The sequence below is a fragment of the Jaculus jaculus genome, chromosome 11 (genome assembly GCF_020740685.1).
Source record: "Jaculus jaculus isolate mJacJac1 chromosome 11, mJacJac1.mat.Y.cur, whole genome shotgun sequence".
Taxonomy (NCBI): domain Eukaryota; kingdom Metazoa; phylum Chordata; class Mammalia; order Rodentia; family Dipodidae; genus Jaculus; species Jaculus jaculus.
Genome location: NC_059112.1, coordinates 35,549,551 through 35,621,639, shown reverse-complemented (window position 1 = coordinate 35,621,639; position 72,089 = coordinate 35,549,551).

Sequence of the window (72,089 nt, the reverse complement as noted above, 5' to 3'; positions counted from 1 at the left end):
CACCTTAGGACCCTCTTCTGGCTCTCTCTCAACTGCTCATAAAAACCCAGTCCCCTGCCAAAGAGTTGTTCTCTGAAGCTGTCATCTGGGTTTTTCTTCTGGTCACATTCACGGCTCCTCAAGATCCTGCTCCACAATTGCCTGGACGCCTTCTGGGGATCTGGTGTGCAAGGTTCTCCTGAGAAACCAGGGACCCCACATGTTTTAAAATGCTTGTTTGTTTGTTTGTTTTCTAAATTTGTAGTTCATGGATGACTTTCTACTGATGATAGTGCCTAGTTTAAGAAAGTTTAATTTATATTTAAGGTTTGGGTTTTCCATTCAGTTTTTAAAGCAAGTTTTGCAAATATTTCAAATTATTTATTGTCTATTTTTTTGTTAAATTGTCCTAGAGGAAAAAACACTGATGAAAAAGTAAAAGATGAAGTAAATGACATATTTGGTAGTAGTTTGGTGTGCAAGGGCTATTTTAATCAGGAAATTATAACTGTTTATTTTTCATTAACTGAAATCACATGACCAGTTTTTATGCAGTGGCTTAATAACTCATATTTTAGAATGACTGAGTCTGATGTATAAGTTGTAGCTCTACAACCTACTATTTATAACATCTTGGATAACATGCCAGATATCTATAAAACAGTTCTTTTTTTTTTAATTTTATTTATTTATTTGAGAGCGACAGACACAGAGAGAAAGACAGATAGAGGGAGAGAGAGAGAATGGGCGAGCCAGGGCTTCCAGCCTCCGCAAACGAACTCCAGACACGTGCGCCCCCTCGTGCATCTGGCTAACGTGGGACCTGGGGAACCGAGCCTCGAACCGGGGTCCTTAGGCTTCACAGGCAAGCGCTTAACCGCTACGCCATCTCTCCAGCTCCAGTTCTTATTTAATACTATGCAGTAAAGGGGTAAATATCAGAGTGAACTGGGGTGGACTCAGTGGATAAAGTACTTGTCACTCAAGCTCAGGGACTGGCATTCAGATCTCCAGACCTTGCATAAATGCTAGAATGTGTTATGGGCCTCTATAATCCCAGATATTGAGACAGCAGGTAGATAGGAAAATTTCCAAGAATTCTTTGGACCAGCAATCTGCAGTCAATAACAATAAGAATGAGAAAGGGGGGAGGGAGAGAGAGAGTCCCTGTTTCAAATGAGGCAGTTGGTGACAATCATGACCAACACCCAAAAGTGTACTCTGACATCCACACATGGACCGTGGCATGTGTGTGCCCACAATCACATACGTGCATACTCGAAGATATGCAAAAATGAATGCAATGTATGCAAACTGCTTAAAAAAACTTGTGACAAAATTAATAAGTCACTAAATTGTCCTTTTAAATAATTATTTCTAACTTGCAGGTACATAAATTAATTTAATTATTCCTAAATGTAAATGTTTTTGGAACTAAATCGTGAAGGAAAATGAAAGTAAGAGGAATTTGGGAGAAAGTTTAGACAAAAATTCTCCCAGGTATATTATATTCATTACTGCATGAAGCTCACTGAGATGTTTCATCTACAAAAGTAAGTTATAAAAGAAATCTTATTCAATCCTAAGTTTTAACTCATTTCAAATTACATAGTGTATTGCAGACCTTTTTAAACTGTAAGGTAACATACACATGTGAGAATATTGTGATTATTTTAGAACAAAATGTCTCTATATTGAAAATTTAAATGCCATCTTTTGTAGGGCTGTAGGAAGTTTATATATATATAAACTTGGGAGCTATAAAACACAGGAAAGAATGTCTGCAAAACCAGGCAGTGCCCAGACCTTACATGACAGCTAGCATATTGAGATAGCAAAAGGCTATCTGAGATGAAACCCCAGTGTGGCCTTAGGAGAGGAAATGTGAGATATGTTGTTCTGCAAGAATGTCTTATCACTTCCAATTATCCATTTCAGAAAAAAAACTTTTGCCCTTAACAATGATGGTATTTAAATAAAGGTAATGTGTAATTGTGGTATTTCCAGGCATCTCAACATATTTTGCTATACTGTCCTGTGTCATAATGAATAATTGGAATAATTAATTCAGTTTTTTTAAGTACCACATACTGTGAATAGCCAAAATAACAAGAGTCAGATCAACTGTAATCATGTTATTCTGAAGTTCCTATTTGAAAATGCAGTTTAATCACAAGACTCTGGGCAAGGATTCTAACTATTATTCTGATTTGTGTTATTTTATTTATTGCTGGTGTGTGTGTGTGTGTGTGTGTGTGTGTGTGTGTGTGTGTGTGTGTTATCCAGATATGTGGGCAGAAGAAGGTGCCCAGTGTCCTTCTCCATCACTGTTTTGTTTTATTTTCCTGATACAGAGCATCTCACTGAACCTGGAGCTAAATATTTTTCAGTTAGATTGGTTGATCAATGAACACCCAGGATCCTCCTGTCTCCACGTTCCTTCAGTTCTGGTGTTACAAGCCTATGCAGCCAATGATTGACTTTTTATATAAGTATGGGAGTTGTAATTAATATCTGCATGATTGCTCAGCTCTCAGTCTTACCAACTTGGCCATCTGTCTGGACCCATGACTAGGATTTGTGTCATCAAAATGTAAACAAGTGAAATAAAACTTTCATTTTTCTGAGAACACCATTTTCTGTGAAATTAAAGGAACTGATCTCTGAGGTGTGTGTTCCTTGGGATCTTTTAAGCAATATCTTTTAGTGTTTGAGACTACTGATGCTCTTCTGTGTTTCAATGTGTTAAAATACTATGAGGAACTCCTCTAAACCTGCCCCTTAGCCACAAACATCAAGCTAGCAATGGATTAAACTTATGATGGGTGAATAACCTAGGCAGTGACTGAACCATGCCTTGGCAGAAGAGTACACATGCCACCAGAGACCAGTTGTGTGAAGTTTGTCAAAAATCTGGCCATACCACTGAATCATTTGTCGAACATCTAACATTTGCTGGGCCAATTGTTGGTGATTTTCTAGTATACTTGTATACTTAAGTGACTTTTTTTGTTTTGAGAGGATATGACATCCTAGAAGTTGATTCATCTAAAGGTCTGCTTGTAATTTTTTTTTTCTTTTCACAATTTTTATTAACATTTTCCATGATTATAAAAAAATATCCCATGGTAATACCCTCCCTCCCCAGCCCCACACTTTCCCCTTTGAAATTCCATTCTCCATCATATTACCTCCCCATCTCAATCATTGTAGTTACAAATATAAAATACCAACCTATTAAGTACCCTCCTCCCTTCCTTTCTCTTTCTGGTTGTAATTTTTAAGTACAAAAATAGTGTTATTGGCACAGTTTAGTCAATTCTGATCAAGGCTTGTTCTCTGTCTTTCACTCTCTCTTTCTGTGTCTCCTCTCTGCCTCTCTTTCCATATATTGTGTGTGTTTACTTGTAAAATACACAAAGTATTCAAATTTTTATTATGACTGTAGAGTGAGAGGAGAGATAATGATGTATTATAATAACTGAAGATAATGGTGTTATGTGGCTAGAAAATCAGAATGGAAAAAATCAAATTCAATATACCAAGAATATATCGACGCTGGCATATGATAAGAATTCAGGAATACTTGTAAAAGGATTGATATGGAAACTTGAGTCAAATAAAAGTAGGACATTAGGAAATGTAGGGTATAACCTCTGTCCTGAAAGTCCTGAGTCTTTTACATGTTAGTTGTATGAATTTGGGGAAGAATAGATTTTCTGGGTGTCCCACTACAGTTAAGTTTAATAAATGTACATAACTAATACCTACAGTGAACAGTATAGGTCACCCTGAATATCTTAACTCATTAACTTTTTCATTGGCTTTCTGGAAAACTTTTTAAAATATATATATTATGAATAGCTGAACTTGTCAGTGATATACCTCAGCAAAAATTGAAATTTGAGAAAAACAGAAGTTTGACATCAGAAACAATTAAGATTCTGAAATACTCCTGTAGTTGACATCAACTATGAAAGAGAACCAGTCAGTGCACTTGCAAAGACCTAGGGAGATGTATTATGTCCTACTACTAGTAGGTATTAATTTCTTCCGATTAAAATGCCGAGACACAGATTGTTAGGTTTTCTGAACACACAGAGCTCCTCTCTTTCTTGAGTAGAGTATCTGACTAGTTTTCCAAACACCTTAGCTTCTAGAAGGAAACAAATGACTACTTCTAACCAATGGGCATTTGCCTTACTTTATTTAATTTTCTCTTATTTTATTTACTTAATTTAAATTTAATTTGATTATTTTTATTGGATTTTAAGTAATTAACTTAATTTAGTTACTCTATTTAATGGGCAAAGGTTGGACATTCATAGTAGTTTAAAAAGCAGTTCTCCATCCATAGAGAAAGATAGATGCAGATCCTAAGGAGAGAGCCACCCCATCATACCTCAAAAGGGCCCTGCTGAAACTAAGGAAAATTGGTGAAACAAGCAAGGGTGCTATTTTCCTGATGAACTGGATACCAGCACAAGGGGAAGGAGACAAACACAGAGAAAAATCAACTCCTACCAAATCAGAGAGCCAGAGCCTCATAGGCTCCAAACACCTCATCACTGAAGCAGACGAAAAATGAACCCAACATGGCTCAGGGAAATTTTGTGGAAGAGGGGGAGGAAAGAATGTCAGAGCCACATGTTGGGTCATGATATGCAGAGACATTTATCTTCGCATAACTATGGGCTAACTCCACAATGCATGACCCATATACCTCAACAAGGAGGGACGAATGGGGAGGGGGTAGGTCACAGATGAGCCTAACCAAACTGTCTGTATTTGCTGAATAAAAAACTAATAAAATAAATAAATAAAAAATAAAACAAAATATTAAAAAAATAAATAAAAAGCAGTTCTCCATCCATAAATGCTATCTTGTACTGAACTGTATGTAGTATTAAACAGTATCAATTGATTTAATGCGCACCCACTTATAATTTTAAAGTTATTTATTTATTTATTTATTTATTTATTTATTTATTTATTTATTTTAATATTAAAGAGAGAGACAGTGTGAATATGGGTATGCCAGTGCTTTCTTTCACTGTTAAAAAAACTCCAGACACATAAGCAACTTTGTGCATATGGCTTTGCATAGGTTCTGGGAATCTGAACCCTGGGTGATAGGTTTTACAAGCAAGCATCTTTAACTGCTGGCCATCTCACCAGTCCAAAAATAGTTTCTGATAGTTATACTACCATATTTGCTATCCTTTTAATATATAATTTGTTAAATAAGCATTAATTTATGAGAAAAAATTCAATCTATGAGTGTTCTTTGTATTTTCATGGGAATATTATGCTACTAAAACTCCATTATAGAGCACATTTGAATTGTCTAATATATGTATGCTATTCAATAAGAGAGAATGTTTAAATATAAATGTATGTAGCTTTTTTATTAATTTAATGGCAAATAATTTAGAACATCTAGACATTTTTTAAATAATATTAATCTGATAAAAAGAACTGAAACAGCCAAGTGTGGTGCATACTCCTTTAATCCCAGTAAGTGGGAAGCAGGGGTAGGAAGATCTCTGTTTGTTTAAGGACAGCCATAGACTATAGAGTAAGGGCCAGGTTAGCCTAGGAGACAATGAGATCTTACCTCAAAAAATAACATAAATATAATTTATTACTTTTCTTTTCAGCAAATACAGGCAGTTTGGTGCCAATAAATTAAATTTAAAAAAAAAAAAGGTGGGGGAAGCGGGGGGAAGGAGGGTATTACCATAGGATATTTTTTATAATCATGGAAGTTGTTAATAAAAAATTTAAATTAATAAATAAAAATAAAAAAATAACATAAAAAATTAAAACAGATGCAAAATTCTTGAAACATAATAAATGTAAAGGTTAAACACTTGGGTGACCATTTAATATATGGGAGTAAAAATCACTTTTCTGAGCCACTGTTTAGGAAAAAAAAATAAGATAAAAAGGATTCTCATTGGGTATTATTCTGTTGCTACATAAAATGAATTTTATTCTCTCCATAAATAAATACTCAAATATACTATGCACCAAGCATGAATAGTAATGAGGCTGACACTCAATCACTTATATGAATATTTATGTTCTTAAACTGGCTCTTAACAAAGCATTTTAGATAAAAATTTCTGATGTATGTTAGTGTTCATATCTGTTTTTGCTTATTTTAAGTCAATTTGCATATTTATTTCATCAATATTACTTTCAAGAATTCTAGAGCAGAGAAATTGTAATTGATATCTGGGGAAAGAATAAGAATTGAGTTGTCCCAAAATTCATAACATCAAAATACAGTACACATCAAAAACTACTAGTGTTTGTGTTTGAGAAGTTTACCCCTAAGTTTGAAGTCTTTTTTTTTTTTTTTTTTTACATGCAATATATTTGCATTAGAAGACACATCTAGGCAAAATCACTGGTCAGGTTTTCTTGCAGAATAAGGAAATATGTGGGAAGGTTAAAATATTTAGAAGAAATTTAAAGTTATTTTACAAACCTTGTTTTCAGAGAATATTAATAAGTGAATAGAGTCCCCTGTTATATAATTCAGTTCTCCAAAGTGTTTTTCATGGAATTAGAAGCTTTTTCTCATTTTCTTCATTCTTGTGTATTATTTAAGTAATCACTGTTCACCTACACCAGGATTAAAAATATGAGAAATACCCTGATGATGACGTGAAAGGGTGCTGTGTGATGATTCATACATCATCAATAATTTAGCCAATTTCCTCAGGATTAAAAAAAAAGTGCAGATTTGTGGAAAACAGCTAGCTCTGACTCAGAACACAGAGACTATTTGAGATAAAGTAGATCTGAAACTTGGTAATATACAGCAGACATTGTTAGAGATTAAAAAGTTCAACTCTGCTAAAATATATTGCCAGTGGAGGATCCACTGTCTCTAAAACAGCATGTTTTTAGGTGCCCACCACTTCCAAGGCAATATATTTTGGTTCCATTTTTTTCCCTGAAGGATCAAATTCCTTTATATCTATTTGCCTCTGATTCTAATTTTGTCTTATATCTGATCTCCTACAAGATGCTTATAGAAATCATTTTTAATTCAATTTGGCTATATCTATTTTCTTCTTAAAACTTTTATATCTGTTAAATTAAAAAAAAATAACTTGTACCAAATGGTTTTTACATAAAACAGGATTTAGAACACAGACACCCTCAAGAAACTTTTGTGTTCCAGGCCCTGGTTATTTTTCTGGCCTGACACCTGTTTTCCTAGTGGATGCCTGTCAATGTCCAATCACCTCCTTTAATACGGCTCCTGTCTAATCTTCAGAATGGAGGATATTTAGTCTATTCTATACCTAAAGGAAAGCATTAGTTCTTATACTTAGGTTCTTTTAATGTCTCCCATCTAATGTAGCCTCATGAAGCACAATACATTGTACTTACTTACATGTCTGTTCATTTCATTAGGTTTTTGCTATTCACTTCCTCCATTAATGGAAAGTCCCATAAATGTGAGGGGAGTACTGCCTGCTTTATCCACTTTGTGACCTGGCATATACCATCATCCTTTCCCAGCAGGTTGAAGTGACTTCCTATTTGAGTACACATTTCATAATCATGAAGATGTTTGCCTTCCATGACAAGAGATTTATGTTTAAAAACAGGAAATTCTGAGCTGGGTGTGGTGGCACACACCTTTAATCCTAGCACTCAGAAGGCAGAGGTAGGAGGATTGCCATGAGTTCGAGGCCACCCTGAGACTCCATAGTGAATTCCAGGTCAGCCTGGGCTAGAGTGAGACCCTACCTCGGAAAACCAAAAACAGGCAATTCTATTCAATAACCACAAATAATTGGAAAAGTAGTTGAAAAAACCCATTTACATAATTAATTTTAAAAGTTTTTTTGGTTCATTCATTTATTTATTTATTTGAGAGCGACAGACATAGAGAGAAAGACAGATAGAGGGAAAGAGAGAATGGGCGCGCCAGGGCTTCCAGCCACTGCAAACGAACTCCAGAAGCGTGCGCCCCCTTGTGCATCTGGCTAACGTGGGACCTGGGGAACCGAGCCTCGAACCAGGGTCCTTAGGCTTCACAGGCAAGCACTTAACCGCTAAGCCATCTCTCCAGCCCACATAATTAATTTTAAAGGAAACTGAAGCAGAAATGCCAGTTTAGTAATAAGATATTTTTTCAAAGCCCTTTTGTATTCTCAGTGTTAAAATGGATATTTAGACATTATGTAGTAATTAATGTATATTTTGATAAAATGGGAAGATAGCCCTAGCAGTTTAACAGAAAATTAAAAAATATATATATTTTCGATCTTTTGAAATATATGCCTTCCTAGGAAAACTTATTATCCAAGAGTTATAATTGATCCATATAATAAAATTATATTATCTTCTCTTAAGTATATTGTTTATTTGACTGAGTGGCTTCTATAAGCATCTCTTGTACTTGGCACCTTAGCATAGTTTTCTTGCAATACTTGTATTTCCTGTGAACTGGAAATTCCTTTATCTTAGGGCTGGCAGTAAAAGATACCCAAATCAACTAAAGTGCTTACAATAAATATTATGGCATGGTTTTATTATCTTTATCAATCTCTAGAAAACATTATTTTAATAAATTAATTCTGACTCTTGATGTTTACTTTTAAGGGCCAGAGAAGATAGCTATAGGGAAGTTTGTTTAATATTTTACTACTCATGGGCTTGGGAGAGAGTTTAGTGGTACAGCGCTTGCCTGTGAAGCCTAAGGATCCCAGTTTGAGGTCCAATTCCCCAGAACCCACGTTAGCCAGATGCACAAGGGGGCACACGCATCTGGAGTTCCTTTGCAGTGGCTGCAGGCCCTGGTGCGCCCATTCTCTCTCTCGCTCTCTGCCTCTTTCTCTCTCTCTCTCTGTCGCCATCAAATAAATAAAAATAAACAAACAAAACAATTAAAAAATATTTTACTACTCACAATTCTGATATTTAATATAGAAATGAAAACATACAACATATAGATAAGAAATTAGATCACATTAATTTAAAAAATACACAAGTGAGCCAAGAGAATAATGTGCATAGTTGTTAATCATTTCCATATAGTCTCTCTAGAAGTTGTGAAGAGCAGTGTCTTTTATAAATTTGAGCAATCATATTTTCCCAAAAGGAATAGATTCAAATTAAATTGTAAAGAAAGGGGGGCCTTCAAAAATCATTGCATGAGGCTGTCTCTTAAGAGATTAGATTTTTCATCATATGCAAAGAATATCATGAAGTGGGTCATCTTACTCCTTTTTTTTCTTGATTCTTAGGCATGCCATTTAAGAGAAGCTCAGACAAGGGGAACATGTGGACTTTCATTGGGAAATCCCAATTCTACATTGATCTTTTATACTCAAACATCCCCTTATCTCATGTAACAATAAATGAATTACTAGGTAAATTAAAGGAATATGTGTAAAATTGGCTATTAGTAGATCAGTTTTTTACTCCCCTGTTTGCTCAATTTATGCAAGGTCATTGATGAAAATCATCATGTGCTTTCTATTTTATGTTTGTGATCAATTCATCACTTGTGTTTGGATCACTCAGAATCCATGCAAAGCCAGATGCAGTAATGCATCTGTAACACCAGTACACTGGGGTAAAATGCGATGCAGAAACAGGAAAATCCTTAGAAGCCAATGGACTTGTCAGCCTGGGGTAAACTGAAAAACAACAAAGTAATCCTGTCTCAAACAAAGGTGGAAGGTCAGAACCAACAGCCAAGGTTATCCTCCACATACGTACTATGACTATATGTGGTTATGAATACACTTTTCTGTATGTGAGTATGAATACATTTTTTAGACTCTTCCTGCCCTTATATTTAACTACTTGCTATAAATTGGATATAAATTGGCTTGATATAATTATTTCACAATATGTTCATGCTCATATAGCTAAACATATTTCATGCTATAAATGAATATTTCTTTATTTTTTCCAGTTAAACCTTAATAAAATGATAAAAATATGGGACGAAACCATGACAAATGAACTCTGGTATATAATTCCTCACAAAGTATGTTCTTTGTACAAAACCCACCTATAGATATAACTTTATGAGGGGGCTGAGTAATACTAATTACAAAAAAGATGAAACCTGCATGACAACACTCCCTTAGAAGGTCAGAAATGCATGTCATAGCAGGAAATTATATATATATGTGTGTGTGTGTATATCTGAAATAAATGATTCCATAAATATTAGAAACTTAAGGAACACAATAAGCTTTACTTATTTATTTATTGGTGACAGACAGAGAGAGAAAGAGGTAAAGAGAGAGAGAATGGGTGTACCAGGGTTTCCAGCTGCTGCAAACGAACTCCAGACATGTGCGGCCCCTTGTGCACCTGGCTAATGTGGGTCCTGGGGCATCAAGCCTCGAACTGGGGTCCTTAGGCTTCACAGGCAAGTGCTTAACTGCCAAGCCATCTCTCCAGCCCCACAATAAACTTTGAAACTATAATTAAGTGAGCTCTTTTAATTTGGAAGATGTGTCAAATAGGAAGAACATCTTTGAGAAAAAAGGAGATTTTTGGAAACAGATTTCACGGTATAGAGCAGTAATCTATTATAACATTACCTGAGAGTAATAATTATGCCAGTTATGTAGAAGAACAACGTGATTTCTAGGTAGTACATTGAGAAATGTCAGGGTCTGTAACTAAAAATAATTCAGTGAAAATTTATGGATATATGTACTTTAATATATATTTGATAGAATGTATACATGGAGAAGATATATATATATTTACTTATTTAACTATGTGAGCCAGTCCTTCCAATCAATTATGCATTTAATCAAACACACATATATATGGTATATATACATATATACTTATTTATTTAACTATGCAAGCCAGTACTTTCAATCAATTATGTTTTCAATCAACTATGAGTAAGCTATATTTTGGAAAATGACTTCACCTTTTATGGACATATGTAGACTTTTATTCTTATTATTCTCTGAGACTGTAGAACATCTAATATATTACATTGCATTTATTTTGTATTAGCTAACATACAGATGACTTATAGTATATAAGAAGTAGATTATATTAATGAGTTATGCAAAAGTAAATCTTCATATCTGTCATGTTTCCTAGGAGCTATCCCACATCTATTTTATAATCATTATGTATATATATGATACACATATATACATGTGTGTGCAAATATAATTAGGTATATATACATATACAATATACAGACAAAAGCAAGCAGAGAAAATTAATACTATAAAAGGTCATCATAAAAATTGCTAATATTCTATAAAATAAGTTATCAATATTGTAATCTTGATAAAATATTATAATTAAGAACTCAATAGATTAATTTGAATTTATTTATTTTTGACACAAGGTCTCCTTTTATTGTTGATCTTATCCAGGCTATGTGCACATGAGAGTCTTCCTGCCTTGGTTTCTTGATGTAGCTGGGTCTATAAATGTGCACCACCTTTTCCAGATTAAACACAAATTTCATTCTTGAAAAAAATATCTAGAATAGACTGCAAATATATGATAGTCTAATAATAAATGTAATAAACATTTGTATAAGTGTATCAATGGTATGGTATGTTTGTTTTTTTGTTTTTACAAAAAGTTATCCAAGTATGTGCTAAGAATTCACCAACATCTTTTTATGATTGACTTATAGTTAAATTGTTAAGATTCTCAATATTCAACAAATTAATTACTGAAAATTAGTATATACAGACACACAATACATTATTGCATGGTTTTCTTGTGATTCTGACATTGTTCTTTAGAATCATGGATAACAGATTGGTGGTTACTATGAGATCACTTAATTCTACAATACTATGACATATAACATGTGACATTTAACCAAGAATAAAAGCACAAAGAGAATGTATAGCTTGTTCCAATTTTACAATTCAGCTTTCTCTGCAAAGTTGAACATTCCAATTACAGCAGTTTCATGTGGACAAACTGCAAGAAAGACACATTTAACATATGCTCCCATTGACCAGAGGACAATTAAGAGCTATTAAAATGACAAACAATGTACATGACATTATTAACCTGAGCATAAGCTGGAAAAATCCATACTCTAGCAATTTAAAAATAATTTAAACAGAAAAAAAGCCTTATGCATTTAAAATAAAACTGCTTTGAAGCCAATAAAATGTACTTACATGATAAAAATAAAGTGAATTGGTTATTTATTCTGTAGCTGAATAAATGCTCTTAACATAGACAAATAATGAATCGCATTATAACTTATTGAGGAATAAAGTAAAGAAGAGTCGTTTTTTTTTTTTTTTCTTTGTGTAAATGTCCACTGAACAAAGTGAAGGAAATGAGTGAAGGGTAAGCAATCAAAATTTGATTAAGAACACACTGAAAGAACCAGGAAGATGGCTTAGTGGGTAAAGTGTTTACTGTGCAAGCATGGGAACTTAAGAAAGCCCCAGACCTATTGAGTTTGATTCCTAAGCATACTTAAAAAGACAGATATGTCCCACAAGCCTGTGAAAAGCCCAGCCCTGTGGGGTGGGGAAGGGTAGCAGACACTAAAGTTTAAAGAATTGCTGTGTTTTGATAGCTACCAAGTCATAACAGCAGCTCAGTTAGAAACTGAATCTTAAGAAAAAAAAAAAAAAAAACTTGGAAGAGTGATAGATGAAGACACCCAACATTTCCCAAAGGTCTTCCCACGTCCCCACATAGAATGAGAGCACCTACACACATGCGCAGACACTATCCACATCATACATACTCCCCTACCCCCATGCACACAATGCATCACATTGATACATACACATACATATCACAAAGATATTGTTTCGATTGTTGAACATTGAAAATTATAAGCTTATCAATATAAAATATATGTATATTTGAGAAAAGACTACAACAAATTGCACTTGTTAACTGATTACATATATAAAAATGAATCTAGATCTTTACTTTTCACACTGCAAAAAAATTAAGAAAACATGGCTCAGGGAAATTTTGCGGAAGAGGGGGTGGAAAGAATGTAAGAGTCACATGTTGGGTCATGATGTGCAGAGACATTTAGCATACCAATAACTGGGGACTAACTCCACAATGCACGACCCATTTACATCAACAAGGAGGGTCTAATGGGAGGGGGTAGATCATAGATGAGCCTAAACAATGGTACCAAACTGCCTGTATTTGATGAAAAGAAAACTAATAAATCAAATTAAAAAAAAAAAAAAAGAAAAGAAAAAAAAATTACCTCCAAGTGGGTCAAAGACCTTATTGTAAGAAATGATACTATGAACATGTTGGAAGAAGAAAAACACTAAAGTTATATAGATAAGAACTTTCTAACCTTTCATGTCACTAAAGTAATGATGCCAAAATTTGACAAATATGATTTCATGAAATTAAAATGTGTCAACACAGAAAAAGAAACAATAATTCAAGTGAAAAATAATAATTCAGGGATGGAGAGATGGCTTAGTGGTTAAATGCTTGCCTGTGAAGCCTAAGGACCCTGGATCGAGGCTCGATTCTCCAGGACCCACGTTAGCCAGATGCACAAGAGGGCACATGTGTCTGGAATTCATTTGCAGTGGCTGGAATCCCTGGCACACCCATTCTCTCTCTCTCTCTCTTTCTCTGCCTCTTTCTCTCTCTGTCACTCTGAAATAAATAAATAAAAATGAACAAAAAAAATTCAAGTGACAAAATATTAATTCAAGGTAAAATTATATATATATATGTGTGTGTGTGTGTGTGTGTGTGTGTGTGTGTGTGTGTGATCAAGAGGGCTAATATAATGCACAAATATTTCTCAAAATGAGCACATGGTCAGTCAACACATGAAAGAAGGTCAGTGTAGCACTGTCATCATAGATGTAAACTGAAACTATATTGAGATTCTGTGACCACTCTCAGAATGCCAGACATTAAGAAAGCACATAATGACAAATGGTTGGCCAGACTGCAGACAAAGGCAACACTCATTTATTATTGTTAGGAATATAAGCTAGCATTGCTACTATCTACACCATATACAGGTTCCTCAAAACACTACATACAAACTGTTCATATGACCCAGGTCTACACCTCCTGGGTTTCTACCAGAAAAAAAAAAAAAAAAAGGAAACAGCAGAATAAAACAAAAAACACACTTAGTCATCATGTTACAGAGATACTTGCACATCAAGTTTTATTGGAGGACTACTTACAATAGTTGATTTAAGTAAATAAACTAGGTGAACATCACTAGAAGATTGGATAAAGAAAATGTGCTATGTACATATAATTGGTTGTTTTCGGCCAAAAGAAGAGTAAAGTTATTTGCAGTTAAACAGATTCAACTGTAGATACTCACATCAAGTGAATAAAGCCAGACTTAGACAAGTATTATATGACTTTCCCCTTTGTGGATCCTAAGTTTATTAGCTACCTAAATTAATAAATGCACAGAAGACATGAGAGTAGAAATGAAAGTATCTAGCAAAATTTCCTACAAGGAAGGGGAAATTTAAAAAAGACATAGGCAGCCAAGCACTAAGGGATTAAAAACTATATGCTTACATGAAGATTGTCTTATGTAGCTGTACTTCATAATACAAAAATGTGCACATATCCATGTCATTCAAAACACGTGTTAGTGTGTAGTTCAGCACTTTACATTCACAATGGTGAGCTACCGTCACCACTATGAATTTCAGCACTGTTCCTCTACCCCAAACTGAAACCCTGTATCCTGCTTTCCCTGTACCTGCCTGCCTATATAATTTCAATACTGCAGTTATCTCACACAAGTGAAATATTCTCATTTGCCTTTGGTCAATAATTAAAATGTTTTAAGAATAATTTCACTTGGTAAAGAGCACTATCTTTTCAGAGGTCCTGTTTATTCAGAGCTTTCTCAATATATTAATGTCGAGATGAAATCATTCTAAGATGATTTATCTTTCTCTTTACAAATAAGCACTAAGCACTATGGACTCTTTTACTCTTCATCATATGCTTAGGTGGAGCTTCTTTAGGAGCAAATTGTGTGTGTGTGTGTGTGTGTGTGTGTGTGTGTGTGTGTGTGTGTGTTATATTTGTGTACAGACACACATGTATGGAGCTCAGAAGACAACTTCAGGGTTTGATCTTCTCTTTCTACTTTGATTGAGACAGATTTCTCTTTTGTTCCTGTACTTTGCTACAAAGAACAAGATATTTGACCCAGGAGGTTCAGGATTATTCTGACAGCATCTTACTTTGCTGGTAGTGCTGGTAGGTGCATTGGGAAATACAGGGAACATGCTGCTTTTGTGTGTGACTTTATGTGACTATTTGAACTCTGACTAATAGGCTTGAAGAGAAAGTTCCTGTAACTACTGTCATCTCCCTAGCCCTTAATATGTTTTATTCTGCCTATTTATTTATCAATGTTCCATTTGTCAAACTATCAGCCTATTGATGTTTTGTTGACTATACTAGGCTTTGATGTTCTAAGTCTATAATATGAAATAATGAATAAATGTTATGTATAAAGTACTATTTTCACCATCATATATCTAAATCTAATTCAGGATGTATGTACATAATATATGTTAAGTTAATTAAGGCAAAAATCCAAGAAGTATGAAAGCTGGCAAACTTTCAAGTTTAATGCTATAGAATTTCAATGACATTTTCCAACAAGGTATAGTTGACTACTTCAACCAAAGACTAATGATATTAACATTTCTCTATATTATGTTTTAAGTGTAGTTGATAGATAAACATAAATTTTTCTGAGTTATTCAAAATTTAAGTGAGGAAAATACAAACTTCATAGCATTAACTCACTATTCCCATAGATTATGACAGGAGTTCATTTAGTCCTCAGAATTCTAGTCTTCATGGATTGGCTTGCCAATGTACAATAACAAACTCTCAAACTAGGTAGCTTAGAAAAATAGCTGTGTAATATGCCAAAGTCCTAGTCTCCAAGTTGGAAATTAAGCCATGTATTTTCTCTGAAACTGTAGGACAGAACACTTCTTACTATTTTCATTTTCAGGTAGTACTTATTCTGTGACCTGTGACAGCAGAACTCTAGGCACTGAATTCTCTTCCCTTGACTATATTATCATATCCCTATGTCTATACTGAAGATCAAATTTCTACTTTCCAAAACACACCAATCATATTAGAAGACTCCTATGCTAGTGAACTCATTTTAACATAATCATCTCTATAACAATCTTATTTCTAGGTAAGGTCACTTACTTTTTTTTTTTATTTGAGAGCAACAGACATAGAGAGAAAGACAGATAGAGGGAGAGAGAGAGAATGGGCGTGCCAGGGCTTCCAGCCACTGCAAACGAACTCCAGACACGTGCACCCCCTTGTGCATCTGGCTAACGTGGGACCTGGGGAACCGAGCCTCGAACCGGGGTCCTTAGGCTTCACAGGCAAGCGCTTAACCACTAAGCCATCACCCCAGCCCGGTCACTTACTTTTTATAACATTTTATTTACCTAAGAAAGAGAGAAATTGAAAGAGGAAGAGAGAGAGGGAAAAAAAAATGGACACACAAGGGCCTCTAGCCACTGCCAACAAACTCCAGATGAATTTGCCACCTTGTGCATCTGGCATACATGGTTACTGGGTCCTTAGGTTTCCCTGGCAAGCACCTTAACCACTACCACTTTCCATGGTGATAAAGATTAAGGTCTTCAGATACCTTTTGCAAAGCATGCTACTCAAATTTCTTCTCTGCCTTTTGAAGAATCTGGCTAACACAAACCAGCATACTTTAATCACTTTGTTTGTATTTCTAAGATGTACATAAAAATGTATCAAATTAAACCATGAGACAGAAAGCAAGCTGACAGCTAGGGTTGTTGTCTATAGAGTAAATGTGCTATAGAAAATCAACTTGGAAATAAGTTTTCTTTTTCTGTAATGCTGAGTTATACAAAGTAGTGGTTACACTCAAAATCTCTGCTATTTCTTTAGATAGTGAAACCTTTCCTCCAGCAAATGCATAATGCAGAAAGTCAGTACAAGCTTGATAATGAGGAGCTGCCTGAAAAAAATGTGGTTCTAAAATACATTTTTCTTTCTTTTCATTATCTATGAAACTTTACCTATTTCACAGTTCAGTTCAAAATCCTATAGTGCAGATTTCACATTCATGATCATTGATCTGTTTGCAACCTGAGACACCAGCATCCCCTTTAGAATCATTAAGTTCAGAATATCAATATTCTGTGGGAAAATGCTTTCATTTCTTTTCTGCCATCATGGTCAAGGATATATATATATATATATATATATATATATATATATATATATATATATATATATATACATACACATACATATATATATATGTATATATATATATGTAAATATATATATATATATATATATATATATATATATATTTTTTTTTTTTGAGACTGTGTCTGTTATATAGCCCAACCTGACCTGGAACTCTTTAAGTAACCTCAACATTATAATTCATCTACCTCTATCAAGAGCTTGCTGGGATCCACCATGTCTAACTATGATCTAGCTTTAATTGACTGGAATAAGTAATGAGCAATTACAAGTAATTGCCAGTAATCTTCATACAAATGATGGGACACCCCTTTCTGCAGTGAGCTGTTGGTCAAGGAGGACCATGTAAACTTCCAAACATGGAAGGCTGCCATCAGTACAACTGGTCACCCACTAGAACTATGTCTATTACAGAAAACACCACACACTGCACTCAAAGAATGGTGACAAATCAAGCTGGAACTCAACTGGAATCCACCTCCCTATCTGGGAAAAGGCTATGCTTGCTGATGGAAGAGAAAATATAACAATTAAGAAGTAGTGGCTCATGAAAACTACATAATCAAACAGCCAGGCAAAATGTGCCAAATGATGCCATAATGCTCAACCTCTCTAGTTAGATTTTAGGCCTACTTAAAGGGAGAGAAATTATGCTTGCTATTGAAGACTGAGTAAAGCCTATGCAAGGCTTTTGGAAGGAAACTGAAACTAGAAGAAAGCTACTCCTGTTGTTGGGCAAAATGGGTGTTATGCCTATTACAATGCTTTCTGCATGCATGTTTATAGCCATTGGCAACTGCTTTTCTCACTTTTCATTAGGTGGCAGTGCATACTGTGAAGATCCAAGACTCATCAAGGTTACCAGAAGAAGAGAAAGATCAGAGCATAGCAATGAATGAGTCATTTATATCATACCTATCAGGGCTCAGGGATCATTGTACAGAAAGTAGCAGAAAGAATGTTAGTCATGCTCTTACTGCATGGAGATGGAGGTAGCCACAGAAGAGACTCAAAACTCAATAAAGTTGAAAGTACATTGACACCTCAGCACTATGGGAGACATCTCTATCAGGCCCTTCAAGGCTCAGGGAACCTTAAGGAGGTGGGGGATAGGAAGAATGTAACAATCACAATATGAAGAGGGGTACTTGGGGGCACTGTTCTCCAGACATGAACTGACTGGCATATTCATGGCCCCACAGTGGTTGTCCTTGCCCCCTCAAGACCTGCGCTGCTTGAAGTCCATTAACATTTGACATTGAGGATGTATGAAGAGAGAAGGAATGAGAGACCTCAAAACAGAGAAAGGGCTACTTGGAAAATGGGTTTGAGAGGGACATCAAGAGGGTGATAAGACTGGAAATATGTTAAAATGTACAATATGTTCTTGTACTAAAGTTCTCAAAAAAATCAAAAAAAGAGATTCTCTATTTTCCTCTTTCCCCCTCCCTCTCTAACAAATAAACTTTTTTTTTAGAAAATGAAAACTTGCATTCTCTCTCCCTCTCCCTCTGTCTGCCTCTTTCTCTCGCTGTCTGTGGCTTTCAAATAAATAAATAAAAATAAAACAATTTAAAAAAAAAGGCTGGAGAGATGGCTTAGCAGTTAAGCAATAGCCTGTGAAGCCTAAGGACCCCAGTTCAAGGCTCGATTCCCCAGGTCCCACATAAGACAGATGCACAAGGTGGCACATGCATCTGGAGTTTGTTTGCAATAGCTAGAGGCCCGGGCACACCCATTCTCTCTCTGTCACCCCCCCCCCGCCACTTTCTCTCGGTGTCTATCTATTGCTCTCAAATAAATAAATAAAAACAAAACAAAACTTAAAAAAAAGAATGAAAACTTGAACAAAGAAAAAGAAAAAACTAATGTCAATAAATCACACATTTGTTTATCCAGACAAAGTGTTGTTTTATTTTATATTCTGTGGTTACCATTTTATATGCTATATATAGGATTGTTAATTAAAACAAATATTTATTGAATAAGAGAATATGCTTTTTAAAATAATATTATTGTTAGATTTTAAGTACTTAGGGAAAAAATGGAAATATATATATATACATAATATTATTTTATATAAAAGTAGATAATGAGTTGATTTAGAGACATTTAAAATGTAATAAATAAATTATGTGGTAATGAGAGTCAGTCAGGGATTGAAATAGACACTTTAAAATCTTTATTTGTATCTTTTCTTGTTCTTTCTAAAATAAAAGAATGTCAACCAATTGTACATATCTGTTAAAATTTCATTGTGGGACTGGAGAAATGGCTTAGCAGTTAAGCGCTTGCCTGTGAAGCCTAAGGACCCGAGTTTGAGGCTCAATTCCCCAGGACCCACGTTAGCCAGAGGCACAAGGGCACAAGGGGGTGCATGCATCTGGAGTTCGTTTACAGAGGCTGGAATCTCTGGCGTGCCCATTCTCTCTCTCTCCCCCCCCCCCCCGCCTCCTTCTCTCTGTTGCTCTCAAATAAATAAATAAATAAAAATTTAAAAAATTTCATTGTGTATAGGACACTGTACTAGATATAATGATTTTTTTTTCTATCTGTGGCTAGTACCAAAAACTAATTTTGATGATTTAATTTAGATAAAACAGGTGTAGACACTTTAGTGTGATTTGTTGAACAACTGAAAATATTAATAAGGAAAGATTTTTTTAAAATTTAACCTAAATAATTTTATGTATCTTTACTTATCAAAGTGATAAGTCCATTGACAGCCATTAGGATTTATAAAAATCATTTTCAATATTTTCTCACCTTCCTTTTCTTCTTAACATCAAAATATTCACTGAGGTTATGGAACAGTGTGGAGCATCCCTTGCCCACTTTGCCCACTTTGAAAAGTCTGCTTAATCCTCCTCACAAGGCTAATATTTCAATAACAAAGGCCCATTAACTCTCTTAAAAAAATCTATTTAAGTTGGCCACATCAGATTTCCATTCCCTCTCTTAAAGCTCTTCAAAAACTTCCTCTCACAGTTAAAATAAAACTTACACTTTATCCCAGCCTTCAAAAGCTCATCTGATCTAGCCCTCACCTATCTCTGCCACTTCATTTCAGATCACTCTTCCAGGCCAGCAGGAGACACGGAACTATCTTTTCTGTTCATGGACCAGTCTAAGTGTATGCCTTCATGACACCTATATGGAGTGCTCTTCTCATGCAGATTTTCCTAATTGATGTACTATATCACACAGTCTTTCTTCACCATGCCAGTGCAACCATACACCCAATACTACACAGTCTTTTTAGTTAGTGCTGTAAAATTGGTGCCTGTAAAGGAAATCACCTTGCCCAGTTATTACTGAAAGGTCATTATGCCATCCAAAGAGAGCATCTGCACATAATGTCATTTGATACAAACCTACACAAAAAATCCAGTCTTCTGCTTTCTTGAGGTAACAAGTTCTGTCACCATTCACCTTGAACTTCCTGTGGAGCCAGACTTTCCCTAGGTCCTTATCCTGACTTAATCTGACTTCCTTCCTCTTTTTTATGTTTTATCAAAGGATTCTTTAAAAATCTCACATATATACATTCTCCTCTGAAGCACTGCTTAAAGAATAGGTCCTGAAACGTTTGGGAACAACACCATCCAAGACAGGAGATAGAATTCTAGGGTCATGCAGCTTGTGTAGTAATGAGCATGCGCCTGAAAAGTTCAGACTATGTCTGTCCCAATGCAACAGGGTGATTGCAGAAACATGTCCCTTTTATTAACTAGGAAAATAAATGTGGGGGAAAATGAGATTTTCTGCTTTGAGCCATGTTACTGATATTTGGAAGTTTGAAGGAAGTAGTCTGTGAAGACTGGAATCTAGTCAATGACATCACAGTTGTGCATTTATTATTCACATTATTCACTATTTTTTGTTATAGAGCCTCACTGGAGCCATTTGCTATGAGCTGAGTGTTCTGCAGATTGTAGTTGATGTTGCAGCTATAGGAATATACCTCTGCCCCAAATTTCTTTTCCATGTTCATTCTGTTGATTTAAAAAGAATATAAAAAGACACATTTCTCACACAATTGGACTACCTCTGAAGGGGCACAGCTCCTAAAAAAGTAGAAATTGTCTTGAAAGAATAGAAGAAGACTGGCATGGAATGTTTTTGTTAGTTAGTATTGGAGGCCAAAGTGTGTGAACTTCTCTTTTGCACTAAAAGTGAGGAACTGGACTAATTGAACAGAGTTTTCAAAAGAGGGCAAAAAGAAAAAAGTAAGAGGTTAGGCTTACAGGATATCAGTAAATTTCAAAAAATAAATTTGGTTTCTTATATTAGATCAAGATGTACAATTTACAGAAATTTAGAAGCCAGAGTTCCTTAGTCTAATCAAAATTTCCATGCCAAACTCAGTGTTCTAATAGGTTAGCAGAATGAGATTGAGATGGAGATGTCTGGGTAGATGCACTTGAAATGCTATCTGAATTTGTAGAAAAGGCTCACCATTTCATACCTGTAAGCCCTCCTCAGCACCTTTGTTTGAAGTCTCTGGGGGATCTCTAAACAAGACAAATGCCTTATAAGGTTTACCTGCCACAAACTTCATCTCCAACCCCGTAGTGGTATGAGAGCAACAGGAAGAGTAAAACATGCATTATCTTTCTGGGACAGTGTTGGGTCTGATAAAGGTGGAAGGAACTTGATGGTGAGAAACTGTAAGACATGGCTAGCAAGTTCTTCCAGGGATTCTGAGTAAGCCTGGAAGCTAACCCTTAGGGGCTAGGTTAAAGACAGAGTTTATGGAAAGCCCGATGAGAAAGATTATACTTACAGAGGTATATTATAGTATGTCTCAGGAGCACATGTTGGTAAGGGCCCCTGGGACTGGTTTAATATGCTATTGAGGTGAAGCTTTTGTGCAGTTTTAACTATAATACAACACTCTGTTTTTTTCTTCAGGTCATACAAATATTTTTGCCTTTTAACTATAACACAAAAAGTACAGCGACCTTAACCTGAGAAGTAAATGGAAAATATAGATTCAGAACCTTTAAAGATCAGAGTTTGTGCTGACCAATTCCTTTGTCTTATACATTTTTGTACAAACAATATTAACCCTAATCCTGAAGAATTTTTGCCATCATGGAGGGTCCTTCTCATGAGGTGTCAGAAGATCTGGGTTGCAGAGAATAGCAGATTCTGCTAGGCTCCCTTTCCGATTGTGTTCCTGGTTTACGGTGTTCTCCATTCTTGCAGCTGTTACTTTCATTGCCGTAAGCTCATAGCTGCACCACTACCTTCAGCAATAACTTTTTTATTTTTTCAACACCACTTTCCTCAGCTATACCTGTAAGATATTTGCTCCCACCTCAATCCCAGGGCAGTGTGAGTCATTGACCTACAGACAAAAAGTTTCAATATCAGATTTACTTTACTAAAGAAAATGAAAAGCCTGGTTACATCTAGGTTACAGATTTTCCTGATGTGTGATGAAATGACCAACCCTTTATGTAAAACCACTGTTTTGTCCTGTCATGAGTATTGCATTTCCATATGCACATCAGTGGAGAACATTCTCTAAACCTTTAAGAACTGATTTTCAATCACTGGCTTCTCATTCGCAACACAGATAAATTTTATCTCCTTTAAATGTTAAAATTCCTGTTATAAATTCACTAGTGTAAGGTCAGAGTTGACTCATTTGACTTCAGGTTGCTATAGTAATATATCGTTAGAAATTAATTTTTTAAAAAGTTAAGAATTGTTGAGTAGTACAAGGGAGTTATAGTTAGAAATAGGGTTCCACTTTGTCATTCAAAAAACCCCTATTGCTATTCTAAGCATATATTAATGCCAAGTCATTGAATGGGCACACCAGGACCTCTTACCACTGTAAACAAATTTCAGACATATATGTCACTTTCTGTATGTGGCTGTGGGTAATGGGGAATAGAATCCACACTATTGTCAGGGTTTGCAAGGAAAGGCTTTCAACCACTGGGCCATCTCTACAGTACAATATAAGACATCTTGGAAAAAAATAGTTAATTTATACAATTTGTATACTTTCTAAGAGGTACTTCAGTCATTTATTTTCATTGCACTAAATTTATGCTAAAATTTAACTTTTATTAATTAAAAATTAGCTAATGATTAGGTCACTGAGATTATTAAGGAAAGATGTTTGGATTGAAATATTATACAGAAGTCATACATGCAGAATACTTCAATGTACATACTATAACAAGGAACAATCAAAGTAGGTCAATTATATCCAGCTAAGCCGAGGATATTTTTTTTTCATTTTTTATAAAATGTTTTATTTATTTATTTACTTATTTGCAAGAGTAAAAGAAATAGAGGGAGAGGCAGAGAGAGAGAGAGAGAGAGAGAGAGAGAGAGAGAGAGAGAATGGGCACACCAAGGCTTCTAGCCACTACAAATGCACTCCAGATAAAGTGCTGCCTTGTGCATTTGGTTGACATGTATACTGGGGAATATAGCCTGTGTCCTTAGGCTTCATGGGCAAGTGCCTTAAGCACAAGCCATCTCACCAGCCACAAGCTGAGAATCACAAGAGAATGTTCATTCAGATATTTGTTATGAGTGCCAAAAGGTTAACTGATTTATAATAATAAAATGTCCATAGTTTGAAATTATTTACTTTTCTGTTATTTTTAAATGGTGTAATGTGATATCAATTGTATCGGAATTGGATTTGAGATTTTGAAGGTTGATGCTTTATCAGCAGTAAGCTCTGTATATTCTATTCATACAAGGACTGGCATAAGCCTTGGCTCCCTGCCAGCCATCTAACCAACAGGATAAACAACCAATGTTTTACAATATGATGGTTAACTATGGCATTTCAATGGTTGGCTAATGACAAAACGTAATGATCAACAGAATAGATATATTAAGTACATTTCTGAGTCAGCTTCATGTATCCCAGAGTAATCTTGAACTCATTATGTTTCTGCTGAAAATGATCTTAAACTTCTGATCCTCCTGCCTCCACTACTTGCGTGCTAGGATAGCAAGTATGCACCAGCAAGCCAGATTTATATGGTGCTAGGGATTGAACCTGGGACCTTGAGCATGCTAAGTAATCACTTTACCAAGTGAGCTGCATCTTTAGCCTCTTAAATGCATTTATTTTAAACTTATTAATGTTTTGTGATTGAATCAACTTTATATTTCATAAGTACTTAGAAATAAATACCTTCATAATTCCAAAATTCCATTTACCAGATTTTATCTCATAAGATCATTTGCTCTAGGTTATATAAAAAGAATCTGAACTAGTTTGCAAATATATTTGTAGAAACAGTATGTTGCAAAGTATAGTATTTCAATATCCCTTTGATTCTTTTAAGTAACTATAGGTGTTTATATAAAATCAACACTGTATTATAATATACAAAGTATATACAAAGTAAAAGGAGTCTGCAAGACCAAGTAAACCTTTTTCTACCACTTGTTTGAGCATTTCTCCCAGCTCTGCTTCTCCTCCTTATAGGGTTTCTTTATTTATTTCAGAATTGCCACCAGCCATAGGGCTGGCTCCCGCCTTCAGATACAGGATGGCAACTCCCCTTGATTGCAAAGCTTATAAGAACCAAACTTTGCCTTGAGTCATTCACATAGATGGGGGGCTAAAAAACAATCATCAAGGAACCAAAGTGTCCAGAGAATTCTGGCTCTAAAGAGGATGGTTCAGGGAATTATGTGGAATGGAAAAGGACTTTTGAGCAACAGTACTGTGGGATCACTTACTTATATTTGTTACACAGCAAGAAAACAGCAACCCTCTGGAGGCTATACCACAACTTTAACCTAGTCTGATACCTCAGTTATTCTTTGGGCAAGGAAATACTGTTTTAAAATTTCAAGAAAAGATGCTCTTTAAGTAATGTCAATTAGTGACACTTTTGTTTTCATTTTTTCATTGCAAAAGAAATATCCCATATTTGCTCCAGAATTGACTAAAATCTTGTGTAATGTAAGGTGTCATAAGAAAAGAACAAGAAAACAGGAGCCCATTGCTATTTTTCTTTTCTTTTCTTTTTTTTTTTTCTTGGTTTCTCATGGAAAACATTTTATACACCTAAGTGCTGTTTTTTATATGTAGTTAAGAAAGAGGTTTAAGTTTAGCTCCCTGTTATTAGTAAAATTAGGTATAATTTTACTAATATACTATATACTAGTATATACTAATATACTATACTTTTACAAAATTAGGTATAATTATTTCTTTCTACTATACTCCCTTCCTCTTTCTTTCTTTACTTATTCCCTTCCTTCCTTCTTTCTTCTCTGTCTTCCTTCCCACATCCTTTGTTCCATTCCACCCCATTTTCATTCTTTGTCAGTGGTGGTATAGCAGGAGAAAATGAACAGAACTACCTCCATCAGGCTATTTATTTTCTTATCCTTTAACAAACTGCACTCAGGTAATGCCATATAGTTGAACTCACCTTAGAAAGGAATTTCAGGGTGAACTTCACACCAATGAAGCAGAATTGCAGTTTACTAAAAGGAGACTTTAAATATGTATTTAAGCATCCTGTTTAATAGATGAACAAGTTCTTAGGGAAACAATATGACACACTGAGGCAATGGATAATAGCTTCTCAAAGGACAGTGATGCTGTCTTACCTGTAGTCACAGATAGGATTTTGTAGGTTTTTAAAAGCATATTGCCCAAATTGTTTATAAGGGACCTCACTCTACTCCCACTTTCTTTTTGGTTTTCAATAAAAGATAATGGAGTGGTTCAAGAGTAAGAGACAGTAATTGGCCAGGCTGCTTAAGATTGCAGGACCCCACAGGGAATAGATTTCTCCTTGACAATGAGGGAAGTGTCATGGAATATGTAAGGAGAACCTGATTTTTCCCTTCTTATCTCTTTCTTATTGGAAATATGTACTCTTCATTAAATATTACTATAGGATTGAGATTGCACCCTCCCAGGAGAACTAAAATTTGGGGAGCATTTCTCCTTTCCCAAAAATCCTGATATGTGAATTTTGGGGTTCCTCTGTAAATGTACAAACCTAAAGCAATGCCTGATAATTTGGAGGTGTTTTCAGATGCTTGCCTAATTACAGTGGGGTCTTTGGGTTCCTTGATGATACATCAATATATACCAACTATATCAAACAGCTTTATGTTGCTGGGATGAACCTCCAAATGAGACACAATTTATGGGAGGAGGGAATTTTGTTTGTACCATATAGATCCAAAGGAAGTTGTATAATGGCAGAAAAAGTCGGGCCCCTTTCACAGGTCCAAATACAAAGAGAAAGCAATCACCACCAGAACAAGCACATCAGTCCATTACAAATTTGACCATGATCAATCTCTCTGAGCTTGGGCATCAGATTGCAGCCAACCCATATGACAGTAGCCGAGGCCCAACAAGGTTTGTTGCAGTCTTTTCTTTCCCTGAGAAGGTTCATAAACCAAGCTTCTGTATATAATTCTCTGTGTACTTAGTATTTTCAAACTCTCACCAGGATAGTCCATAAAACTTACTTCTCTGGAGAGCATCTTCAGTTGCAAGTACCAAGTCCATGCCCATTCCTCCAAAATAGGAGTTCCAAAAGACCAAAGTCCACAAGGTCATATTTGTCAGATAAGCACACCACACACTCTGGTACCAATTCTGCTGGATTCAGCCTCATGTCACTGAAATAAACCTCCAGATTGGACACAGTTTATGAGAGGAAGGGATTTATTGAAGCTCACAGATAGAAGTGATGTTCCATAATGACAGAAGAAGTTGGCCCACTTTCACAGGTCCATGCAGAAGTACCACCACCAGGATCAAAACCAAGCACACTTCAGGAATACCAGACAGAACTCAGGTACTTTGCATAGGTTAGATTGGAATTGAGATCCAACTTTGGGCTGGACCCTAAGATCTGCCCTCAGTGACACCTCCTCTACTCAGGCAGATAGATATCTACATTACAAACTTAAAAAAAAATCCTGAATTTATTGGGGGATATCCATTCAAATTGCCACAGCAATACACCCATAAATTTGGTGTATTCTCTAATTCTTCTCTTATAAATCTAAAATTTAAAATGAAATCCACAGACCAGAAGGTAAAGTTTAGAGAGCTCCTGTTAGATTAAGAAAAATAAGTAGAAGAAAGTTAAAAGAGCTTGTGCCATGTGCAGGAGGGGATAGAGAGCCTATGTGGGAATAGGGGTCCCCAACCCTGTCTGAAAATAAAGCTTACCTGACTACTTCTCCCTTATTATGAAGTTGAAGAATGTAATCCAAGGACCAGAGGATAAAGTTCAGAAAGATTTTGTTACAGCTTAGAGCTTTAAGAAGGGAGAGATTTAAGAGAAGAGAGGTTTATGGGGAGAAAGGAAGGAAGGAAGGACATAGCTATTTCCCAAGGAAGCAAGACAGAGTTTGAAAAGCCCCATACTTAAGAGGAGGAAAGCTCTTGCCCAAGGATGGAAACAGGGGTTTGAAAAGTCCACCTGCAGACTCAATTTTTTTTCTTTTTCTTTTTCTGGTGGGCAGCTTATTTAGCCAGGTAGTCAAGATCTCTTGAAAAGGTCAAGTTTCCCAGGAATTTTCTCTAGGAAGCTGGTGGAAGGACTACCTAAGGGGCAGAGAAAAAGAAAAGCCAGATCCTTCTGACATGTCTGATGTATAGTAAAGTGTAATGACTTTGATTTCTCTCTACAAGCCCAAGGGCAATAGCCACATTTAGCCAAGGAAAGCTATCTACCTCGGGGGTCCTGTCACCCTAAACTGCCTAGCCAATTTCTATCTCCTCTGTTACAACCCTAACTAGAAGACTTCTAACATGGTATTTCTTGACAAAAGGAGTTCTCATTCCCATCCAAACCACAACCAGTTACCCGACTTGTTCTCCTCCCTGGAGGTTCCCTCATGTTTTCTAAGAGTCCTTTCCTTTCTATGAACTTCTAACAAATTCCTGCTAAATTCTATATTTCCTTACCCTTTGTTATATGAAATTTATTTGTCAAATTTATAACACAAGAGCCTGAAAAGTTCACTGACTCAATGGAAGCTCTGTATGACTGTGACTATTTGGGACCACAATTCTCAATTTACTACCTGTGTAAGAGCTGGGATAATGCACTGCTACTCTAAAGGGAAACACCAAAAATTTCCTCCTGCATCAGCTAAAGTGTGCCTTTAGTGGGATCTCAAACTGGTTAGATAAAATTATGGGCCACAAGAGTTGAAAAAGGGGTTACAACATGTCTTTTACTATAAGTGGGGTTTCTTGCATCACTACTAGAAAATTGACAGGTTACAGCTGAGAAAGAAGAAATGCTACTAATGCTTAGAGCTTAACATTATTCATTGTTAACTAATACTCTTATTTGAAGCATCTTTCTTTAAAAGGATTATTGTCATTATGGAGGCTATCTCAGTTAAAAATGGTACCAATTGTTCTAGAAATCTGAACTATGAACCACTAAGAATTCTCAGTGAAAGTCTAGGATATAGGATTTCTTTCCCTTCCCATGTTGCCTTAATTTCTCTTATTTTATTATCTTGCCTCATTTTTTAAAATTTATCCATTTTAGCCCAAGATTTTTGTAGGAGATTCATTTGGTTTGAAACTTTGTCAATATGCCTAAATAAAGTTACATAAATTATCTTGATTAAACAAAAGCAGCCAGTTCTCAGTTGGCAAAGCCTTTATAAACTGTTTTAACACCTGTTTTTCTAGATCATAAGTGTTGGTACAGTATTTAACCATTGTTGAAACATAATTAATAAATACAATGCATTCCTTGCTGTGCAAAATGAATTCTATTATTTTAGTAAATTTAAGATATGTGAAAAATTAACACCTCTACTTTAAAATAAAATGTTCACATTGAAATGAATCCCATACCTTTTAGCTCCCTACTTCCTCATTCTACTAATCCTAAACATCAAAATTTCCCTTTCTGACTTATAGATTTGCTGCTCTGGACATTCCATTTCAGCTAAATCATATTAGTCTTTTTAGACTGGTTTATCTCTCTCTCAGTTGATATTTTGTTAGGTGAAATGAGAATGTGGAATTTAAAATACTTCATATTCAGTGTGGGGAAAAAATGACAAGGAGTCTCAATGAAGGAAGTTTTAGCCATAGTCTATTCAGCCTTATCTTTTCCTTGATACAGGTTTTGGAGTTCAGAGTTGGCTTATGAACCCCAACTTTTGGGCTCTTGTGTATTTTAACAAATAATTGAAATAAATAGATTGAAAAGGATAAATTATAAACCATTGAATTTATGGGGAGATTATGAATCCAGGGAGGAGGCTAGAATGTCTATATATATCCTTATGGTGGTATAACCTGGGAAATCATTCAGGAAACTGAGAATTGGAGAGAAGGAAGTTGTGACGGAGGCATTTCAGGAAAATTTTAAAAGGGTCAGAGCTTAAAGCAACACACACACACACACACACACACACACACTCATGGGATGTGGAGCAAAAGGATATAAGACTCTTGCCTTCACATTAGAAAAATACTAACTTAGGAGAGAAGTCTTTAGAAAGATTTAGAAGAGAGTAACAAGATGAAAAGTGCCCTCCCCCACCCCTATACAGGCCTGGGCTAGGGTGGGAGAGGGCTTGCCAGAACAGGGGTCTAGAGGTTTAGGAGTCAGGAGATAGCAGCCAATAAGGAAAAGAAGGCCTTGTCCACCTGGTAAGCTTCTCCTATAGCCAATTGTGGTCGGTGCTTACCACGAGGCTCAGGTGAGTCTGGGAGAGAGCTGATTGTCTGGATTCAAAGGGCTGACTCAGAGGCTAGGCTACCTACCTACTGTGCTAGATTGGGAAAACAGTAGGGGGTGCTTTTGCCATCATGGATAAGACTAGATTAGGTGCTAAATTCTAGTACTGACTTGGCAGTAAGGGTGATATTTTTTGGTTGTTCTTTTGGGGCCTCCTCTAGCTGACTACCTGTAAAAAAGAAGTACCTTGCTCCTATTTTCCCCTTACTCTGGCTTCGTTCTTTGAGTAAAATTTCCTCCTGCCCCTCCTCACTCCTCCCCTGCCAAATGGTAACAACGTCTTTGTTATCAGCACAAACTCCAAACCACCAAATTCCAGAAAATGCACAAACATGGTTCAGCATGACCACAATTAATCAATTATGCCTATTTCTTAGTCCCCGCTCTCTGCCCTTGACCATCCCACCTGCACCCTTGAAAACAATGCCTAAGTTGTTGGCTCCATCTTCTTGGTATTGGCCAAGCTAATAAGATGTTTTACTGTTTATAATCAGTCATCTCTCTGCTATTTGGGTTTGTTTCAGTGCAAAGTGCTAGGCCTGGTTTTAGTAGATCTGGATCCAGGCCTTCTGGCTGGGGATTTTGACAATATGTGTACTGAAGTACATCAAGATTGAATGGTATGTAAGGATTTGGAAATAATGTGTTAGTCAACTTTTCTTTTCTGAGACCAAAATACCTGACAAAAATCGGTTTAAGGGAAAAAGAGTTCATTTCAGCTTACTCTTCCAGGTTAGAGTCCATCGTGGCTGGCAAGGAGCAGTAGCAGGAGCTTGAGGAGTCTGCTCACATTTGGCCCAGAGGGAAGAAGCAGAGAGAGATGAGTGCTGCTGCGTGGCCAGCTCTCTACTCGTTCAAATGGGACCCCACACATGAAATTGTGTCACCCCTAGTTACAGTGTGTGTCTTCCCACGTTAATTAACCTTATCAAAATAAGTGCTCCACACATGCACAGAGACTAATCTAATCTACACAATCCCTCACTGGTGATTCTAGGTCCTGTCAACTTGGTAATATACACCATCACACCTAGAAATGTGGAAAACAGAAAATAAGAAATAAGTCCTGAGTGGTTTCTATGTCAACTTATATTAAACAGCTCTCCAGTTGCTTTATGTGGTAATCTAAAAGCTGGGATGTGAAGATGGAAAATGCAATTGATATTCAATCCTGAGTACCTGCGTTCAATCCCTAGTCTCACATAATAAGCCAGAAATCATGGAAGGCAGCTGTGTAATGGTTTGAATGTCAATGTCCCATTAGCCTCAAGTGTTTATGATTAAGTTTCCTATATAGTCACCAGATGGTGTAGTCTTTGAGGGACACAGCCTAGCTGTAGGAGGTGTGGGGCTGGGGCAGACTTTGGCATGATTAGTCCAGCACTACTGAATGTTGAGGATTAGCTTGATCTTGTTGCTTTATCTATTACAGATATATGAAGTTGTGAACTGAGCACCATGCTTTTCTCCACCAGGGCGAAGCTTCTTGTGACTGTAAACCCAAAAACACCCTTTCCTTACACAAAGTGTTTCTGACTGGTGTTTCAGAGAAGGTAACTACTACAGATAGCGCCTGCTTCAAACACACTGATAAATGAGCATTGACACCAAAAAGCTGTCCTCTGATCTCACTCAACATGAACATACACACACATACACACACATAAAAGTATGGGTGACATACTCATAGTAGGATACATGAATAAAAACAAGGACTATCGGGCTGTAGAGATGGCTTAGTGGTTAAGCGCTTGCCTGTGAAGCCTAAGGGCCCCAGTTCGAGGCTCGATTCCCCAGGAACCACGTTAACCAGATGCACAAGGGGGCACATGCATCTGGAGTTCGTTTGCAGTGGCTGGAGGCATTGGCATGCTCATTCTCTCTCTCTCTCTCTCTCTCTCTTTCTCTTTGTCACTCTCAAATAAATCAAAATAAAAAATATTTTAAAAAACAAGGACTATCATAATCATTATAATATCTACATTTCATGAGCTCTTTTTACTAAATTCTCTGTCTTTTTTATGTTATTTTGTCAGAGAATTGAGTTCTGTACCAGTGACTTTCTACTCTATTTTTTTTTTCAAAATATAGCACTGGTATGTAAAATATCTGGTTTTTCTGACATTAGACTATACTTTGGATTTGTCTATCAAATCCAAAATCGTAGCTCTCCTTGCCCCAGTGAAGTCATTTTCCAACATTGTTCTTCCTTCTTTTATTCAGTCTTTGACTTATGTGAATTTGGTTGTCATATTCTCTTTTCTGTCCACAATTAATCAAATGCCTTTTTGCTTTTCCTATTATTCCTTCCAAGAACTAATTTAGCCTTTTCCATTTATTTTCATTTCATTTTTTTTCTACCACAATGGGTGCACATTTCCTCCCTCTTTGATAAAACCACTGTTACATTCTATGGATTTTTCTATATATGACTTCTATTTTTGTTACCATTGACAGTGCTGACATATTGGAAATTTTACTAAGGAAATATTCACAGTATTAACTGCTACATGCAACCCCACTTTGCTTTAAATTATGTTAACTATTCCCTCCATAGTTTAGAACATCCACCTCATTTTCCAGGAGTTTTATTATTAAAATTTATTCAATGAATCATAGGCTTAATGTGAAATAGTCCCAGAATAAGACATCTTCCACAGAGAAAACATAAACTCTTTTCTATGATCCATACATGGGTGCTAAATTGTCATATTCAATAAAAGCAAATCCCTTTCTCTAAATGTGTAATATCTGAAGTCCGTAAGTGTCTCTGTTGAGACTAAAGGAACTTTATACATGTTTTCTTGCAAAGATATTATGCAATTCTGGGCAGTTGACATGGATTAGTGAGAAAGCATGGAGAGACTCTTAGGGAATGGCCCATAGATCCATTTTAGAGACACATTTTATGCACAATGTGCCCCAGAAAAGAATGAAGATGAACCTTCTTCAGATGTCTGAGAATAAAAAAGCAGCAGTGATATTTGTTATTTATTTTTTGTCTCCTCAAACACCTCTAGTAAGATTTTACTTTACTAGAGCCAGCTCTGATGTACACAAAGGTAACTAAATCAAATTGATTCATTATTCTTTATGTGTTTGTGTGCTCACCAAATAGTGTGACAACTAAATGACCAATTGGGTTTATAAAGGTAATTATATGAAATACTATAGAAGTAAACATGGGTTCTCCCTCTCTCTCTCTCTCTCTCTCTCTCTCTCTCTCTCTCTCTCTCTCTCTCTGTGTGTGTGTGTGTGTGTGTGAAGTGAGAGTGTGTGCATATAAAATAAAGACACAAAGAGTACATGGAACAAATATGAGTGTTAAATCTGTCAAATAAAGAATAGATTAGTGTAAAATAGACTTTTAGAGATCTGTGCATTCAGTAGTCAATGGGCATATGCTTTTGAATGATATATGTTCTCTTAAGGAAACTAGGGCTAAGTCAGGGATGACAGAATATGAACATAAAATTAAATTCCTTAAAAGTGGAGTAAGTCAAGGTCTCATCATGCTAGATCACAAATGTGCCTGTTTAGAATATTAATGAAATTCAGGACATGTCATCCTAAAATGTGAATCCTTGACATTTGGGAAAACAGAAGCAGGAAAGTAATCAATCGTCACCCTCGCAGTTTCTGCTCCTGTGAAGTAAGGATTGAGAGCCAGGATGAGTTGACTGGCCCTCCCATTAACACATCATGAGAGCCCTACTGGAGCTGTCCCTGGATGAATGAGTCAAAGCTCCTTTATGAAAGGAAGAACTGGATCAAAGGCTTGGGGAAATTCACTAATTTTCCATTAGCTCACACTCCCTTTGTCCAGTTTCACTGCCCCTGTTCACCTCTCCTAAGGATAAAAATGTGCAGGTTTCTTCAGGATCTCATTTCTGCAAGCTCCTAACAAAATACATTAAATAAAATTGCAGGATTTTTTATTTTTAATCTTTTTTTTTTCTATAGCATCTTCTGCTATGAACTTCAGATGGGCAAAAACACCCTCCCCAAACACAATAATTTTTCATGATGTTGTCAAAGAGTATTTTTAAAAGATTTTATTGATCTTTATGTCTCAGTCTTCACTTTTTGTTGGACATATGTCTCTCATAACTGTGGTCTTTTCAATCAACTGATATATTAGCTAATCCCTTGTCACTAGTTCTGTTTTTTTCACTTGGGCTTACAAATAGACAAACTTACAAAGTGAACAAACATTTAGAGTTCAACTGCGATGTAGAATTTGGTCATTCTATTATGTAATGTTTGAGGAAATCTTTAATATACCAACATTCTACATTAGGCCACAGGATTCTGCCTTTACAAACAAACAGAGAAGTTAGATAAACACAAGAAAATGTTGAGATTGAGAAAATACACTTTCTTTTCCAGATCTGCTTTTGGAAATACAAAGTGGAATCCTGATAAGCTGGAAAAAGTCACATTAGTAATAGGTCATGTATATACATCAGTTTAATATGACATGAAGATGACAGTCTTCCATCATTGCACTGTAATTAGAAAATCAATGAGGAAGGAGAGGGCAAAAGTTTCTTCTCAAGTAATCATGTTGTAGAATAATTTGTTGTTTTGGATATGGGCTGAAGTAAATATAGTTTATCCCCTCTTTAAATCCTCATTAGTAGATGGTATGAGGTAGGGCAAGATTGGGCCTTTGAAATGTAACTAGAATTAAATGGATATATCCATTAAGGTGTTTACTGGATAATGGATTCATGAGCCTGCTATGAAGGGCAATTAGACTGTGTTTCCTGTACATCATCTCTCTCCATGTGATGCCCAGGGTGGCTCTGAGAATATGCCAGCATGAAGGTCATCATCAGAGATGGTATTCAGATCAGATATACAAGCTAACCTGACCTCTTTTCATTATAAGTTACTCAGTATTTTAAAAAGAAAGAGAGAAAAAGACAATGAGAATTACCAAGATTTCCCAAGGCCGTGGATACTTTCTGAATAATGGCTTCAATGAGGCTGATGATACCAGAGAGTTCTGTCATGATTATAACTTTATATTTACCTGGAAATATTATCAGCAAGACATTTATCCCTTCTTTTCATGAAATTTAGGCTGGAGATCCTTTTAAGGGTTTATAGATGATGAAATATTTTGTTTATAATGATTTAGTACATTGTCTAAAATCACGGTCTAAAATGGAGGCATTTGATAAGACATTTTTTCTACATTTTTCCTTTTATTTCTTCATTTGTCATAAATCTTTTTTCATTTTTTGGAAAATTTCTCAAAGAATCTGTGTAATAGATAAAATTTATGGCATTCTATGAAAACTTCTTATGCATGATACCAGTCTTCTTATTTGGCAATGGTGTAAGCCATGCTCTAGTTTACTTGCTTGTAGAAAAGCCCACGTAGTATACCACGCACTCACCAGGAAGTCATTTACATCCCGAGTTTGAAGAGGATGCATTTTGAGAAAAGGCAAAGGCATAAAACAGCAAACATTTTAAAAAATAAGAATTTCTGGACTGGACAATTATCTGTAGGTCAAACTTCATGAAGAGATTTCTCAGTAAATACTTGAAGAAAGTGAGGCAAACTGCAATTTCCAATTGCAAATCTAGGAGAGAAGTGCTCCAGGCGAAATGTTCAGCTACAGAAAATGCCCTGAGGACGAGATGTACTTGTCAGGTTCAAGGACAGAAAACAGCCAAAGTGAAGAAGCAAGCAAGGAAAAGGAAGACAAGAGAGCTTGTTGGGGCATGGAGGAATAGGACAGAACGTCATAACTGGCAGGTTAATCCCACCATTCCTGGCAGACCTTCCTAAAAAAAGCAAAAAAATATATGACTTCTAATATAAATAAAGTAGAACACTTGGAGACTTTTGAACAAATTAGTAATATTATCTGATATATATATATATATTCACACACATTCATATATATATATATCTCACATGAATTCTAAAAATGTATGCATATAATGTATATGTATATCAGATTTTGATTCCTTTAATATTTTATCCTAATAATTCATAAGAGCACCATCCATAAAATCTCTCAAAAAAATCTAAATTTTAGTTTCTCTTGTCTAAACTTTAAAAAGACACTCAAACTCTGAATAGCAATTATAACTAATAAAAAAAAAAAACACAAGACTATTCATCCTATCTTTAGATATACTGTCAGTCAGTAATGGAGTTTTCTTATCAATAGTCTACTTTAAGTTAAGCTTTTCTTTTTGTGCCTATTTTTGACTTTCTCTTGTCTGATGAGGGAGATTACTTTTATGCCCCTGAAATTCTGATTGTTTTCATGACCTTCATGCAGCCACGACAACACAGCAGATCCCCAGACATGTTAGACTAGAGATCTATACGGAGACAGCACATAGTCCTCAAAGACAGCACTATGCAGGACATCCAGTTAGCACCACTGTCCTGGGTGCTCAGTAATAAGGGCAACTAGAGAACTTTCACAAAATGACTAGAAAACTATGCAAATAGAAGTAAAAGTTTCTAAATCCATCAGCATTAATATTCAGTATGAGACATTCACTTTGACTTCTGGGGTTCAAAGTTGGTAAGCAGAGAAACTAAATAATAGGATATGTGTATGCAGCAGATGTGAGTAAAAATGTCACTTTGAACATATTTAAAAGTTATATTCAATTAGGTCAATACATTAAAAGAGAGTCATAAGAGCAAAAACGTCTTATGAAAGAGATCTTCAAGGTATTGTGTCTTGGCAAGTCAAAAGAGGAAGTTGCCCTCAAATTTGAGCGACAGTATCTGGATCAACTAAGTTTCAGGGGATTTTTTTTTAAATTTTTAATTTTTAATTAACATTTTCCATGATTATAAAAAAATATCCCATGGTAATTCCCTCCCTCCCCCCTGACACTTTCCCCTTTGAAATTCCATTCTACATCATATTACCTCCAGGGGAAATTTTATTGTGTTTGATTTTTTGAGCTTCTCATACATATTTTATTTCCCCTTTAATATTTGTGTTTTAAATTCTGCTTATACTTATTTTTAATATATAAGAATTGAATAACCTTTATGTGTAGTTTTTCAAGGTGTTTATAATTCACAGACTCTGTTAGGTACTACAGCTAAAATAATGTATGTGCCTTCTTGGCACTTACACTGCGCTTGCTGTAGGACTTCTGTTCAAAAATCTCTGAAATTAAACCAATACCTGTGCCACAGTATAAGGATTCATAAGGCCAGCTGGAAAACTGAAACAGAGAAAAGTGCATTAATCTCAAAGGAGCATAGTTTTGAATTCTTAAAGGTATAGCAGGATTTCAGGTAAGATGTATCATAATATTTCAAATGAAAGTTAATATAAACTTGAGTTCTTTGTTATAACATAAGTAGAATGTCAGTTTAAGTTGAGGAGAAAAATTATTTAAAAGCCAACCTTAGCGTCCAAGAGGTAGACACTGGGGGCAAGTCAATATCTTTTAGAATATCCTTGTTACTGTATGTTTACAAACTAATGCAGTTTTGTAAATGTAATGATTGTGTTTATATACTTAACGGTAGCTAAGTTAAAACATACATATCTTTTAAAACATGGTAACTTGTTTCCAGAATAAATAGAAGTCAATATTCTTATCAAGGCCACTTTTGGTATTCTGTTAGGTATAGAATAACTTATATGACAATGTAGAGCTAAGGTATCATTAAAATCTTTTGTGAAAAGAAGTCCATAGTGGATAATTATTAAATAGATAAAACATTTATTGTTATAATAAATATACAATATTTGTTTTATAATATATAAACATAATACTTACTATTATAATTATTTACTATTAAATAAATAACATTTTTTTTTCAGAGACCTAAAATCCCATTTATTAGCTTTAAATAAGAAAATTGTAATTTCAGTTCCAAGTCAAGAACTCTCTGTGCGTGCAGATCAGATGCTTGCTATGTAAGGGGCAGTCATAAACAAAATGGGACCACTAGTATGCTATACATTCCACATTGACTGTCATGCTAACAATGCTGGGTTTCATACATGGTTTAAAGTTATTAGGCATGCATTCACCCATGTGGAGTGGGTCCAAAACCTACTCATATTAGCTCTGCTCTCACTTTTAGTCAGAAAAGTTTCTCTATGGAAATTGTGTAAACATTGATGAAATGAAAAATTCATTAAAGATGTAAAAAAGAGACTCTTGAGATCGTAACATTAAAAAAGACTTATCTACTATGTCTTCTGATGCTCAGGCAACATTGCAGAAGAGGTGGTGGAAATAGGTTGGAAAGGAGTACTTTGTGACACTGCTCTCCTGACATAAGCTACCTGGAGTATTCATGATCTCACAGCAGTGGTTTTTACTCCAGTAAGACTTGCAGAGTCTGAGCCCATAGTCATTTTTTCATGGATAACAAAGGAGGAAAGATGGAATGAGTTATCAAGACAGAGAAAGGACTACAGAGAAGAGAAGATGTTCAGTGGAATGATGAATAGAGACATCAAATAAGGATAATCATGGAGAATATGATCAAACTACAGTATGCTCATGCGTTAATGTTCTCAATAAAATGTTTTTAAAAGCGACTAGTTACACATACAATTGTCACATCACCATTGCACCAGTAGCCACACGCTGCCTGGTAGGTCAGTACAATAGCACAGGGGTATACCACTATGTGAGATCATTGACAGCAATTTCCCCCCAGCCACCTGAATAGCACTTCCTGGCTTTATGAACGTTCACCAGCAAGAATAAGGCTACAAGTTCAGTGTTAGCTTAATTTCTCTACATATCACAACAAAACGATGTGGCAACCTCAGCAATACAAAGTTATCATTCAGTTCTTGTGGAGAGTCATGAACAATGGTAATAGTGTGTGGTATTTTGGGGTTGCCATAACCAATAAATCATAACTGTATTTCTTACTTTTCCCTCTAGCTATTTTTGCTTTGTCATCATATGATTTTGCTACTAGCGCAATGCTGGGTTTGTAAAAAATATAATTGTTTCCTGCTTTTCTATATTATGGAATAATTTGAGAAGTGTAGATTTAAGTTTTTCCTTAAAGATTTTGTAGATTTCTGTTTGGAACCCATATGTATATGGAGACTTTCCTTGGGAGATGTGTGTTTGTTTGTTAATTTATGTCTTAGAAAGTGCCAGATAGATGATAGATAATAGATAGATGATAAGTGGATGATAGATAAAAAGATAGATGGCTAGATGATTGATAGACAGATGATAGATAGAGAGAGAGATAGGGAGATAGAAAGAGAGAGAGAGATAGTTAACTGCAAATGAACTCTAGAAGCATGTGCTACCTTGTGCATTTGGTTTTACAGGGGTCCTGAGGAAGTGAACCTGGGTCCTCAGGCTTTACAGGCAAGTGCCTTAACTGCTAAGTCATCACACTAGACCCTGGTAGATATTTTTATCATCACTGCAATATTACTGCTCCTTATACTGCTGTTTAAATTATTCCTGTAATCTTACTTTCAGTCTTCTAAATCATATGTATCTAGAAATTTATCCATTAAATTTAGATTTTCAAATTCGTGGAATATAGCTTCTAAGGTATACACTTATAATTTCATGAATTTTATTCTTATCTGTAGTAGTGTCTCCTTTTCCACCTTTGTTATAAATTTTAGTCTTTCATTCTTTTGGTTACTTTGACTAAAGGTTTGTCCATCTTACTTAGATATTCAATGAAATAATTCTTTACACAACTTTACACCCAGCACTCAGAAGACTCAGGTAGGAGGATCTCACTGAGTTCAAGGTCAGCATGGGGCTAAAATGAGAGCAAGACTCTGCCTCAAAAACAAACAACATCTTTAACAAAACAAACAAAAAAAATATATCAGGACCAAATTTTTCATTAATTCTTTCTATGGCTTTTGTTATTTTTTCATTTGTTTATATTTTGTTGATTTCCACCCTTAATATTTCTTTCCATATACTACTTTGAGGTTTGGTCTGTTCTTGTTTCCCATAGTTTTAAGTTACATCATTGCATTATGTATTGCTGATTTCTATTTTTCTATCATTATGCATAGATGAAATAAGTTATTTAAATTTAATGATATTCAGTAAGGCTTGCTTTGTGTCATAATTTGTAATCTATTTTCAAATAAGTCCTTTGGAATGCTGAGAAGTCTGTGCATTCCATATAATTTGAATGGAATGCTATTTTGAGTTAAATATCTTCCTTATGTGTAATGCTGGATAGACTGATGATAAGTTCTTTATCTTGTTTTTATTATGAAAATTATTATTTCTCCTTTAATTATTACAGATAGCTTTGTGGGTTTTTTTTAATTATTTTTTATTTATTTATTTGAGAGCGACAGACACAGAGAGAAAGACAGGTAGAGGGAGAGAGAGAGAATGGGCGCGCCAGGGCTTCCAGCCTCTGCAGACGAACTCCAGACGCGTGCGCCCCCTTGTGCATCTGGCTAACGTGGGACCTGGGGAACCGAGCCTCAAACCAGGGTCCTTAGGCTTCACAGGCAAGCCCTTAACCGCTAAGCCATCTCTCCAGCCCGCTTTGTGGGTTTTTTGAGGGGTATAGTAGTCTCGGTGACAGTCAAGGTCTTTCAGAACTTGAAAGACATCATTCTAAGTCTTTCTGCATTTTAGAATTTCCATTGAAAAATCAGCTATTAGTCTGACGGCCCTGTCTTTATAATTGGTTTTTTGTTTCTTTTTTTAAGCTTTCATCATGCATGCACACCCACATATGTGTGTGTGTGTGTGTGTGTGTGTGTGTGTGTGTGTGTGTGTGTGTGTGTTTAGCATTTTGAAATATCTTCTGGAGAGTTGATTTTCTGGTCCAATTTAGTGTTATATGTATAACCTGTACCAGGATAATATTCTCTTTCTCTATATTTTGAAAATTTTGTCCTATGCCTATTTTGACACTACCTTGCATGTCTTTGGACTGAAGTTCTTCTCTTATTTCTCTGCCAATAATTTGTAGGATTTATATTTTTATGGTGTCCCAAAGAGTTTACCCATTCTGTTCATGCTTTTTTTTTTTTTTTTAATCATTGCTTTTGAAGGAAAGATCTAATTCTTCTACCTTATCTTTAAGCCTTTTATTATGTTTTCTACATGAACAATTCTCTTGGTGAGGCTTTCAATTGAGCCTTTCATTTGACTTACTGAATGTTTTGTTCCTAGTGCTGTTATTGTTTTGTTTTCCTCAGTGTTTCTAAATCTATATACTATTTTTCATTCTGAATTAACTTCCTTATTTCATTCAATTGCTTGTTTTCTCTTAAATTCATTTAGATAATTTTTCTATTTCCTTTTTCAGTGCACTCAGGAGATTAGTCTTTTCTTTGTTGAACTTACCTAGCAATTTGTTTGTGCTTGAATTCTTTCACAATTTTGACTTTATTCTTCTAAATTATTTGCCTGGATTTTCATGTAAGTCAATCTCATGTGGAGTCCATGCTGTGGCATTGGTACTTTTTGAAGGAGACAGCAAGTTCATTGTTTAAATTTATCTGGCACACATATCTTTTCATTCCCTCATATTAATTAGACTTAGTTCAAGTCAACACTGCTTGAATATCAGTTTTTGAGCACTTAATGTTTTTTCATGGATGGGATAGCATAGGTGATCCTGGCTATGTTAGGGCACTGTGAAAGGCCAATGACCTCATAGGCCAGGGCTAGGGTGGTATGGTAAACAGGTGTTCAGGGGCAGAGCTTTATTTATTTATTTATTTATTTATTTATTTATTTATTTATTTATTTATTTTTACCTTAGGGGATGGGCATACACAGTGCAGCAGAGGGTGGGGGGGTTGGAATGGGGACAAAGTTCTCATGTTCTCTTAAATTATGGGCAGAATCTAAGAAGTAAAACATGCTTAGTGCACACGCAACTTCTGGATTCACAGGATGAATGTCGGGGGAAGGTGGTATGCAGTGTTTGGATTCTATATGGCTTGCAGCAGTTGGCATGCTCAGAATCTGATGTTGCATGTGAGGTGTGAACAGCTGTGACATAGCAGAGCTTAGGTGAGTAGACTGTGCACATATGCCCAACATCTGGACTAAATTAGGGAATGTTTTTGAATGGATGACAGAGCAGCCTATGTGGGTGTCAGGAGTGGGCCTACCCAGATTTTTGACATATATGTGCAGTGTGAGTGAGTAGCAAGAGGTGCAGGGAAGCTCAGAAGGGTGGTGGGTGCCAGGATATACCTGGTATGTGGCCTATATGAGAAGTACAGGGATTACAGGCCAAGTTTCCACTTGTTTAAAGACTTACCTGTATCTTTTATGGTTTTATTATTAGTGTGTTACACTTTAATCTTCACAATTATTTTTTTTTTCCTCAGAGAGGAACAAAAATGGAAGGGAGAGAATTAGGGAAGGAAATAAGTAAACAAAAAGTAAATGAATAAAAAAAACAGAGAATGACCTATAGTTTTCATATGTAGAACTAGGATCCCATGTTTAAGCAAAAGCTTATTGCTAGAGAAAAAATATATATATAAATATACTGCAATGTATAATGAGGTTCAAGTCAAATTTTAGCAAGAAGGGTCAAATTGAATTCAGCTATAAAATCTAACCAATACTTAGAAAAAATTTAATAAAACACTTTAAAGTTAGAAAGAATTAATCCAGACAGATGGAATCAAGACTATCCCTCAATGGCTGGAGAGATGGCTTAGTGGTGTCTTGCCTGCAGATATGAAGAATCCTGGTTTGATTCTCTAGAGCCAGATAAGCCAGATGCACAAGGTGACTCATGTATCTGGAGTTTGTTTGCAGTGGCCGGAGGCCCTGGCATGCCAATTTTCTCTCTCTCCTCTCACTCTCTCTGCCTCTTTCTTCATCTCAAATAAGTAAAAATAAACTACTTAAAAAAAGAATATCCCTCAAATATGTCCACTTTAAAAATATCCCAGTGCTCTTCTGATGACAAGTACTCTCTGCCCCTGCATATACTTCCACCATAACCCCAATGAGCATTTAGTAAAGCTGTCTATTGGCCACCAGCTCCTTTCCTGCTTTGACACATATGTTCAGCTTCTTTACTGCTGCTCATATTCACTTTGACAAATTGGAAACAATCATGTTTTCATCAACAGTTGAATTACTGATATAAAATATTGTATGGGAATTGTACTTTGATAAATGAGAACATTCTGGGTCCCATATTGAGTCCAGATGGTTACATGTCTTTAATACATGTATCCATTTGGCATTAGCAAATTGTGTATCACTCTCTTCTCATTTATTTTTAATGATGGATAGGTTCCAAGTAATACAAGATGTTTTCCCAACGTGTTAAACTGCTGGTAAGTGAGCAGAATGTGAGCTTTTTCCCAGTATACCTTCTCCCTGCATAGCTGTTCAAAGATGATCTGGACCTCATATGTGAAAACTCTTATTTACATTCCAGTCAAAGTATGTACTAAAATGAGCAAATGCTTCACACCAAAATAAGGACATGCCTTTAACCTAAACTAATGTTTGCAGTGAATCTAAAATACTCATGTTATCTATTGCCACTGTCTTCCTGTCACTGGAATCTGGACATTAACTAATTTTGCAAGTTCTCTATAGTTAAATTAGGTAAACAGGGAAATGTTGACTTCAGTGAAATTCAATTTCCTTTTCTCATTCCTGTAATAAAAATGCAACATTCAATTATCATATATCCTATATTATTTGTCTTCCTTTATAAGCCTGCAAGAGTGACATCAAATTTGTCTTCCTCCAATGCATTTAAAGTTTTCAAACTCTCCTAAAATTTGATGGCTGCTCGCCATCTCTAAAATCAAATTATATGGCAGAACTATAAAACTTATCCACATTCTTTATCCTCTCCAGGTTCACAAAATTATGTTTTTTTTTTTATTTCCTTTCTGTTTTGGACTTAATATACTTGGTATACACCTAAATAAACAGGCATGAAGACAAGGCTACTATTAATGCTTATGTCTAGGGATACACTGGATGTGCTCTTCATTAAATTCATTCTCCTCCACTTATCCAGAAGTATGACATTACTTCTACTTACTAGATACTAAGCTGGTATGAAGAATATGGTAATATCTCGCAGGCAAAATGCACTCGTACCCTATTACAATTTAGTAGATATTGACCTGGCTTAACTCAGATAAAGTCATTGTAGATGATTATATGACCTTAAAACAATAAAGGAGCCAAGACATACAAATCCTACCATTTCAGAATGGAAGAGTGTTTCCATAAAAAAAAAAAAAGAAGAAACAAAAAAAAAAACCTGTTTGATTCCAGACTTCATTATTTCCAAATAAAGGCAGATTGAACAGAAATACTCATTTCCCAATTTACCCTGAGCCACAGAACATAGAACTATGTGAACAGATAAAAGAATAAATGTTTCAATACAGGTGACTAATTTTGTCATAGACAAAAAGATAAGTTTTGCATATGCATTTTTGAAGATTATTTAAGTGATTACAGTGATGAGGAGTCTTCTAAGCATAGTATTCTAGGTAGCTGTTTGTTAGGTCTTTTAGCACTGTACTATGGTGCTTGGATAATAGATTTTGCCTTCTTTCTCTCCACACTGATTTCTCTTTGTATTTTCGTCCAGGAAGTCTGTATTGATGTGTGTCTATTTTATTGATTGTTTCCTCACCTCCGTCTAGTCTATTGGTGAACCTGTCAAAGGCATCCTAATTTCTGGTATATTGTTTTGACATCTAGGATTTCTTCTTAAGGTTTCTTATCATTCCATTCTCTTAATAAAATATTTATTTACATATTTTGAGAGGTGGGGGAGAGACAGATTGAGTACACTAGGGTCTCCAGCCACTGCAAATGAACTCCAGATGCATGTGCTACCTTGTGCATCTGGCTTACATGGGTCCTAGAGAATCAAACCTAGGTCCTACCTAGGTCCTTAGACTTTGCAGGCAAGCTGCTTAACCACTAAGCCATCTCTCTGGCCCTCTCGCTGCTTACTTTACCCATTTTTTCAGATGCTTTCTGCATTATTAGTGTAATAGTCTTTCCTTATCTTTGTAGAATTTCTCTCAAGACCACCAGTATACAATGAAACTTCAGATAAACCAAGTTTGATATAAATTTGTATCCATTACTTTCCTGTTATTGGGACAGCATTCCTTACCAGAAACATATGCTGCAAAGAAAGGCAATCTTTATTATGGTGGGAGGGAAATATGGCCAGCATGTCAAGATCTTGACAGGAAAGGAATAGACATGAATGCAAGTGGGACAGGACTGTAATACTTCCAGACCCACCCTAAGTGATATACTTCCTTCAGGAAGGCTGTGACTTCTAATGGTGATGGACAATAGCACCATTACTAAATAAAGGCCTTTTCAAATAATTTAGTTGTGATTATAGATTAAAAAAAATAATAGCTAAGTATGATCTTTTCACTGGAAAGTATGCTTTATTCTTAGACTTAGGAATACATATTTTAATGCCACTATTCCAGGATTTAATGTCATTTATCATTCATAGACCACACCTTTCTCTCAGTTATTCCCCACTCTTTTATCTGTGTGATTGTAAAGAACAGCACAGGGAATAGTGTTAATATTGACCTTCAAGAACGCACTGAAAAAACAGGGCTGCACATTGAGCGTAGTTATAATGCTACACATTAATTCTAAATGTGAACATGAGTGGCATGTTTTCTGTCATAAATTGGAGAGGCCAAAGATGATAGGAAAAAGGGAACAACAAAAGCAATACAGTGGAGAACCCAGTGGAGAAAGTCCTGATGATATTTTTCCCAAATGTAGTAGGTGTCAGTCTCAGAGATCCTTCCCCTGCCCTAACTAGCACGAAACGGAAGACTTCGTTCATAGGGGTCTTCACTCTCCTGTGCTCCATGAGAGACCCGGATATCCTGGCTGTTCTCTTGAGTTTACATCCTTACAAAACTGGTCTCTCTGGCCATGCACCAATGACACGAGCATAATAGTTCTTGATGCATTTTCCTGTTTGTCCTTCTTCCAGCCCTCTCCTTCCAAGTACATAGGTGCACATTACTTTATATATTCTGACCTATCCACCTTAGATTCCTATTCTGCTTCTCTGCTCACCTACAGACCTTCTCTCTCTTTCATTCTCACATCTCTGCCCCCACCTCATCCTGTTTTTCCACAGCCCCCTGCTTCCACACACCAGCAGCTGCTTATAATCACCATTAGCAGACACTGGGCCAGCTAGTTGCATGCTCTCTCTCCCTGCTACAGTTTTGTCTCTTTCTGCTGCTCTCTCTTTATTTCTTTACTTCTCTACTTCTTTCTTGCCCGTAACTGTAACTTATGTGCCAACAGATAGCAGCAATTGCTGGGACCCTCCTGCTGCTTTCCTTTCTTTGTTGCCTGTGCCTGCAGCTATTTCCAGCCATGAGCACTTTGGGCCAGGTATCCCTCTTTTCTCTTCCCTCCCCTAAGCCAAGCCACTTCCTTGGAGTTGACAATGAAGTAGTCTTAACTAATTCACATACTAAGAGACTTTATCTAGGACCCCTCTACTCTTGATAGCATATAAATATCAACTATTTTCCTAACTTTGAATTTGCTGATAACATCATCATGTAGAAATGATAGCCAAGCCATTCTTTTAGAAACTACATCCTAGAATATCTGCATGATTCATCACTATAGAAAGGACAGTTGAGGGCTGAAAGATTTCTCAGTGGTTAAAGGTGCTGCTTGTATAGAATTACAGTATTGAGTCACTATCCTTGGCCATGTTTAACAATTAAGTTCTACTGTCAACTTGATCTCATTAGGGACCCAGTAAGAGACTTGCCCCTTGGAAGGGTCTGTGAGGGTGTTTCTTGGAAGGGTTTTTGGAGGGTGAAGATGCTCTCCCAGACTGGGTAACCCTTCAGGTGGTGAACAATATATAAAGAAGGCCCAGGAGAGCACAGGGGCATTTACCTGGCTGCCCAGGTTATGTGACATTGAGTATGGGACATTTGGACCCAGCTTCATAAGCCATCCAATGTCAACTAAAGGCCTACCGCTCTCCAGCGCCCCCTCTAGGCCTTTAGTTCTACATTGGGACTTCTGAGGCTTGCAGCCTGGTGAACTTAATAGCTAACAGGTTCTCAGACACTCCAGCCTGCAGGAGCACTTGTTGGACTACCCACTGCATATCCTGTAAATCAATCTAATACATCTGCTTTATGATACATATCAATTCTATTGGTTCTGTTCCTCTAGATAACACTAATACACCTTGTGAATGTAATCTTTAAATATTTTATTTTTATTTATTTGACAGAGAAAGAGGGCAGGAAGGAGGGAGAGAGAGAGAGAGAGAAAGAATGGGTACACCAGGGCCTCCAGCCACTGTACATGAACTCTAGACATGTGTGGCACCTTGTTCATGTGGTTTTACATCGGTACTGGGGAATCAAACCTGGGTCCTTTGGCTTTGCAGGCAAGTGCCTTAACTGCTAAGCCATCCCTCCAGCCCATGAGCAGATAAACTAAATACTTCTCTATATTCGATTAATAATAATGAGCATGTCTTGATTGGAACTACAGAGTGAGTTCTAGGTCAGCCTGGGATAGAGTGGTCCCTACCTCAAAAAAAAAAAAAAAAAAGCGCATCTGCAGGAAAGTCAGCACATATCAAGTCTCATCAAGATCTAAAGGTTGAGGGGGCAGAATTAACATGCACCAGAATTTTCCCCTGTCTTAGAGTTTCTTTTCCTTTGCTATTTTTTTTTTTTTTTTGCATGTTTGATTGCAGTACATCCTTGGTGTTTTGAGACAATTACATATAGAATTTGAGGTTCTTTCCCTTCGTCTTATCCTTATTATTCAATTTATTTTTGCTTTTCTCAGTTATCCAGGATGTTACCTTGTTTATTTTAAATTTCATATGCCTTTGTTCAGCTTGCTTTTCTTTATGCGGGTGCCTTTATTTCATATTCACAATTGTTCTGCCAGCCTTTTTTTTATCCCTTCTGCTTTTATTTTTCCTTTGTTGATTCTCTGGTGCTCTTATTTTGCTGTCAGAGTCCAAACAAGATGTGCAGCTCCTATCTCATGTGGATTTACTGTGCTCCACACAACATTTTTCTTTTATGTTTTTGTTTGTTACAAATTATCATGGTTTATAAACCCTTCCAGGCTTTTCAAAGGGTTTTGTATTACTAAACATGGAAAATAAAAGGATGTAGCAATTTCAAAGGGGCAAACTCCCTTTCAGAAGTTACCGCGAATGCACAAGTGCAGCTTTAAATGGCTATGGGATGCACTTTGCAGCATCATGAGGTAATACAGAAGCTCTTAGGATGCCACAGAAGTTAATGAGGCAATTTCCTGTGAAGAAATGGGACGGCACAGAATAAACCTCATGGTGCCTTCTGCACAAAAACAAAAGCCACTTTACTCACCGCAAATCACAGTTTCAAAGTAATTCAGAAAATAGCATCATACTTAAGAAAAATTGAAACAGTGGCTCAAATTTATTCAGAGCCTCAGACTTCTGGAAGGAATGATGGGTTTTGCCTAATTTTAGTTGAGCTTTCCTAAGTACTTTGTCATCACAAACTTAAAAGATCTCAAGCAATCTGTACCTGAATTAAAATCTTGCAAGATTATATTTTACAGGTTTCTTGCTTTCAAATGTACACATCACTTCAGGCTCATTGGAAGAGTTTTACTGATAATACAGGGTATATACCAAACAGTTCCAGGAGATTGGCAAGTCAGGCTAAAAACCAATAAGAACAGTATCAACAAAATAAATAAAAATTCTAAAGGGCATGAAATCTTCACTGGCATCCCTTCCTGTTACACACGGGAAAATCAGGCAGTGTATGTTGCCAGTTCATATGCTGGACTCACTCGATTCTGTGTCACGTTGATAGTAGAAGCATTCTCATCAGAACCATTGTCATCCAGCTGTTGGGAGCATTAGATTCTTATGGTGGAGAATTTCTTAAATGAAGGCCACATTGCAAAGAAGCCATGAGAATGACTTTCTATCCTTTATATTTCTGGTCTTTTCTATGCATCCCTGAACACTATAATTTAGTGTTTACTTGTTTTGTAATTTCATAAAATTGATCCAAAATGTATGCCTTTCATAATATTATTTTTTCTTGTCGAACACTATATTTGTGACTTTTGGAGACAAATAGGTTTTTTCCAAAAGTATTACTGTTTTCCATTACATTATTATATCACAATGCATTATGATTCCATTTTATAAGTTTATTACAATGCATACATTTCTCCTGTGTAAGATATTCTCAGTTTTCATTACCAAATTCAATGCCTTAGCCAAGTGATCACTTCATCTTATCTGTCTGCACATTGTCTCTGCCTTATCTTGAAGCCATATAGGTGGAATATACTCCACATGATTGACCCATACCCCACTTACATCAGGAGGCCAACAGAGGCATGGCTTTCCAATGCTGATAATAGAAGCATTCGAGAACAAGACTAATAGTACACACACACACACACACACACACACACACACACACACACACACACTGGGGTTTTGAGACAGAGTCTAACTCTGTAGCTTAAGCTGGCTGGAAGTCACAATGTACCTATTACACCTTGACTTCAAACTCTCTGTAATCCTCTTGTCTCAGCCTTTCAAGTACTAGGATATTATACTATTCTGTCATGCCCAGCTTTTTAAAGTACTGTTTTTCCTGGATTCTTAATGCTAGTACAGTGATCATAATATTATCATTTAAAAATATTATTGTGGAACCAAAGATGCACTTCAGTGTTAGGGTAGTTTCAGTGGTATATACAAGATCATGGGTTCGGTTCCCAGCACCACACAAACACCTCCACACAACACCTACTTCCACACATACTATAACCATTTATTGTTGGAATGTAACACTTGTGTTGGAGTCTTCACGTGTTGTCTAGCAATAGTAGTGAGCTCATTCATTTATACTAATACATTTATTTCTTGTTTTTGTATTTCTGTGGAAAATGTCATAAGATATTATTATTGAAAATCTCACTTTTACTTTAAAAAACATTAAAATATTTTATTTTATTCACTTACCTCACCCTCAAATTTCCTGTTTCAACATAAAATGGTGCACTGAAATGGTAATTTCATACTTTTAAAAAGAAGTGGAAGGAGAAGGGGCCCCATCTTTTATTATGAGTGTGTCACATGTTTTAGATATTAGTTTTATTCATTTATAAAAGGTCTCTCAGATTCTTACATTTTATAGAATACATGAATGGGTTGCTTACATTTGTAACTTTTTTTTTCTGTGTGGAGTATGTGTGTGTGCATGTTCATATGTGTGTGCATGTGCGCGTACAGGCACGTGGAGAGCAGTTATCCAAGCCAGTTTCCTCTGTGGGTGCTCTTCACGTTATTCTTTGATTCAGGGCCTCTCCAGGAACGTGGGCTTCACTTGTTCAGCTAGAATCGCTACACAGAGAGCTTCAGGGATTAGCTGCCTCAGTCTCCTTAGCACTAGTATTAAACATGCGTGACACAAACCTGCTAGTTTTATGTTTACAGCGGGAATTGGAACTCAGGCCCTCATGTTTGCGTTGTAGCAAGCAATGCGCCCACCAATACAGATACTTTTATTGTACTATCCCAGAGCTCATTTATTCTTTGTAGTCTTTCTTGTGGCTAAACTTTAATTCATTTTCCTGATGTTGAACTAACTTCTCATGGCATGCAATGCATATTAATCATGACATAAGTTCCTATATGCACTGCTATGTTCCGTTTAAGAGACTATTGAGAATTTTGCATCACTATGTTTGAGCAATATATTCCCCTTTCTTATGACTTTATTTTCAAGTTCTGATGTCATTTTTTTAATCCAAAAATGGACTGAGCTGCATGTTGTGGGTCATACCCTTAATCCCAACACTTGGATGGCACAGAGGATCTCTGTGCACTTATGGCCAGCCTGGACAACAGAGTGAATTCTAAGTCAGTCTGTACTAGAGAAAAACTACCTGAAATAAAAGAGAATAAATAAACTGGATTTAAAAAATGTACTTTGTGCTTTAAAAAATATTTATACATGCATTTATTTGAGAGAGAGAGAGAAAGACAGAGAGAGAGAGAGAGAGGGAGAGGAAAGAATGAGTGCCCTAGGGCCTCTAGGCCACAGTAAACAAACTCTAGACATATGTATCACCTTGTGCATCTGACTTTGTTTGGGTACTGGGAAATCAAACCTGGGTCCTTAGGCTTTACAGACAAGTGCCTTAACCATTGTGCCATCCCTTCAGCCTCCTTTTGAGTTTTAGTACTTTAGTATTTCCTTTACAAAATGAAGTGTCATGATGGTGAAGTTCCTGATCGAAGTTATCAGGAAAGATCTGTTAAAACTGATTTAGTGTTTGATCATTTTATATATTTTAGACTTTTTGTTTCTTGCTGAATCAGTATTGCCCTTTATGTTTTATCTATTTTTTTTAAATCTTCATATTTTAACTTTTTCTAATTTTTGAACATGTAACATTTGAGATTTCTGCAGTCTTTTAAATTTCTATACTAGATTTTGAGTGATATTTTTCATGATCATTTCTGTGTATATTTGTCTTCATTGATTCTGTTTTCTCCTTGATGAAATACGATCTTATGTAGCCCCAGATATCTCCAGACTCACTTTGAAGCCATAGAAGGTCTTGCTCTTCGTATTCTCTGAACTCTACCTCTAGATCCTTTCTTCTTGCTGCTTTGTAATACCTTTCCCTGGCTTCGTGACTAAAGCTTAACTACTCTGTTTATAATGAAAATTTCATACTTTTGTACTGTCATTCCATTCTGGACTATTTGCAATCTCTGCTCATATTTTTCTCAACTTCCCCTTCAGGTCTAGGGATGGATGCAAGTATCTTTCAACTGCTGCTAAACTTTAGAGTCTTCATTATCCATTGCCCACAACTTCTTATAGTGTTCGTTTTTTTTTCCTTTGGTTCACTTTTATTTATTTACTTGAGAGTGACAGACAGAGAAAGAGGCAGATAGAGAGAGAGACAGAATGGGCGCTCCAGTGCCTTCATTCACTGCAAATGAACTCCAGACGTGTGCGCCCCTTTGTGTATCTGACTAACGTGGGTCCTGGGGTATCGCGCCTCGAACTGGGGTCCTTAGGCTTCACAGGCAAGTGCTTAACCACTAAGCCATCTCTCCAGCCCTATAGTGTTCCTTTTTAAAGCTTATTTTATTGAGAGAGAGAGATAGAATGAGGGAACTAGCAAGAGGCACAGAGAGAGAGAGAAAGGGAAAGACAGAGAGAGAATGGGTGTGCCATGGCTTTCAGCCACTGCAAATGAACAACTCCAGATACCAGCACCACTTTGTGTGTATGGTTTATATGGGTCCTGGGCAATTGAAACTAGGTCCTTTGGCTTCGCAGGCAAGTGTCTTAGGTGCTAAGCCTTCTCTCCAACCCATGGTGCTCCTTTTTTAAGGAACAATTTTTAAACAATGTTAATTAACTCTCACGACTCCATTACCTGCTAAATCAATTCAAACTAATTCAAAATATTCACTCATGGGGATGATAGTGCATGCAGCTTCGTTGGTATAGTGCTTGGCTACTAGGCAAGAAGCCTTTACTGTGATCCAAAACAATGAAAACAAACAAAGACACATACCTGCAATACCAGCGCTCAAAAGTGGATGCAGGAGAATCAGAACAAACCTCTGTACATGCACAGCCAGCAGCCAATCTCATACTATCTAGCTAACTACACCTCAGATGATATATATATATATCATATATATATATATATATATATATATATATATATATATATATATACATACACACATATATATGTGTATGTGTGTGTTATATATATTTATATAAATATATATATATTTATAATACAATATATTATATTATTATATATTATTATATATAGTATAATATATTTATAATCTCAAGTACCACTTGTTTTATAAATAAAAAATAAACAAGCCATACTTTAGACACTATTAAGCACACAAAGCCCTCCTAAATAAGAGTGTTTGGATTTTAAAAAGGCTATGGTGAAGTTTGGCTAAGTCATGGCTTTATGGTACTTAAGTCACTGCTACATATGGCAAAGAACAGACATAATGACACATAATAGGGTATTTCTATTATTGTCCAGTATGTCTGTACTATAGTAATACAGCTACAGAAAGGACCAGTTAAAAACAGATATTAAATTTTGCACATATAGAATATTTTATCATATTCAATTTCCAGCCCAATGCGTGCCATAAGCTGCTTTCCAATTGATTAGTGTGATAAGTTTTCTTTCATTCTGTTTTGAAAATATACACTATTTTAGTTCCTTTTAATTAATAATTATAATGCATAAAATTTGTTGTAAAAATCCATGTTACTTTTCAATTTACCATAAATACAACTTAATGCAAGTGGGCAATACTAAGAAAATTATACATGAAAGATCAAGTTTTGTCCCATACTCAAAGGTGAAATTTTGATCATTTCAAGTTAGAATAAGTTGAACAGAATATAACAGAATAAAAACTGAACAGAACAAGGAATAAGGGAAACTGTTGCAGTTGCCTTATTGTGACCGAGACAAAAGACTTGAGCAGAAGTAGCTCAAGGAAGGAAAGGGATTTTATCACTTTGCATCTCAAGGGGCAGTGTCATCACAGTGGAAATGCCAGGTCTGAGCAGAGAGCCTAGGCCACATCTTCACATCAGTGACAAGGGCATATTCTGATCACTTGGCTTTGGCTTAGGTTATAGTATCTCAAAGGATGCTCCATCATGACACATTCCCTTCATAAAGAACTGACTTCCCAAAGTTCCCTCACATCTCCTAAATTATTACCAACAGGGGAAGGGACAAATATCCAAGATATCTGAGCCTGTGGGGGTTGTTATATGTTACATCCAATCTACCAAAGAAAACAAAAAGACCACCTGACATGCTGGAGAATCTTGTAATTTGAGGAGTTGAGGGTTCAGTATTTAAAAAAAAAAAAAAAAAAAAAGTTCTGACTTCTGTTTATAAGAAAACCAAACCAAACCAACCATGGAATCAAGGAAAAACCAAACAAAAACATGTTAGGAGTGATTTGGAGCTTTGGATGAAAACAATTGATGCTAAAGAGGTACAGCAGGAAGTTAAAATCCTTTCCTGCCCACAACTGTATAAATGTTCATGTCTCGTGGGAGGGCTGTTTTTAAAACCTCCTCATGAAAAGTCTACTTATTCCTTGCTAAGTACTAGTGGTATAGTCACTGATAAGTCACTTCTTACTGAGGAACCAATTTAGAGCAGAAATGGACAGAAAAGCTGCTAACCGTAGGATAAAGGCTTCTGAGGAAGGGTATGGAAGGGGAGAGGAAGAGAAAAACAGCAGGTTTTCACGTTAATTTGGTCCACAACCTTGACACTAAAGTGAGAATGGAATTTTCATAAGGTGTGAATGATGGTCCCCAACCCAGCAGGTGAGGAAGCTTCATAATACATCAGTTATAAACCTTCTTTTGATTACGTTTATACTGAGTATCTCACACTTAATAACACTTAATCTACTAATATTGTGAAGAAAAGCAAGGCTTTTGAAGTCGATGAATTGAAGTTAGCCGAGTACCTTGGGTGAACCATTTAACCTTTCTTGCCTACAATGTTTTCACCTGTAAAATAAGTAATATTGGATCAGACTATCTTAAATGCCCACTGTGCTAGAGTAAATCGGTAGTTCTACATACATTTAATGACCATATTCCAAATGTGGCAGACATGGTGTAAGAGAAAAATGAATGGTTTCATTTTAAGGGAAAGGGGAACTAGTGTGGATGTTTAGGAGTACTCAGTGATATTTTAAGTATTGAGATCTTAGACTTGAAACTTGCCCGATAAAATACTACTGCTTCCCAACAACCTAGGCACACAAGACTTCATAGTTAAAGTATTTCTGTTCATTTTTTATTTATTTATTTGAGAGCACCAGACACAGGGAGAAAGACAGATAGAGGGAGAGAGAGAGAATGGGCGTGCCAGGGCTTCCAGCCTCTGCAAACGAACTCCAGACGCGTGCGCCCCCTTGTGCATCTGGCTAACGTGGGACCTGGGGAACCGAGCCTCAAACCAGGGTCCTTAGGCTTCACAGGCAAGCACTTAACCGCTAAGCCATCTCTCCAGCCCGTTAAAGTATTTTTGGTATGAGTGACAGAACAAAAGAGAAAGAAAGAAAACCATAGAGATAGTCATTATTTTGTACATACTGTATGAGGTCTCAAATCAACAGATATACATTAGTCATAAATACTGAATATTCAGCTGGAGAAATAGCTGCGTAGCTAGGAGTGATTCCTGTGCAAGCCAGAAGGCCTGTGGGGATCTGAAAACACCAGAGTTCAAATCTCCAGAACCCTGGTAAACAGCTGGGCTTGGTCACACAGGCCTATAGTCCTAGTCTCTCAAAGAAGAGCAGAGACAAATCACCATGGCTCTTGATAAAGTAGAAAGCTCAGGTATTAGGAAGATAATCCAGCTCAAATAAAAACAAACAGAAGGGCTGGAGAGATGGCTTACTGGTTAATGTGCTTGCCTGCCAAGCCTAAGAATGCTTGTTTGAATCTTCAAGTCTCACATATAGTCAGACACAAAAGTGATGCAAATGAACAATGGTGCACATGTGCACAAGGGAGCACACGTGTCTGGGTTCTTTCACAGCAGCTGAAAGGCCCTGGGGTATCCACTCTCTCTCTCTTTCTCTTTCAAAATCAAGACTCCCAATATTCTGCTCTGGCTACCACAAACATGCACACACACACACACACACACACACTACATACACATTAGTAAATAAATAAATACATAAATAAATAAATTTTGGGTCAAAAAACTTGAGGTGCCTAAGCTTAGATCTTTCACTAAAGTATGCAACCTTAGAAAATATCAGAACACATATGATGCTCTGTCTCCCTTTCCCCACTGAGTATGTTTTCATTAGTCAAGATGCTAATGTAAAAAAGATATTGAAGCCTCAGTTACTCTTCATTCTTGGTTGAGTAATAAAGCAAACTTAACCTAAATCAAGTATTAGTGTTAGTGTGAAATAAAACCTTACTGTTTTGTCAAAGAGATTTAAGAGTTATTTTGGCTTTGAAATATATCCAAACAATCCTGAGGGATATAAGCATTAAGAATAGAAAAAGAAATTCTTTGATGAATATTATTGGAAGCAAATGAGGCAGATGTTAGTCATCTAGGGATTTAAAGGATAAAAGAACTAAGTAGCTAAGGTAGAAAGCGGGCTTGTTGCAGATACTTCAAAGGGGATCAGTTTATCATGGAAGATCATCAGAAGTTAAACTCAACTTATATTAATTCCCAAGGATACTCAAACTGGGAATTGTTAATCATGGTTCAGTTTTTCTCTTTTGTCTATAGGAGATGATTATCATAGAAAAAAATTAATCACTTTGGTATCAAAAATTGGCTCCAATCATATAGACAATAATTTAAGTCTATTCTCTTTGCAAAGTGGGATGGTAGTACAGTATATTTATAAATTCACAACAATCTGTGTCATTATAACAATATCATCGAATGATATAGCCATATAGTATGTATACTTGTTTATATATATTCTATAGCTACACTACTATGTGAAGGCAAGGATTTTATCTCTATTTTCTGGAGTATAATAAATCTTAGTATTCGCTTTGTTCAGTCACAGGATGAATAAGTGAGTGAAATCAGCAGGGAAGTGAGTGACTCAATGCATATATGAATGTCAGATTTGGTTTGTTTGGGACAGGAAGCTATAATTTAGTGGTATGTGGTGACCAAACACTCAAATTAGGAAACTGAGCTGATGATCAAGTTTTGACTTTGTGTAGTGTCTCTGGAACTTGTGGTGGGCAAATTCCTTTCCTGTGCTAAGATTCAGTATTTAAAATCCTTGTCCTGGATTTTCTCTGTTTTAGCTGACTGCAGTGTGTTTTTGCTTCGAACAAACACTTCCCCAGGCTCTTCAGGTTTTAACCCCTTCCTCACTCTCTCATATATTTTTGCCTGGTACTTTTTTACTTGACTTTGTTCTTAGTGAATGATTCACTTTATTGCAGAGGAATTTGATTTGTGTCTGTAAATGTTTTATAGTAATGATATTGTTCTATAATTTAAAATCAGTTTCTCTTTAACCTCTACTAATCTTGAAGCTGTAAACTGCCACAACCCATGTCTGTATCTCTGGATGCATAGTAGTCATACAGTCATAGCACACTACTACAGACATGATCAATAACAAGAAAATCCCATAATACAGAAATGTTAAAATTCACAGAGGTGCCTATATTTTCTTCATCAGCATGATCAAACATAACTTGAAAAAACTATATGCAATCTAGAAAATAGTTTTGTAATACCCTAAAAGTAAAGAGCTATATCTCTAATTTTGTTTCATAAATTAATGTATTGATAAATTATTGATGCCTCTTAAATAATTTTCTTAGAACTTATAGAAAGTTTGAGAGTCCAAGGATCACACACAGCCTTGCTGTGTTTATGTAGATGAAAAACGATTTTTTTTCAGATATTCATACAACTGTGCAGTTTGTGAGCCTAACCAGCAGGAAGCCATGGGAAAGACAGAGGTGGGAGAGATGAAAGAGAATATCAAATCAATGTTGATCTTGTAAGAATAATGGTACAATTGCTTTATGAGATGCTTACACAAGAATGTTAGATATCTCCAGACAATGTAATGGAAAATGGCTGCATCCTATCACAATTCAGGGTCAGGATTACTCAATAATAATAAACACACACATGTTGACAACATAAAATAGTCACAAGAATGTCTTTTTTCTTTTTCATCTATCATTGTGTATGTGGTATATATACATGTGTATCCATGTGCATATGTTTGTGTGTGCACAAGTGTGTGGGCAGGTACACAAATGTGCACATGAATGTGGAGGGCAAAGGTCAACATTGAGTGTCTTTTCCAATCACTTTCCCACACTCCATCTGTTTTTGTTGTTGTTATTTGTTTTTGTTTCTGTTTCTGAGACAGAGCATTTCATTGAAATTAGAGATATCCACAAAGTCCAGGGATTTTCTATTCTGTAGCTCCCATCATTTGGATTACAGATATATGTCAGTGTACCCAGAACATTTGCCTGGGTAAAGCGGTTCTGAAATCAGATCCTCAGGATTGGGCAGCAAGCAGTTTACTCACTGAACTGTCTCCTCAGTCTTAAGTGTGCATAGAATTCATTGACGTGGCTCTATTATAAGTTGCACTAAATGGAAAAGAAAGTAAGTATATTTAGGACTAGCAGTCATCCAAAATCAGTAGAATTCAACATCTGATATGTCTTGTGCTTTTTAAATTTAGAATTCTCTAGAAAAATAAGCTGAGAAATTTCGAAAATCATGACAATAGGAAAGGATAGAGTGGATGAAGTTGCTATGTGAAATAGAAGGTGTGTTACACATGAATGGACACAACATTGAACTGCTATCTGTAAGAGCATGCTCTTTTCATATTACCATTCCTAGCCAAGGAATCTCAAGTGTAACAGTGAACATAGTAGATATATACTTATAATTATGTTTCAATCCTTGTTTAGACAAATATGTTTTGTACCAATTCCCTCATTTGTGAAGTAGGGGAATATGACATAGCTCCTGCTCTCTGTCTGTGGGGGTTTAGCTCCAAATTTGCAGGTGTACAAGTCTGATTTACAAAACATAGGATGATCTGCATATACCATGTACATATACAACCATGTACAACCCTTTGTTTCATTTCAATCATTTCTATATAATCTATAACATATATCATAAGTGCTGTGTAAATTATATAATATAATTTTGAATCTGAATTATTGAATTGATATTGCCTTTTTTTCACCCCTCCTAGAAATGTATTTTCAATATGGTATTGGTGAAATCTACTGCTGCTGAAATTGCATTTATGGAGAATGGACCATAATTACCTGATAATTTGTTTTAAAAATTAAATAAATCAATGTGACTAAATATTGTAGGACTGTTTGTGTGCATGAGCCAATTATTAGGTATTATTACTATAGTACTATTATAGAGATCCTCAGGGATTGTTTTTGATCCCTTTCTAGTTCACAAACTCCTTCCACTCTGATATTTAGGATGTTGGCTTTCTTCTTTCTCATATTCTATGAGATTTTATGCTGAAGATAATAGTATATAAGATTTAATTGAGCAGTTTATGTTTGTCACACGTATTACATATGAGTGATTTTAGTATTTCTAAATAAACCAAAAAAGGGTCACCCATGTCCTCCTCATTTCCACTTTATTGTAACAAACCTATAAAGAATAATGCCTGACAAAAATTCAAATATTTTAATCAGAGCAGAAGTAGGACTTGGCTCACATCCTAAAATATTGTCCAAGATCACTTCTTTCATCTTTTATCTTGCCTGCTAGTGAAAATCTCTCTACATATCTACCTATCTTCTCTTTTTACTTCTGCTTCTTTCCCCTGCCCCTTCTTCTCTCCTTTTTCTCTTCCTCTTTCTCAGTTCTCCTCCTTCTCTCTCTCAGTCAGCATTTGAAAGGTTTCTTTTGGGAGAATAGTGCATACTAACTTAGCTTCTGTTTTGAAGTGCTGGTGAAGGATGATAACAGAGGGAAAAGGAGGGTGGACTTGTGCAAAGCCCTGAGAGGACACAAATGGTGACTTGGATCAGATGTGCGTTTATAATGTACATAGGCTGAAGCAAAATTCTGGGTATATTTTCAAATAGAAATTAAGAATTCTGTGACATATAAAATACTTCCCAAATTCATACAACCTCAAGAGACACCAATTATCTGTGCCATCAGTAAAGGTACACTGGAGAGTGTAAGTCCTATGTTGAGAACTTTCTTGGTACTAGGTAACTTTGAATCTGCCTTTTGTAGTTTTATACCTATGACCACAATTGAAGTAGGCATTTCATTGTGCAGGTATCTTCTGTATGTGATATTTGAGAAGAAAAAAAGGAATGAGGATCTAAAAGGTGGTGAAAAAACAGAAATGTGCAATGGGGCTGAGTAGTAGCCAGTGATGTTAAGTGAACATAAATGAAAAAGTAATGATGTAAGTATTTCAGATCTGAACATATATTTAGCACCAAAATGCCGTTGGAAGCTCCAGAGGTAATAATGTAATGTTTCTGTATGAGTGGATTAGTGGTAGAACATGTAGAATATCAATACTAAAAACTGATAAAGCTTTATAGGTTAGTGAAGATCAAGGTTTTTTAGGCAAGATGCACATAGTGCTATGTCTCATGCTTAAGTAAATGAGTAAAACTCATAAATACAAATTGAGAACCATTGCTATGAACATGTCCCATGTAAACTATTAACCTAGCAGCTTAAATTTCAGCAGCTGCATGTTTACCAATTCTAGAATTCTAGAATATTTTATTTATTCCTAATAATGCCACACTAAACATCTACCCATAAAAAATAATTAAAGTGGAATTTTGCCTATGAAAATACTATAAACTCCACAATGTATTCAAAAATGATCTGTACTACTCTTTCTGCATTTGTGATCCAAATATGATAAAATATTTTTGTGAGCAAATATTGTATAATTGTGTTTATGAATTTTGTTTCTTAATGATCAGCTTTTGTAAATGATCCACATATTTGTGGGTATCTATTTAAAAAATGAAGTACAGCTATAAAATGGTTCCAAAATTAAAAAGAAAGGGAGGATTTAGTCTCTAAAAATGGTAGATAGATCAATATTATCTGGTAACAAAATAACAAGAGAAGCTGTTTGCATGCCTTTGATGCAAAGTTGCTGCCCTTCATTTTCTTATTTTCTTACATTATAAGCTGAGAAAAAAGGTATTTGCATTTCATAAAATCCCATTTTCTATAAAATTTGGCCACTACCATAGCCTGAACTCTAAAATTTATGATTGAATTAAGGGAATGCAAGCACCTTCTTTTCAAAAATCAATTCTTTTACTCTTGATATCCACCTATCCAATTTTTATAACTTCATTCTTAAATTTGTTTTCCACGTATCTATCACCCCTATCCCTTGACTCTAGCAAGGAGTTAATGGAAAATTTATTGTTGTTTTTTTTTTTTATTTATTTATTTGAGAGCAACAGACATAGAGAGAAAGACAGATAGAGGGAGAGAAAGAATGGGCGCGCCAGGGCTTCCAGCCTTTGCAAACAAACTCCAGACGCGTGCGCCCCCTTGTGCATCTGGCTAACGTGGGACCAGGAGAACCGAGCCTCGAACCGGGGTCCTTAGGCTTCACAGGCAAGCGCTTAACCACTAAGCCATCTCTCCAGCCCTAATGGAAAATTTAATATCACGAGTCACAGGTTTAGCTAATACTATATTCTAAATTAGTCTTGAGGGAAAAACAATCAAGGTAAATTGTATTTATCATTGTCTTCTTTGCTTCTTTGCTGAACACTCTTGGAAGCGTAGTATGGATTGATTTGGGATTATCTATTGGCATTCCCCACTTATCCCTGAAAGTTCTGGGAATGGTTTGGTACACTCACTGCTTCTTCAGTTCTCAAGTTATTGTACCTACCTTGATGGATTAATTCTTAGCCATTTGATTCAATCTTATTTGTGTAAAATACTGTCTTAAATTATTCAATAACAATGTTGTGCTGTGATGCTTGATGCTATATTTTGAAACATAAATATAGTTTATCTTCACAGATCTTTAATGGAAAAATGTAGAAATGAACAATGATCATTCCAAAAGTGGCCTTGATTATATCTGGGTTCAATATCCATAGTCAGGAAGCTGCCAAATTTCATGTTGCTTTCAAACAGAAGTTACCCATTTGATGAACAATAATAAAATAATAACTGTTAACTCAATTCATAAAAGTGGGAGACAATTGCTAGAAATTATCTGGCATCATACTAACAGCTAAAGAGAGCCAGAAGTTTACTGTTTCTATGAATCTTGCAAAAGGAAACTGAATGACATCATTGTCTTTCCAATCTCTACTCAACAGTTGTCCCAGTTAGCCTCTAGTGTGCAAATATCAAAGGACTGTGGACGGAGATTAATGGGATCTAATTCCAGGGTAATGGGTCTGAATAATAGCAGTGATACTTAGCTCACAGTTATGTAGGTGATTTTGATTGGTCTTTTCAAGATGAGTTCTTATACGGTGCTTTCACATATATATGGTCAGCTATCAGTTTTGCTGGATGTTCAGTGATTTTAGGTGGCTTCAGTCATGTAAATTACTATTAACAAGCTGCTGGAGTCTCAGATTAGATGACACACTATGCTCATTTTTAACAAATCTAGTTTTTCTTAGTTCATATAGCAATCTCAGATTTCTAAGCACATAGAGAGTAATACTGAATTCTTGACATGCCTCTATGTATGTTGCATGTTGTAATATCTTAGGGGCTTAAACAAGTCGCATGGTACAGCTATAATTTATGGAATATTCATATGCTTAAACTTCTCTGAAGAATTTCCAGGAATCTACTGAATGATGTCTACATTAATTCCCCTAATAACTCATAAATATGAAATAGTTGGCCAAATTTCCTGGGAACTTGGATGACTTTCAGATTCTCTACAAAGTAGTTAAGTGTTGAGGACTCTTCCAAAGCAGCAGGGAAAATTGTGTCCTCTTATGCTATGCCCTCTGGAAATGATCTGAGAATTGATGAATGGATTACTTCCAGATGTCAGGAGCTTATGTCCATTATGTTATGATATTGGTCATTACACTGATTCCAATTACCAAATTGTTGGCGAAGATATCAGAATAAAGAAAGAAAGAAGGCATGAGAAGAAAGAATTGAGATGACTTATTGTAGAATATATTTATCTTGTCCTGGATTTCCCATGTTTGTTTTACTGGTCTTTAAAATTAAATGGGCCTGAAGGCAAATTTAAAACTAAGAAAGACACAAGATGGTATACACTTAGAATGCATATCAAAGTAAATAATCTGTCAAACCTTAAAAACTGATATATCTTTCACAAACATAGGTTAGACCCTAAGTTTAGCATGGAAACCAAATGTTGAACTACATAGGAAGAGGAATCCTTATTTAGAATATTATGTTCTAAAGGAGCAAATAAGGGAAAAAGAGGTAATTAGCCATTTCTACAACTTATTTGTTGTACTGGGTTTGTCCCATTTGGTGTTTGTTTAAATATAAAATTCTACTTATATCTAATGTCAGCTAATTCTTTAGTAATTGTCTGACCCTCAACTAAGAAAAGAAAGCATATCATAAATTACAAATTTGGAATCCAAAGTATTATAATATATTCACTTGTAAAGTAAAAGTGTAAGATTTCAGCATACACAACCCCTATTATTTGTACATCATAACTTAATTGTATGTTACTGTCATAATGACCTAACCTAACTATACTGCACAAATTATATACCACATACACCAAAAATAGCAAAAATCACATGTGAACATGAGTGGTATAACTGTTATAGATAATATATTAAAAATTGGACTATTTTCATTTTTGTATTTCTGACTTAAAAATCTTTATTCATTTGTGTGTGTGTGTGTGTGTGTGTGTGTGTGTGTGTGCGTGCTCATGCATATGTGTATTGGTGTGCCAGGGTCTATTGCTGTAAGAAAAGAATGTCCACCTGGCTGTGTGTGGATAGCTAAGGAATTAAACTCTGGCCAGAGGGCTTGGCACCAAGCTCTGAGTCATCTGCCCTGCGATACATTTAACTTTTGCTGACCTGTCTATGAAATCTGCTTAGAAAAGTTAGTAAGGTCCCATGCTTGCTTGCAGTATTGTTGGCCTTATTAATTTTTTTTTCATTTGTAGGCAGAGAGAGAGAGAGAGGGAGAGAGAGAGAGAGAGAGAGAGAGAGAGAGAGAGAGAGAGAGAGAGAGAGAAAGAAAGAGAGAGAGAGGGAGAGAGATGGAATAGACACAATAGGTCCTCTTGATATTGCAAAGAAATTGCAGATGTATGCACCACTTTGTGTATCTGACTTTATGTGGGTACTGAAGAATCAAACCCAAGTTATTAGGTTTTCCAGGCAAACACCTTAACCACTGAGCTATCTCTTCAGCCCTATAGCATTGTCACCATGCATTGTCTTCAGAAGTAGATTCTTACATTCTTCTTTGGCAGGTAACCAACTGCTTTGACAGAAATTTATGTTGTTTTGGAGACCTCATAGATCTTGCTGATCTTGCTCAATGTGGGTTGTAACCCCTATCTGGGATTGGTATTTGCCAGCCCAAACCAAATATTTTAGGGTTAAACTTCATCCCACCCTCTCCAGGCCCATATTACCAGATGATCCTACCATGTTCCTATTGAGGGCTATATCTTTATGTCTGCTATGCAGGAGGGAGGTTTCTATGATACCAATTTAGATTTGGTTTTGTGTATATCTCTACCCCTCAACCCACCCTCCAATTCCCCTTCACCAAAACCCTTCAATATCAGTTATCTGGTCCTGTTGTTGCTTGTTTGGTATGCTAGCAATTTAAGCAGTTCCATTTTTATTTTTTATTTTATTTATTTATTTATTTATTTTTTTTTTTTTCTTTTTCGAGGTAGGGTCTCACTCTGGTCCAGGCTGACCTGGAATTAACTCTGTAGTCTCAGGGTGGCCTTGAACTCATGGCAATCCTCCTACCTCTGCCTCCCGATTGCTGGGATTAAAGGCGTGCGCCACCACGCCCGGCTCAGTTCCATTTTTAGAAACCATAAATGTGGTAGAGCATGTAACTTTCAGTGCTTGAGTGAGTTTGCTTAGTGTGATCTGTTCCAAGTTTGTCCATTTGCCTGCAAATTTCATTATATCATTTTTCCTTATTGCAGAATAGAATTCCATGGTGTATATGTGCCACATCTTCACTATCGCTTTGCCAAGTAATTGGCACCTGGGTTGATTCCTGTTCTTAGAATTTATGAATTGAGCAGTTTGTAGACATGGTTAAGCAAATATCTATGCAGTGAAGAGTGGATCCTTTAGGGTAGATGCCTAGTAGAGGAATAACTGGGTCAGCTGGTAGCTCTGTTTTCAAGAGCCTCCATGTTTATTTCCATAGTGTTTGTACAAATTTGCATTCCTCCCACCACCAGTGAATGAGGGCCCCTCTTTCCACACATCCTCAGTATCATATACTATCATTTGATTTTTTCATGATTGCCATCCTTTCTTGGATAATGTGGAATCCCACAGTTGTTTAATTTGCATTTCTCTGATGGTTAAGGATGTTGAACACTTTCTTAGGTATTAGTCATTTGTTTCTCTTCCTTTGAAAATTTCTTGAGTTTTGTCCTATTTTTTAGTAGATTTTGTTGTTATTGCTGTTGCACAGTTTTGTTTTTAGTTCGTTGTATATTCTACATATTAGGTCTCTGTTAGTTATATAGCTGGCAAGATTTTCTCCTATTCTGTGGGTAGTATGTTGGTCTTATTTATAGCATGTTTGTCTGTACAAAAATGTCTTAGCTTCCTAAGATCCCACTGGTAGAGTGATTGTTTAATTTCTTGTTCTACTGGGGTATTGCTCAGGAAGTCTTTCTCCACTCATATATTGTGGAGTGTTCTCTCTACTATTTCATCCACTATTTCAAGATTTTCATGCCCTATATTGAGATTTTTTTCTCAATTTTTATTAGCATCTTCCATGATCATAAAAGTATCCCATGATAATACCCTCCCTCCCCCCACTTTCCCCTTTGAAATTCCATTCTTTGTCATATCCCCTCCCCATCTCAATCACTCTCTCTTTTATTTTGAATATCATGATCTTTTCCCCCTCTTATGATGGTCTTGTGTAGGTAGTATCAGGCACTGTGAGGTCATGGATATCCAGGTCATTTTATGTCTGGAGGGAGCACATTGTAAGGAGTCCTACCCTTCCTTTGGCTCTTACATTCTTTCTGCCACCTCTTCCGCATTAGACCCTGGGCCTTGAAAGACGTGATCAAGATATTTAATACATTTGGATTTGAGTTTTGTGCATGGCGAGGCGTGAGTTTAGTCTCATTTTTCTACATGTGGTTCTCCAATTTGTACAATACCATTTGTTGAAGGTGCTGCCTTTTCCCCAGTGTGCATTGTTGGTTTGTTTGCTAAAGATCAACTACCTGTAGTTATTTGAACTAAGGGCTGGGTTTTCAATTATGTTCACTTGGTTTATATGTCTGTTTTTCTATCAGTACCATGATGGTATTTTTAAAATTTTTCTTTTAATATGACTTTGCAGTACATCTCTATATTGGATATGGCAATATCTCCAGAGATGTTCCTTTGTTGAGGATATATTTGATAATGGAGGCCTTCTGCCATTCCATATGTATTTTGAGATTATGTTTTCTATCTCTGTGAAGAGTCATGCTGGAATTTTTATTGGTAGTTCATTGGTTCTTTAGATTGCTATGGGTAGAGTTGCCATTTTGACAAAATTTATTCTACCTATCCAAGCATGTGGAAGGCCCTTACATCTTCTAATGCACTCCTCTATTTATTTCTTGGAATTTTTATGTTTTTATTATATAGGTTTTTACTTATTTGGTTATGCCATTTCAAGATATTTGATGTGTTTGTGTGCGTGTGTATGTGTGTATTGAAAACGGGGCACCCTCACTGATTTATTTTTCTTATATTTTTCATGTGTGTATAGAATGGCTACATATCTTTATATGTTTATTTTGTATCCTTTGCTGAAGGAATTTATCACCTTCAGAAGTTTTATGGGAGAGTCTTTCAGGTCACTTATGTATAAGATCATGTCATCTGCAAATAGGTCTAGTTTAACTTGTCCTTTTTCAATTTGTATATCTTTTATATATATATTCTCTTATCTTATTTCTTGGGCTAGAACTTCTAATACTATGTTGAAAAGCAGTGATAATTACAGTGGATACACCTGTCTTGTTCCCAATCTGAATGGAAACTCCTTGAGGCTTTCCCAATTAAATATTATTTAGGCTATTTTTAGGTGTTTTGCATATAGCCCTTAATATACTGAGATATGAACCCTCCATACCTATTTTTGTTCCAGTATTTTGATCATGAAATGGTGTTATGTTTTGTATCAGTTGAAGTGATCTTGTGGTTCTTTTGTTTATGATTATTTTTGTGGTGGATTACATTAATTGATTTACATATATTGAAACATCTCTGCATTTCTGGGATGAAGCCTGCTTTTCCAAGGTGGATAATGCTTTTAATATGCTGTTGAATTTGGTTTAAGAGGATTTTTTTCATACATTTTCATCTAATTTTATCAGGGATATAGGTGGATAGTTTTCTTTTCTTGTATCTCTGTCTGTTTTTGCTGCTATTGGGATGGTAGTTTCATAGAAGGAATTATGGAGTTTTCCCTGTTCTCCAATTATGATAAAAAGCTTGGGGAAAAGGGGTTTTAGTTTTTCAATGATGGCTTGGTAGAATTCAGCTGGGAATCCATCAGTTCCTGTACTTTTACTTTTGTGAAGGTTTTTGATTACATATTAAATTACAATGGATATAATAGGTTTGCATAGGAGATTTATCTGCATTGCATTTACTTGTAGTAAGTGATATGTGTCTAGGGATTCATCCATTTACTCTAGGTTATACAGTTTAGTGGTGTAGAGATATTGGAAGTATGTCCTGATATTTCTTAAAATTTCATTAATGTCTGTTTTGACCTCTCCCTTTTTGTAGCAGTCAGCCTAATGTTGCTATGATAAACTTCCAAACCAGGCACAGTTTCTAGAAGAAATGACAAGAAGCTTTAATGAAACCCCTGAGTCTATTGGGTAATATCTATTCAAACTACCACATTCTGTCCCTGGTTCCCAGTATATTTATAGACAGCTCACATTTAATACTGTATTCAGTCCACATTTAAAGGTCCCCACAGTCTGTACCAACTTAAGTCTGTTCTAAAGTCCTTTTTTTTTTCCTCTGAGATTTAAGACTGTCTCTTAGCTCTGAGTTCTATAAAATCAAAACAAGTTATAAATTTTTAACATATAAAAACACAGAATAAACATTTCAACTACTATAAGGCAAAGCAAGGAGAGACTGGAACAATGAAAACTCAATACCTACCAAATAATCATTAAACTTCTGCAGTTCAAGTTTGTTATTATAACCAGTGACTGACAGTCAGGATTTTCCAATTCTGTCCCTGCAGCTGGGATGAATAGCCAAGGGAAGCTTCCATTCCAACTCATGGTAGCTTTGTACAGTCCTGATATATCCAAAACGTATTTGAATCCCATGCAAACCACAGTTTGATTTCCAATGGCTTTGTCAGCCTATCAGGATCATCATGCCCTGCCTCATGTCATGCCATAGGAGTGGCTCCTGGAACTGTGTGCACGTCACTTACTCCATGCATTTTCATGCTTCTAAAACTGATACAAGGCATGCAGGACACAAACATATTCTTAACCCAGGAAAAAATTAACATAAATAATAATGGCAATAAATCATGAACTTGATGAGCATGTTCTTTCTTTTCTGATCTCCTGTTAAAAGAGTTTGCATTCCTACCATTTAGTCTTTCTGGGATGGGATCACCTCATGCATTCTGTCCATTGTTTTAATGTAAAGCAGTTGGGCCATCTTCCTTAAGATTCCTAATCTTAAAAAATGCTAATGTGCTTAACAAAAGCAGCATCAGTAACTGAAAACCAGACTCTCTGTCAGTAAATTTTAAACTTGCAATTTATAATTGTAAATCTTTCAGTTCTATATCTTTAGCCAAACACATCATTCCATTACAAAACTAACCTTGGTCAAACTCTCTGGTCATTGGCAGCAGAATGCCACCAGCCCTTATACCAGTAACCCAGTTCCAATAAAGTCCTCCATAGTCTTTAGTTTCCCTTAGAAAATTCATAAGCCAAGACTCCAAATACAATTCTTTCTGCCCTTAGTATTTTCAAACTCACCAAAATAGACCACTATTGTTATTATTATTCATCCAGAGGACGTTTTCAGTTTCAAGTACCAAGTCCATGTCCATTCCTCCAAACCAAAGTTCCAAAAGACTAAAATCCACATGTTTAGATTAATCTCAGGAAAACCCAGGCATGGTACCAATACTTTGGCAGTCAGTGCCACCGTACTAGGATGAACCTCTCCTACAGGCATAGTTTATGGGAGAAGTCGGGTACTTTGCATATCTTAATCTGTAACTCAGTTCTGCTCCCCGAGCCACCTTCTCCAGCCAGGCACATGGAAATCCAAAAAGCTTTAATAAAACTCCTGAATCTACTTTTTTGGGAGCATATATTCAAACTACCAAATCTTTCATTTCTAATTTTGTTAATTTGAGACTTTGTTTATTGTCATTTAATAAATTGTTCATGGGTTTATCTATCATGTTTATTTTTTCAAAGAACCAGTTTTTCACCTCATCAATTTTCTTAATTCATTTCTCAGTTTCCAATTTAATAATTTCTGCTCTGACCTTAATTGTTTCTTCAATCTGGAACTCTTAGAGTTTTTGTTTTTCAATGTCTTTATGTGGATGGTTATTATTAATTTGAGAGCTTTCTGTCTATGTTATGAAGACATTTAGTTCTATCAATTTTCCCCTTAGAACTGCCTTCATTGTGTCCCATAACTTTTGGTATGTTGTGTTTTTATCATTGAGTTCTGTAAATTTTACAATTTCTGTTTTGATTTCTTCCACAACCCATTCATTATTTAAAAGCATATTGTTTAGACTTCAGGAGCTGGTGCAATACCTGTTGTGTCTCTAGTCATAAATATATAGCTTTAACACATTGTGATGTAATATGATATAGGAAGTTATGTCAACTTTCCTGAATGTATGGAGGCATGCTTTATGCCCTAAAGTATGATCTATTTCAGAGAAGATGCCATGGGCTTCTGAGAACAATGTATATTCTGTGGAAATGGGGCAGAATGGTCAACAGATGTCTGTTAGTCCTAGTAGATCTATGGTATTGTTCTACATAGTATCATTTTCTTTGTCAAGTTCCAATTTTAGGTCATAATTTGATTTCCTGTTGATTTTCTACTTGGATTATATGTCTATTGATGATAGTAGGGAATTAAAGTCCCCTAATATGATTGTATTTGGGTTAATTTTGATTTGATGTTAGGTAGGTTTTGTTTTATAAACTGTGGTGCACCTTTGTTTGATGTATATGGACTTATAATTGTGATGTTTTCTTGTAGATTGTTCTCTTGATGAGATAAAGAGGCCTTCTTTTCTTTTTTAAAGTATTTTTGGTTTGAAGTCTACTTTATTTGGTATTAATATAGCCATACTCACTTGTTTCTTATTTCTATTTGCTTGGGAAATCATTTCCATCTTTTCACCCTGAGGAGGTTTCTGTCTTAGTGGTAAGCTGTGTTTCCTGAAGACAGCTGATAGAAGAATCCATTTTCCTGATCCACTCTGTTAACTTAGGTCTTTTGATGGGTCAGTTAAGATCATTGCTATTTAAGGTTATAACTGTGAGGTTCAATTTTACCCCTGCCATGTTGGAGGCCTTATTGTGTTTGGTGCTTTCCTGTCCTTCTTATGTCTTTGACTGTGCTCTAGTTTTGATTATTGTGATGTTTCTCTTCGGGGCTCTTGAGATTCCTTGTTCAATTCTTCTGTGTGGAGTATCCACTGAAGTATTCTCTGTAGGTTTAGTTTTGTGTTCATATAATCATAGAGCTGGCTTTTATAATAGAAAGTTTTCCTTTCACCATCTATTATGAGGATACTTTTTCTGGGTATAGTAGTTTGGGTTGGAAGCCATAATCATATAGACTTTGAATTGTTTCATTCTGGTCCCTTCAGGCTTTCAGAGTTTCCATTGACATGTTTTAAGTGATTCTGATGGAACTGCCTTTGATTGTAATGAGTTGGTTATCTCTTGGTCCTATTAGAGAACTCTCTAATTGTTAGAGTTTTAACAGTGGTGTGTCCTGGAGGGTTTCTTCTTTGGTCCAGTCTGGATTCTGTGGGCCTCTGTAATCTGAATGGCCTCTCTCTTGAGAGGGTGAGAAAGGTCTCTTCAATAATTTTGTTGAATATGCTGTCCAAGCCTTTGGCCTGCAATTCTCCCCTTCTGATACACCCATTATCCAGATGTTTGTTCATGTTATAGAATCCTTCAGTTCCATCATGTTCTGTTCACATGAGTTTTTGAACTTACAAAATTTTTGAACTCCCAGAGTGTTCCTTCTGTCTTCTAGATCTCATGCCCTGTCTTCCACCTGATTAACTCTGTTGTTAAGCTATTCTAGGGAGGTTTTTATAACCTCTATAAGGTTTGTGTTTTCTGTTGCTTTTTTCTGTATCATTCCCTTTGTCAAGTTACAATTTCAGGTCATGGTTTGATTTCCTTGATGCATCTTAGAATTCATTCTTGCATTTAATTATGTTTTCATTAAGCTTAATCATCTGGTTGTTGGTATCCTCTTTTTTTGAGCAATCACAACAGAATGACCTTTTTTTATGCAAGAGAGTTCAAAAGATGAAGGGGGGCAGGAGAGACAATTGGCATGCCAGGGTCTCAGTAACCACAATCAAACTCCAGATGTATGAGCCCTTTATGAACATGCACAACCTTGCATCACTTTGTGTGTCTGGCTTACATGGGACCTGGAGATTCAAACATGGGTTGTTTTGCTTCACAAGCAAGCACTTTCACTGCTAAGCCATCTCTTCAGCCTCAAGATCCTCTATTGTTTGATTTAACTGCAATTCATTTATCTCTCTGGTTTTCTTTAGTTAAGACTAGTGATGAAAGCTGTGGGCAGTGGGAAATGATTTTGCTCAATTTCATTTACCCAGTTGTTGGTTTCTTGATGATTTGTTTTCTGTTCAGCGATTTACTTGGTCAGGTTAAATAAGCTTATTGTGCTTTCATTTTGGGATGCAATTTATATTGTCTCTTCTATGTTTTCATTGGAGTCTACCATTGTGGAACTAGGCAGCCTTAATAGAGATCTCTGTTGTCTCATGTTCTTTTGTTGTTGTTGTTTGTATTGGAATCCACCCATCTCAGGGTAAAAATCTTTTGTATTAAGGGGGAAGCAAATATGTACCCTTGTAGGATCTTCAGTGAGTGTTCTGTTTTGGATATGACCCAGA